Here is a 72,089-nt window from a genome sequence, read left to right as displayed (position 1 = left end):
GCCGTTTTGAGGGACAAGTTGCATATTTTAGTCAAGAGATCAGCAACTTCATTCTCTAATTCCTGAATATATCTAGGGTGGATGCCATCCGGGCCTGGTGACTTATTGATCTTTAATTTGTCAATGAGGTCTGAAACATCTTCTCTTTCAACCTCTATTTGACTTAATTCCTTGGTCAGTAGGGGCCATTTGGGCAGCGATATCTGCCTGAGGTCTTCTGCCATGAAGACAGATGCAAAGAACACATTTAATTTCTCTGACATCTCTAAGTCTCCTTTTATCTCCCCTTTCCTTCCCTCACCATCCAGAGGGCCAACTGCTTCTCTGGCAGGTTTCCTGCTTCTAACATATTTGAAGAAGCTTTTATTATTCCCCTTAATGTTGCTGGCCATACGTTCCTCATAGTCTTGCTTGGCCTCCAGTATCACCTTCTTACATTTCTTTTGCCACAGTTTATGTTCCTTTTTATTCTCTTCATTAGGGCAAGACTTCCATTTACGGAAAGAAGCTTCCTTGCCCTTTACAGCCACCCTAACTTGGCTGGTTAGCCATGCGGGCACCCTCCTGGACTTAGTGGAGCCCTTCTTCCTTTGCGGTATACACCTCTGCTGGGCCTCTATTACTGTTGTTTTAAGCAGACTCCATGCACTCTGGAGAGATTGGACTCTTTTTACCTTCCCTTTCAGCCCCCTTCTAACCAGCTTCCTCATTTGAGGGAAGTCCGCCCGTCGGAAGTCAAGGGTTTTTTTGAGAGATTTGCCCAGTATTCTTCCCCCGATGTGCATGTTGAAACGGATCACAGCATAATCACTGTTCCCAACGGCTCCATAACACTGACATCTCTAACTAGGTCCTGAGTACCGCACAATATAAAATCCACAGTCACCGGTCCTCTGGTGGGCTCCATGACGAGCTGGTCTAAGGCACAGTCATTTAACATGTCAAGGAATCCAGTCTCCTTTTCGTGACCAGAACATAAATTGATCCAGTCTATATGAGGATAATTGAAGTCCCCCATGATTACAACCCTGTCCCTCCTTGTCACCTCCCTGATCTGTTTCCTCATTTCAAGGTCTGGTTTCTGGTCTGGAGGATGATAGTGCGCCCCCAGTATTACATCGCTCCTAAGGCCTGGTAATTTAACCCACAGAGATTCTATGGTGGAGTCGAACCTGCCTTCAATCTCTACTTTGCTGGATTCTATCCCTTCCTTAACGTAAACAGCCACCCCACCTCCCATACGCCCCTGCCTGTGCCTCCTGTATATAGCCCGGGATTGCGGTATCCCACTGGTTCTCCGCATTCCACCAGGTTTCCATCATGCCCACTATGTCATTGTTTTCCCTAGTCACCAGAAATTCCAGTTCTCCCATCTTTGCTCAGAGAATTTGTGCATTTGCATAAAAGCATTTGTACATGGAATGCCCCAGGATGGGCTGCTTATTAGCTCCTTTATCTCTGCATCCTCTCACTGTGCCAAACCGTCTATCACATCCCATCACACTACCATTCCCAATTTCTTAAATCCTGTTTTGCCCTGTTTATAAAATAGACACCAAGTGTACTTTCTCCCCCATTACCCTTTTCTTTGTTTAGTTTGGGCTGTAGCTTCTTATCTAAATTATACCTCCTGCTTTTATTAAGTGTGCACCTTTATTTAAATTATTTATTTATTTATTTATTTATTTATTTATTTATTTATTGCTCTCACCTAGATCCTGTGTCCCAATTTACTGAACCTTTAGATTATGTTCTAACTTGGATTAAGTTTAATTTGGGTTAAGTATAGGGTTAATTTAAACAAAGTAGAAAAATTCTTATGTTCTTAAAAGTAAGTTCTGCCAAATTCAAGGGCACTTAGTCTCAGGGAAGGGTGCAGAGGATTGTAGATGAAAGGAGAATGCTCCATTAAATCCAGTGGGATTTACTTCTGAGCAAGTAGACATGCAGAGCAAAAGAATGTGTACATCCTTACCCCTGCTAACTGGGTAAGAGGCACTTTTTCAAGTGGGTGCTCCTCTTTTATTTAGCAGGGGGAGAGTAACTAGCCCACCTCACCCCAGCAGTGTCTTTTCTCATGGCTGTCTGTTGGTGTTCTTTTGCATCTTTTTAGACTGTGAGCCCTTTTGGGACAGGGAGCCATTAGTTATCTGATTTTTCTCTGTAAACTGCTTTGTGAACTTTTTGTTGAAAAGTGGTATATAAATAATGTTAATAATAAGAATACACCTGGAGTAAGTCCTATTGAACTACTCAGGGCTTTTGACAAAAGGTTCAATAGGACTGGACTGTTGGTGTCATCTGTAGAAAAACATCCTTGCATTTTTCTGTGCTATTAGGTATTCTCTATGTAGCAACAACTGAAAGCACAGATAATTCCTCAGGTGTGCTTCTTAATCTTTGTTCATACTGACCATTTAGAAATTATCTTTAGTGTTGACACCATTTTTCTCCCAGTATGCTTTGGAAGCTTTCCTTGCATCCTGATGACAAACAATTTCTTGGATCTTAAAGGCTCAGAATTGCACTTCTTATATTAAAAAACAACAACCTTTCTTTTTCCCCTTGTGGACCACCAAATCTTTGGTGCAGACAACCTAACAAAATGCTCTTTTAAATCCATGCCTTTCCTTGGCTGGAGCCATTGGCTGTCCCTGTGCAAGCATTCATGATGCATAAGCTGGAGTATTCCTTGATAGAAAATGAATCCTTAACCTGTGCGTGGAAGCCTTGCATGGGATGTGCATTGTTCCTGCTGGAAACTTTCCTGTGTGCGACCCCCCCCCCCAATTTGGCGACAGTTGAGTTTTTTTTTGGGGGGGGGTGGACAGCAGAGAAGGGAAGGCAGCAAGTGCTGCCCCTTTAAATTCCAGCTGTGTGGCTAGGAAACAGCTCCTCTCATTGCAAAGCGTTGGGGCTGGGGCTGCTGGGGTGAGACTGTCCTTTCACTTCCTGGCTTGGGCAGCCAGGAGAAGATCTGATCACCCTGCCGGGTCCTCTGGGGGAGGAAGGGAGAGGAAGAGGGGGGAAGGCGAAGGCAGCGTGCCTCTTCCAGGCAAACACACACACACACACACACACACACACACACACAGAGCCTGTGGTGTATCTGGGCTCCCTGGGATCAGTCTCCTCCGTGGCTGCAGGAAGAGGGTGAAGGTGGCTTGCTTCGCATCATCCTGAAGACGATTTCCATAGTAACCTGCCCAAGCGGTGCCGTTCAGGGAGCCCAGGATGGCACCCGACAGGTAAGGAGACCCGTCTCTCCGCCAGTGGTCTGTCTCCGGAGGAGGGGCTGCTGCCTGCCTGCCTGCCTGCCCGGCGTCCCCTCTGCGCCCAAAGTTCTCCTTCTGCTGGAGCCTCGGGGCAGCGGACGAGGCCGTGTCCTCCGCCCTGTGTGGCTCCTGGCCGCGGCTGGGGCGTGGGGAGTGCGCTGCTCCGCTCGGCTCCGCTCGGCTCCTTATTGTCTGGCACGGGCAGGCGTGGGCGCCTCGGGAGTGCGCGAATACTAGGGACTAGCGACTTCAGGGACCCGCGCGCCCGCTCCGGAGCTCTTCCCCTGCAGCGCCTCCGGCCAGGGCATCCTCGGCGGGCGTGGGGCTGGAAGTGGGGGCTGCCAGGGGCCGCCGGCCAATGCAGGGATGATCCAGGCGGGGATGGGTGGGTGACGCTTCCCTACCTTCTTTGTTTGTGTCCCTTCCTCCCCCGCCCCGTTTTCCAGTTTCTCTTTGGCTTCCCTCCCCCCTTGTTTGCGAGGCCGGCTTCTCCCCCCCTTTCTTTTTTGTGTGGGGGGGGGGGAAGAAAAGGCAGAGAGGGACGGGGAGGCAGACAAATGCACCATCCGCTTGGCTTTCAGCCCTGCCATCTATCCATCCAGGCAACATGGACCATTCATGGTGTGCGTGTCCCCCAGGCTGGACCACAGTGGACCATCAGGACGTGCCCCCCCCTCCCCGATCCTCCGACCTGGGAGGTGCAAAGACATTGTCAAGACATTTGGCATCTCCCCCCCCCCCTCCAAGTGCAAAAGACCTCCCCCTCCGCCTCCGCCTTGAGAAATGAGACAGGATTGTGGCGATCAGCGCCTTTTCCCCCGGGGAGATGGATGGATGGCACCTGGATCTCTCTCCCGCCCCCCCCCCCGCCATCATTTAAAAGGAGTTAAGGGTGGACATCCATCCTCCCTGCACGAGAAGAAGAGGCTGGCAGCTTGAGGGGGGTGTGTGGGCTGGAGACAGGGGAGAAGGAGGAAGAGGCTCAGAGGGTGGCAGGATTTGGAGATGCAAAGCAGAGGCTGACAGTTTCCCTGTTTGGGGGGGGGGGGGGGCTCGCCGGCTGCGCGTGCGAGAGAGGGGGGGGGAGAGCTAGGAGGGGAGGGGGCCAAAGTAGAAGAAAGCAGCCTGTTGTTAATTGCCTAGGTTACAGTTCCTGCATCCCTGACGGTGTGGATGCCTCCTAGTCCTAGTGCCCTCCATGTTTCCAGGAGGTGCCCATCAGCTGCTGGGGGAGAGGTCTCCAGGCTACCAGGATCATCCTGACTCTGAGGGATGGGGGCCCAGCAAGCAGTGGCGTAACTAGAGGGGGCGCAAAGCACGCCATGGTGAAGCCCCCTGAAAAACTTTGTGCTTTGCACCCCCTCTAGCTACGCCACTGCCAGCAGGTCTTATTCGGAGACATTTGCACTGTCAGGAGGGGATTTTGGCATTACCTGTGGGGCACAGAAAAAAAAAAAAAAAAAAGGGTACACTGCTGATCTGGCACTCCTAAATCTAGAATGTGCCTGCTTCATTCTTAGCAGGCCACCTGTGTGGTTAACAGGCAGAAAATGAGAAGGTGAAGCCTTCCCCACCACTTTGTTCCAGGTCGGGATAAGGACATTTTTCTGCTAAATTTCTGCCTACCAGAGCCGAAATTAAAGACACAGGAGCCTTGTCAGTTGGCAATCTTGTCTGATTCTGATGAACCTTCCTTGTCCATTCACAAACTGCACTAGCCACCCGAAACTTTCCAGGATTCTTACTTTTCCTATTCTGTAACCCCTGACAACTGAGTCTAAAGATCTTTAATTCAGAAAAGAGTTTACACACACACACACACACACACACACACACACACACACACACACACACACACACACACACACACACACACACACACACACACACCACCACCACCACCACCACCACCAATAACCAAACCTCAAGGGTAGGACAACAAAGTAATTCTTATTATAATTTGACAATAACTACCTGTCAACTGTGTTTCTTCCTTGGACTCCTGATTAGACACTTACAGAATTCTTGTTGAGAAGACCTTTTAACCATTGAGATACAACCCAAACTTATGTATGGTTACTCAAAAGGAAGTCCAACTGTGGTCAGTGGAGCTTACTTCTAGGCAAGGCTGCATACTACTGCAGCTTTTACATGTTTTAAAATTTAAATCATTGGGGAAAAGTATTCCTGCTGGGACTTTGAACTGAGGCAGTGAAATGACCAGTCTATTTGTAGTGACTCTCTAGAATAGTGATTTTCAACCACTGTGCTGTAGCACATTGGTGTGCTGCAAATGGTCTGCAGGCGCCCCGCATGCGTTGGGAGAGGGTCATTTATTAGTAGGGTCATTGGGTGATGTGAACACCCTGCCAGCAGCATGGTGTGCCTTGTCAATTGGCAAAAGAACTGAGAGTGTGCAGTGACCATTTTAGCACCTGGTCAGTGTGTCATGAAATGAAAAAGGTTGAAAATTACTGCTTTATAATCTGATTCTGAGAGAAAATGCATCTTTGATGTGATATGGAATGCTCGAAGAAAAATGTTTCCACAACTGGGATATGGACATTTAGAACATTGTTGTCTTTAGGGTGGTGATGGCTGGGAACACACACGCACACACACTCACTCACAAAAATACATGATGGCCTAAAGAGGTATGGTGTTGGAGAAGGAGGCTATGTGGAGCAGATAGTCATGGACCATTATGCATGAGGGAGATAACAGTGGTTATAAGAAGAATCCTACTGAATCAGATCAAAGACCTATGTAGTTCAGCCAGGGATGGCAGGACCTTGGTCACTGCTTCCACCTGTGCTGTGGTATGAGATCAGAAAAAGTTCCTTAGCATGCTCTTTGTGCAGTTTCCTCAAACCTGGATGTGCGGGACTACCAGTTTTATTTTAAAGGGACTGCATGAATGAAGGAGTTTCCTGTATATCCAGGTTGGGTGAAACTGCATGAGGAGCTCAGTAAGGAGGTGGAGTATCCTTGCATTCATGGAGGGAGGAAGTGGCAGGCATGGGGTGATGGGCATCCCAGATCTGCCCCACCTTGCTCCCCTTGCAGTTGGCTACTGACGGCAAGCCACTTCAGATTCATCTCATGGTTGGACCAAAGTCCAGCATCTTGCTTCTTCCAGTGGCCAGTAAGACAGCTCTGGATCACAAGCAGTGTAGAACAGACAAGAGAAAATATTTCTTTACACAGCGTGTGGTTGGTCTGTGGAACTCCTAGCCACAGGATGTGGTGACAGCATCTGGCCTGGATGCCTTTAAAAAGGGATTGGACAAGTTTCTGGAGGAAAAATCCATTACCGGGTACAAGCCATGATGTGTATGCGCAACCTCCTGATTTTAGAAATGGGCTATGTCAGAAGGCCAGATGCAAGGGAGGGCACCAGGATGAGGTCTCTTGTTATCTGGTGTGCTCCCTGGGGCATTTGGTGGACCGCTGTGAGATACAGGAAGCTGGACTAGATGGGCTTATGGCCTGATCCAGTGGGGCTGTTCTTATGTTCTTAAACTACAATTCCCAGGAGGCCTTGCAGGTCTTGTTATCTGGTGTGCTCCTTGGGGCATTTGGTGGGCTGCTGTGAGATACAGGAAGCTGGACTAGATGGGCCTATGGCCTGATCCAGTGGGGCTGTTCTTATGTAACCCTTCTCCCACCATTGCTCCCCAGCGAGAGTATTCAGGGGCCTTCTGCCTCTGAAGCTGGAGGTTGGATATTGCCACAATGACCCATCACACATACAGTGATACGATGGCACAGCCACACGGTGGAGGCTGTCCAACTGTTGTGTTTGCTGTGCCTGGGAAAAGAGAAGTATTTAGGTAAGCACCCGAGGGCACGCGTATTGATCCTAAACATTTATCTGGATGCAAGTATCAAGTAAATGTACTTAGAATTAAGTAAATTTACTTGGTTAGCAGTGAAGCCTGCATCAACAACCTGAAGTGCTTCTACTTACAAAAGTGGTTTTCTATTGGCTATTCTGCTGTAAAAACTTAGAATTAGTCTTGCGCTGATATTACGGTAGGGGAGCAGCTGGTGCAGGATCACCAAGTTCCACAATGGTTTGGTTTCTTTATTGGTTTTTTATAAAAAATTTTAAATACTGTTTTTAGTAGGATTTTTTAAATAAACCAACAGTTCTGGGTTCTCTAGCCTTGTGTGCTCTCTAAAGTATCTGATAGGCCACTGTGCGATACAGGAAGCTGGATGGGCCTTTGGCCTGATCTAGCAGGACTCTTCTTATGTTCGTATGTTTAGTGTTGCTGCCTTTGACCAATAGAGGCTCTCCACCATCCTAAAGAAAAGACTTTCCCACACATATCAGCTGGGATCTTGAAAATGAAGATGTCAGGAATTGGAATCTTGGACTTCCTGCATCCAAAACATGTGCCCTACCAGTAATCGGAGTGTGGTTTCTTTGCCACCGTTGCTTCTCCATCTTCATAACTGGGAGATAGATACTTTCTGTGCAACTAATGCGTTTATGTATGGAAAAACCTGTTAACATAAATATGTTTACAGGCAGTTGCACAGAGGCTATGATGTACGTGCAGAATTTTTCACATAAATGGAAATCAGGCTTTTGAAAAATGAGGCCCTGGTTCTCTGCAAGAAACCTGTATTTACAAAGTAGTCAAATCCCAGGAATATAGTAAGTGACAGGTTTTTAATCATGCTGCATTTAGATTGTCAGTCTATTCTAGTAACAAATGCCCTGGCTGGATTGCTGGTTGTTGCCTCTTGAACAAGTGTGTGTAGCTGTCCTTGCACTGGTGCATTGTTGCTTTCAATCACTTGTTGGGGTGGGCTGAATAAATCCCTTTGCTGTGAACAGGTGATTGGCTCTGTCAAAAGTCATAGTGCTGGCTATCTGATGGGTGGTTGTGGTTAGATAGATATATGCCTCAGATGAGGCCATTGTTTGCTGTTTCGTTTGTTCTGGCAAGTACCTAACTGGACTAGAATGTTCCGGCTCATTTTTAGATCTCCAATATGGTAAAGTGGGTTATTTTATAGGTGTGCTCTAAAGGCAGCTGCATTCTGTTGCTAAGTGACTATTTAAATTTGAAACTCATTCATTTCTTATCCCAGCACTCAGAATCCTGTGTTTCATTTCATGGCACAAAATGCCCTGTAAAATGCCATAAAGTAGACATTGTTGTTGACTTTATTGGAATATGTTACTTCTTGCATGTAAAATGGGGAAAAAATTCATTTTGAGCAATGGGGTGCAGATCTCCTGGTATCTGAACACTTTCTTCAAATGTTTACTAAGGAATTGTGGAAGTAGTGTTCGTGTTCCACAGGAGAACCTTGTTAACTACTAGTTCCTGGAAGCAACCATAAGAAAAAAGAGACCCCCCTGTGGCACAAGCACAGAAAATGCTGATTATTCTGACTGCTAAGACGGTGTTACTTGTGATTTCCATTTGGCTGAATTACCACTACATTGTTAAAATAGAATTAAAGATTAATTTCTAAAATGTCTCTCTAAATTTAAATAGCTATACATCCTGGTCTAGCAAGACCCTGCACACATTCAAGAGTGCTATTTACCTGCTTTTATCTGTGATGGAAATTGTCTGGAATGAGGCAACTTTATAGCGAAAAGAGGTATTTTCAATCAGTGCAGGACTGGGTGCCTTGAATGCAAGTTTCATGCCTACATTGCGCATGAAGTTGTGAAATCCTATGGGTTGCAATGGGAGCAGGAATGTACCTTCAAACACTTAACAATGCATGGATGCATAGTATATAACAGGGCTGGCCAAACTTGCTTAATGTAAGAACTACATATCATAAATTTCAGGTGTTTGAGAGCCACAATATTTGAGAAACATTTAAATTCTTAAATATATTTACTCACCATGAACATTAAACTTATGTTTTAGTTCTGTTTGTCCCTTACCTTGGGGCTGAATTGTGGATGCCTGGTTGCTGAGGGCCCTGGGGTAAAGTCCAGCACTAGGCTACATATAGCATCCCCCTGCCTGCCCTGATGGTATATTGCCCAGTGATAGATAGATAGATACTTTATTTACGGTCATCCGACCAGCTCGTCACAAACAACAAAACAAAATACACAGAATTAAAACCAACACCCCGTTACACATATGTAAAATCATAAAATCAGAGGTCTACACTCTCAATTTTCTTCCTTACCAACTGTGCAGCATAACAGAAGCGGGCAACCCTGAGTGATATATCCGAGTAAACATCAGAAAGCAGAAAAGCAAGCTGCTCCTCCACCTGCATCCCCGTTTCGATACTGAAGATCGGGGAGATAAATTTAGATCTCAAATCGTCATAGTATGGACATTGCAAAACAATGTGGGCAGTTGTCTCCACCACATTTTGAGGGCAGGGGCACAGTCTCTCTGAATAGGGATGCCTTGCATAACGCCCCAAAAGAACTGCTGATAAAAGTGCATTACACCTAGCTTTAGTAAAAGCAATCCTAAATTTAGGTATAACAATATTATAAAAATATCTAGCAGGAGAAAATGCAAGAGCTTGATCCCCAAGAAAAACATACACAGAAAGTCTGGCTCTCGCAGATCTCAATTCAAGGTCTACCAACCTCTGACGCAAAATTTCTTTTGCGTCATATTGCCCAGTGCCACTAGTACTGAACATTCTGGGGTTGGTCTAGCCTGGTGGCCTTCAGTCAATGTCCTTTCTAGTCAAGTCCTGATACTATCCCTGAGAAGAATGATCCTATCACAGCACTGGAACTAGCCCATAGAAAGAGGCTACTGTAATCCTCCCCCAGCATTTTGAACTCTTCCAGCTCCATTGATCTCTGTAGCTGGATCATGAGATTCCTGCCATCGCCTTTACACTAGGAAGAACCAATATCTATCTACATTGCCAGGATTCTGAGGATGTCTAGATAATCAGGTATTTGTTACTGGAGATACTTTGAGGTTGTTTTAGTCTTTCATAATGGAAATTGGTCTTATTTGGTCTCTGTTGAAAACCAGACAAATGCACAATTATTTCATTAAAAATGGTTTCCTGCCAGATATAATGATGTAGCTATTACTCAAAGCATGCAAATGACTGATTAGTCATCTACGGAGTGAGAATAGTTTAGAACAGAGTCAAGGGATTTTTAACTTGTAAAATCTGCAGGAGATTAATTTTGCTGATGGGTAAACCAATATGCACCAGCAGTGCCAATTGTGTGCGAAGCTAACCAATTGCATACAGAATATGAAGCTTCAGATAAAATACTATTTCCCTGGACTTTCTCTTTAAATGGATGGAAGTCCTTTATGATACTTTGGTTGGTTTGTGTGCACTTGGATCTGCTCTCCTTGAAGTAGCCTTAGTGTAAGATCCTTGTAAAAAATCTGGGAAAAATAATGGAAGACAAAGGCATTCTCCCCTTTGCTCCCCTTTCAAGGAACCAGGGCTCAAATTCTTCTGGCTAACAGATGTCATCTATGTATCATTTGAGCTAATCCCTGGTGTTTGGGGACTCTCTGTAGTGCTGAGACAAATGCACTCTGCACCTGCTCAGGGGCAGCTTTATCTATTTTTACTTCTTAAGTTCCATGAGCGATCCTTGGCCTTGAGAACAGATGCGAATGCTGAGCTTGGCACAAATTGATCCAGAGGTGGCTTATTAGCTATTGTGATTTTAGATTGTGAGGCCTTTGGGGACAGGGGACCATTTATTGATTTATTTTATGCAAACTGCTTTGTGAACTACTCCTAGCGAAAAGCAGAATATAAGTATTTTTTAATAATACATATCTGGTCGACGTAAGCATTGACCAGATAATAGATGAACAGTTGCAACAAGTCACTAGGAACATTAAACACAATACAGTGATGTCTCCCCTGTTCTTAAACTCTTGGGTAGAGTTCAAACTAGTGAGCATCCAAAAATCTCAGTCCAAACATTTGGTGGACTGTGACACCACTGATGATGATAATGATAAACCAGATTGATTGAACATAGCAATGAAAATGCCTGGAAAATCTGACTTTTACTATAGGAAATTTTCAAATATACCACTATGATAGGATGTAGGTTTATATCAATCACGCATAATAGCATACTGTTAATTTTTACCATCTTCCAAAGTTCAGTTGCATTTTTCCAGCCATGTCTGAAAGTACAGAATGTTGTGTGTGTTGACTCTATGCTGTGTGTGGTTGTTTCTTTTTTTCAAACTGGTAGAGAACATTTACATTTATGTTGCCATACTTGTCCTTTTAAGTCAGCCTCCAAGGCAATGTTGTGGTTCCTGTATCATTGCAATTTAAAGTTAATGATCCTGAGCTTCCTGTTGAAATGATGAAAATATTGTGACATAGCACAGGGGATAATTTTCAGCCCTGAGGTTTTCAGCTCTGGCTTGAAATTCAGCAGGAAGCCTCAGGTTTATCTTCTGAACAGAAGCACTGCCTTACCAGAAATGTATAATCGGATATGTTTTAATGGGGCAGTATTGAGATTGTTGCATTTATATCACTTCAGTAAGAAAGCATGAGTGGCTTGATAAGAACAGCACCATAAATAAATGCCTTCTTATTCCACTGTTCCTGCCTTCTCTAAATAGCATGGGCTGTTGTAACAGGGTAGAAGGGCCAAATTAAACGCATCCCTGTGAAAACTGCAGGGAGGAAAGTCGCGTGCTGTTGGAAAACTGAGAGCCAGGATGATGAGGTGGTTTGGGAGTTGAACTTAGACCTGGAAGATCCAGGTTCAAATCCTTGCTCAGTTATGAAGCGTCCTGGTTGACTTTGGGCCAGTCACTCTCAGCCTCACCTACCTTGTTGTGATGTTGTGAGGACAAAAGGAGAGAAGGAACCATGTATACCAACCTGGTTTCCTTAGGGCAGTATAAAAATGTTACTAGGGCAGTATAAAAATTCCTTAGGGCAGTATAAAAATGAAAAAAACAAAACCCTCAAAAAATCTGTAAGTAGCCTATGTGAGGTGCTGACATTTGAGAGCCCAGGTACCTTCCAAATATCTATCTCTTTATGTGAATCCAGGATGTAGATATTGGTGTACAAAGGCTAGGGTCTGGGGAAATCCTACTGTAGGACTGATAATGAAAAAAATCTTACAGAGGTGTCATGCCAGCAGCTCTCAAACCATGCTTTCTTGTTTTACTTGAACATTGGGCTGCTCTGAACATTATGCTGATATGAAAGAGTAAATTGGTTTCCTGTATAGCTTGATATGATGCATCGGGATTAGCCTCATTGAGTTCAGTGGGACTTGTTCCTCAACATAGGATTGCAGCCACACCTCCCAGTGCTATGTTATGTTTACTTGGCAGGTTAGCACCACTAAGTTCAGCAGGCTTAAGATTCAGTACTGTGTATAGGAGTTTTGTGTGTGTTTGCACAGAGTAAGGCTGTCAGTCAAAGGTTGTCCCAGCAAGGCTTGCATTGCTAAAATGGAGGAGAAACACAATTCCTGAGAAGAGAGGGTCACAGGCCAAAAGGAGATAAGAGATCAGAGATTGAGCAGTGATTCTTCCAAGCAGCAGACACGCCGTAATGCAAGCTTCATTCTTCAGGCATTCTAATCTTCCGTTTTAAACAGCAATACTGACCTCATCAATGCTTGTGTGCTGAGGTGTTCTTTCTTTGTTCAAGACTGCTTGCCATTTTCCCTGACATCATCTTGATCATGGAGAGATTGCTGTTACAAGTCAGGTTAGTGCATACTAGTTCCCTTCAGTTATTTTCTGAGGATTTTCCCTCTTTAAAAAAAATCTTCAGAAGATGGTAGAAGACATTCCCCCCCCCCCCCCGAAATGTGTCTCTGATCTCCTTGCTGTGCTGGGCCAAATATTGGGCCATTATGTGAAAGATTAAAGAGGGATTAGCTGTGTAACTGGCAAGGCAGCTGCACTGGTGCCCAAATCCTCGAGCAAATCTGGCTCATGGACTGGATTAGTAACTGCAGAACCTGATGTTTCTTCAATAGCTGCATTTTAGCTCATTTAACCGAGGGAAGGTGGTGTCTTCCAACTTGGTTTTTGTTGCCCTCTAGGAAACAATTAACATTAGTTTTTGGAGGGGGGGGGAGCGTGGCTAGCTTTTGGCATAGCTAGTCACCTGGGCTAGCTACCTGGGCTCCTGCAGCCTGGACTACTGGGCTCCAGGGTGGCTAGCTTTTGGCATAGCTAGCCACCCTGGAGCCCAAGGCAAAGTTAAAGATTATTCCCCACCATGTCACACCAGGAAGTGATGTCACTTCTGGGTGTGACGTCACACCATGGTTTTTTAAAATGATTGAAAAATTTAAAAATCCGCTGCCTACCCCTATCCCCCTTCCTGCTTGCCCCCAAGCTCCCCCGGTCACCCCTCAAGCCCTCGGAGCAAGGGGAGTTAGTGGCCAGAGACTGCAGTCCCTGTTGTCCCTCTCGCAAAGAGTGCGGTTTTATCCAGCACTTTTTGCAAGAGGCACAAGCAGTGATTGCATGGGGCACAATTGCATGGTGGGCAGCCAGAATGTTGCCCCTACTCAGTTTGCAGCCCAATGCAATTGCAACCTCTGCGCCCTCTCTAGCTACGCCACTGGAGGGGGCCGTTGAAGTTGACTCCTTCAGTGTTTTCATATGTGTGACGATTGAGCTCCCTTCTTTCCCCCCTTTTGTGTCCCTGCAGAAAGTCTCAGCATGAAGCTCAGTAGGAAAGAGGCTTCACTGAGACACTTTGACATTAGTGCCATTGCAAAAAGACTGCATGCCTAGAAAGACAAGTCATTTTGTATGTTCTGTATCATCTTTGTCTGGTCCCCTGTGCCCTCAAAACAATAGGTCCTTGCCAGCCTAACTGCTGGGATTGGCATTCATCAGCTGCTTGGGCATCGAAGTCCACCTGACCAAGGCAGATGGCAGTTAAGGATGCCTATGTCATCAGAAAGCATCCTATCAGATGAACCAATAAAATCATCAAACCAAGGTTTCTTAAGGTCAAGCCCAAGATTATTTGTGTATGTTCTAGCTTAGGTTCCTCACAGAATGCATATGTGTTGGTCAAATTCACACCTGCCTTCCTGGGGATCAGAGAAGTGTAACTGGCTCCTCAATCTGATACTGGAGTAAGTACACTTAGGGAACAATGAAATTTTGATGCACAAGTGGGCCCTCTTTATCCGCGAATTTGGAACCTGCAGATTTGACTCAGCATGGATTCCGAACTCGCACTGGAGGGCCACACTTGACATGACCAGACATGACCAGAAACTCTTTTCTGATACCTCTAAGAGGCTGATAGGGCCAAAATGGCTTCTGCTGTATCCTGCAGGGCCACAGCAACAGCCGAAGGACTCCTTGGGGCAAGGGCACATTGGTTCCCCATCGGTGGCCCTGATGGGTCTACTCGGTTCTGCACCAGCTACTTAGAAGAACCTAGGAGACCTGTGTCAGGTTCTGTGGCTCCAGAGGGGGGATAGGATTCGGCAGCAACCTCTACCACCATTCCCACCCCCTCCCAGGACCAATTCGCCCTCTGACCCTCCCCCTACCTAGTCTTGTCTGATCTCAAAAGCTAAGCAGGGTCAGACCTGGTTAGTACTTGGATGGGAGACCACATGGGAATACCAGGTGCTGTAGGCTTATACAGCTGAAACAGAGACGCCTGCGTTGGCTTGGTCATGTCGTGAGAATGGATAATGGCCGGATCCCAAAGGATCTCCTCTATGGAGAACTCGTGCAAGGAAAGCGCCCTACAGGTACCACAGCTGCGATACAAGGACATCTGCAAGAGGGATCTGAAGGCCTTAGGAGTGGACCTCAACAAGTGGGAAACCCTGGCCTCTGAGCGGCCCGCTTGGAGGCAGGCTGTGCAGCATGGCCTTTCCCAGTTTGAAGAGACACTTGGCCAACAGTCTGAGGCTAAGAGGCAAAGAAGGAAGGCCCATAGCCAGGGAGACAGACCAGGGACAGACTGCACTTGCTCCTAGTGTGGAAGGGATTGTCACTCCCGAATCGGCCTTTTCAGCCACACTAGACGCTGTTCCAGAACCACCTTTCAGAGACCATAGTCTTTCGAGACTGAAGGTTGCCAACAACATAGACTTATACCAATTCCCCACCCATACACATATACAAAAGCAACAGGAATATTCCTTTAGAGTAGCTGTAATAACTCTAAAGGATATTCCTGTTGCTTTTATATATATGTGTATGGGTGGGGAATTGCTACTTGGGAAACACAAGTCCAAGGTTTCCTGAGGCAGATGAAACAAGTTGCATAGTTATCTCAGCCCCCCCTCCCCAAGTCAGAATACATCTCAAGAAGAAATCGGAAGTGTATTTTAAAAATCAATATGTATGATTATGAGTTTAAGTGTCAAATACCTTCATATCATCTGTATTAATTGGCAAGGGTCTCTTATAACAAGCTCTGCAGGGCAGAAAAAATGACCTCCCTTCTGCATTTAGTGCTGAAGGACGAAGAGCATCTTGATGGAGCTTAGCATGCTGGTCTGTGGCTCTGAAAGTTCTTACTTTGTTAAGTGTCACTTGACATGGTAGCAATTGGAATTAATTCTTCCATTATTATTACTGCTGTTGTTGTTATTTATTCATTGTTAGAGTTTCCCTTATTCTGCAGAAACCCTAGAGTGAGTCAGTTTTGATTAAGGTTATGTAATTTGATTTTAAAAGCTGTGTCACATTAGGGGCAAGATATAAATGTATTTTCCTATTTGTATAAATAAACGTCTTATTTACCCTGTTACTGCAGGGCTATCTTTTCATGATCTCTGCTTAAGATATGACTCAATTAAGAACTGTCATTCTTTTGGTACATGCTTTGCATACTGGAACATTGACATGCAAACTAGTTGCCTAACATTGATTTTTTTGGGGGGGTGGGGTGGGGGGGGTGGATAATAAGCTTCTCAAGACCAATCCTTGAAAATTTAGTTAAATGGGAACACCATATCGTGAAAAGTATACTTTGTGTTACACACAGACTCACACACATGCACACAAAATTTCTTTGCTTCAATTAGTAATGCTTGTCAGTTCTAGCTTTTTAATACTGTTGCTAGCTTTCTGAGTTGGCATTCTGCAGCTACAAGTGTCGCTAAGCAATTTTTTCTTATTCCTGATGGGCACAGCCTTAAAAAAAGAAAGAAATGGGTGTGCATGTCAATTTGAAATTAGTAGGAATTACATATACTCTTGCTTGCATAATCATCCTGTTTATCTTCTGTTATATTTTTTATCTATGGTGGCATAATGCAGATGCAATACTCTGATCTCTTTCAGAGCCCTACTCTCTTTACAGGTTAAACCTACTTATCCATGGATTTTCTGGCTCAATGTATGTTCCCTGGATCCGTGCTGAACCAGACTTGACCCAGCCTGAACCCTGGGCTTTGGAGGACTCAAGGGACCAAAAACAACAGATTTGCTTATCTGCGATTTCCACAGGGGAGGGCAGTCCAAGAACGGATCCCCCGAGGATACTGAGGCCCCACCCGTACATGTTAATTTATCTTGTAACTCCATTTTTGAGACTTAGGTTGGCCCCATAGTTAACACTAGCAAACTCTGGTTAAGAGGAAACTCTGTTTAATAAACTAACGCAGGTTGAAGTAGGAAGTGGAACCTTGGTTAACACTGTGTATTGTGTCTTTTGTTTATTTGTCCATTTTGAAAACCACATGCTGTTATTCAGTGCCACCATTACAGGCCAAAGGCACTGATTTTATTTTCACTCCAGTATGCAGTGTATTCTGTGTGTGCTTTCTATTCCATAAAAGTCTTTAAATTCTCTCATACTGTTCCAAGGTGGACATTTTCCTTTGCTTAATGGGATTTGCTGCTTGGCCAGATGTTTGGCAGAAGAGATGAGTAACTGCTAAGGTGAGAACTGCAAAGGGGAACAGTTCCCCAAGTACCATTTTGAGGGGGGCATTCAGGTGCACAGGTGCATTCAGACTTGTTACTCTGGTTTGGTGCCGGCAGCCCCTGCTAAGTGCACAGTGTCTTGCCCTTGCTCAGTCTTAATCCTCCTTTATAAACCTCTGTTTCTGCACTAATAAAATTCCCACACTGTTGCTGGCTTATGACACAGGAGTGTTGCTGGCAAAGGAAAAGTGAACACAGCTTTAATAGGTCTCTTCTACTGCTGCTTGACACTGTTGTTCCTGTGAGAGCGGCACAAAAGGCTTTACTTGTGTCATCAAGGCAGTTGCTTCTGTGACTCCTTTGCATGTCATTACCTAGTAGTGAATGTCCTAACAGCAAAGTACTCAACATATTCCTTTGGTCAGATTCAACATTCATAGGAGTGTGTGTGTGTGTGTGTGTTCCTTCAGTTGAAAAATTGCAGTAGTTTCTTTTTCATGCCAATGAGCGAAATGAATTAGCTTTTTAAAACATCGTGATTATGCTACCAGCCCAATCCTAACCTGCACTGGAGCAGACAGGCCAGTAGGCCTGCCCCATATCCAGAGCAGGGTTGAGGCCAAAAGTGGCTCATCATGGGGCAAGAGCTTCTCCTTATCCCAGGTAAAGCTGCAGAAGTCCCAAGGGGGCTACTCAGATCTGTGCCACTTCAAGATGTGGCGCAGATCCAAGCAGCCCAGAGCTGCCCCAGGCTGCCTCGGACCAGGGAGAGGATCCAGCCTAAGTGCGGTATCCTGGCCCAGTCCCTGCCCAGCCGCTGCCTACCCATGGACCTGCCTGCCGCCCACCCTCCCCAGCTCCAAAACGCTTTTTCCACCGGCCCAATGGGGCTTTACGGCCTATTCACGACACTCATTGGCTGGCACAAGGGATTTGTGTCAGCCAAGGGCATGTTGTGGATTGCGCACTACTGCATAATTCTTTCTGTCACCTGATGCCATCACTTGCTTCTCCTGTTCCTCCAGGCCAATTGGAGGATATGGAGTGACAGGCCAGCAGTGCACTTGAAATTGTTATTAGAAGTGAGGTGGGGGGAGGCAGTGGAGGTGGTCTTCTGAAATTTAAGGCTTGGGCCCTCCTGAGATCTGGGAGGCTAGCTGGAGAGTGCGAGATGATCCTCCAAATCTTGAGTCTTGGGCCAAATGTCTGCAGTGGACAATCCTATTTCTAACTGAATGTTGTAGTTTTGTGATTTTGTTTTTGTTTTCCAATAAAGTTTGTAAGATTCTATAAACTGGTCAGGTATAATGGCCTCAGATGAATTATTTTATATTTTGTCTGTATATTTGCTGCCAGTCTGTACCCAAGAATTGCCTTCTATTTCATGCGGAGGGGTTTTCGTTCATTTTGACATGGTAGTTCTGTTATCATGGACCGGCTATGGCAACTTTTGTCTCTGGCAAGTTTACACTGCCTGAGTGAAACTGGCCCCAATCCAGTACTCCACGTGCTGCCCCAAGATAAGCTTGCATAATTGGGCAAACAAAGTGTGCAAGATTAATGTAGTGAGCTCAAGATGTGTCTCACGCTTGTCTGGATCACAGCTTGCTTAATATGCATATTCTTTTGTGAACTGTTGCACACAGCCTGGCAGCCACAAACCAGCTCCCACACATTGTGAAAGTATATTTGGATTGGGGCCATTACCCATTGCTCCTGTGATAAAATATATGACTTGCTAGGTACTTTGCGTGGACGTTATGTCAATGTCAATAGTTCTTTTTCTTCTTCTTCTTGTGTGTTGGAAAAGTCATAGAATTGTATTTTCATTAGCTTTATGGCTTCATAATGATTCTTTCGTGTTTAGTGAATATAATTTCATATTTGCAAAAGGGAACCACATTGATTTCAGTGGACTTGGCACACTTTAAGAAAAATAAATAAAAGTATGTTTGTCTGCATATTAGTTAGTCTTAATTCTAAAGGAAGTGATAGACTTTGTTGTGAACAAACGCATTTTATTTTTCTTTAGACAAACAATACCGGGAAGTGGGCTGTATGCATTGCTGCAGGAAAATTACCTGCTTGTTGATCTTTTTCTTTCCACCTCTTGAATGTATGAATTGAAACTTTCAAAAAGCAGTACGCCTGGAGAACATTTACTTACTCTTCATTCAGTGGGCAGTTGGGTTGTAGGTGGACATTTATGGAATCTTGTTTCCTGCGTGTTGTATATTTTTTTAATGTCTTCTATTTATGACTGGCATAAAATAATACTGAATAAATTTAGGAACCAAAACTACTACATTCCTCTGCAGAAGGAAGAGAATCAATTTTTTTTCCTCTTGTCTCAGATATGAAGATATAGTGTGTGCCCCTTACCTGTTGAAAATCTGCAGTTGGACAGATAAGCTATTGTGGTAGGTATTAATTTGTAGGCCACAGAAAAGCAGTGGTGGAATTAGCAGAATTGGCCCTTAAGTTTGGACCTGCACTTCTGAAAGGGACTTCATATGCATATTTCAACAGTGCAGTTAATCGCACTTCCTAGTCATTCACCCTAACATTAAATGACCTAAGAAGGTACAAGAAATTGTCTCAACCAGTCCTGAAGCAATTTCTATACAGAGCAAGGTTCTAATTTCCATGATAATGGGCTTGTCGCATGCATTTCTGGCACGGTGGAAAAAATGACCTCAGTATGTACACTGATGCTTTCTCAGAAGCAGCCATTGTGACGGCTTGTGGCCACCAGGGGGTACTCACATGGCAACATTTATATTAATCAGAAACCCATTTCTCTACATCAGTGGTTCCCATATGACTGACGGCTCCCTTGACCAACTGGACCATTGGCCATGGCTCCTCATTAGGGCTATAATATTATATGTTGTATAAAGCAGCAGGTTTTTTGCAAGGATTCAGCTGCTCCCCTAGCTGGTTTCCGTGGCTCCCCAGGGAGCTACGGCTCTATATCCTTGAGAGTTGAAGAGGGTGATCTCTGGTACCTCCGCTTTCAACGAGATGACTGCTTGGAACTGTGATGGCTGGAAGGGGGAATGAAAGGGCAGAGGAAAAAAGGCTGGCCTACATATGTGGTAAAATGAGATGGGAACTGGATAGTAGAATAGGCTGTAGCCCTTTCAGATGCACTTTTCTGAATATACCCTAGGATAAAAATACTTTTTTGATGGACGAATTATATTCATAATTCACCCCCCCAAAAACAGCCCAATCCTACTTCAGTCTCCCCATGTCAATGCAGCAGAGGCAGTGTGGCTTCTGCTGCATTCTGGTGGGGAATTTTGCATGCTGGAGGTCTCCTTGAGGTAAGGGGACATTTGTAAGCAGGGCCCAAGAGAGGGGGTGCAGGGGGTAATTTGTACCCAGGCCCAAGGTCAAAAAGGGGGCCCAGGAGCTAAAGGAGGGACCGTAGAAATTTTCTACAATCTCACATTTTCCAATCTCATCCAATTTGCTGCCCATGCAGGATGCTGGGGGCACTACCAAGGTTGTATGCCAAGTCAAGGAATGCATACATGGCACTACTTTACACAGTGTCAAAAATGGGAGGAAACTGGCCTGCTACAGTAGCTCTTTGGCTTGTGGATTTGCTTACCACGAAGGAGCATATAGGAGCTCAGGGACACAGCTGTGAGACTATAGCTGCTGCAGAAGTAAGTTTTGCTACACACAGGACACTTTCCGTTCTACTGTGAGCCTAAATATGATGATGCTATTTTTATGCAATGATTTTCTATATTGAAAAGATTTTAGAGAGACTCCTAAAGTGGGCATGGGCTGGTGCAAGTCTCTTTGCTGTAAAGCACTTTTGCACCACCAGGAGAGAAGGGAGGTCAGCCCAAGCCCTCTTTGGCTGGCACAAAAGGTGAGTCCACGCCAGCTAAGCTAGGCCAGCACAGAGGTCAGGGGGGTATGGGGACAGTGGGAGGGAGGCATTTCAAGGCAGAGGGAGGGCAGGTGGTGGATGGGCCCATGGGTGGGCAGCAGGTGAGGGAGTGGCACTTATGCCAGCTCCTATCCCCATTCCTGGGCAGCCCAGGGCAACTCTGGGCTGCTCGGATCTGCACAACTTCATGAGGTAGACCTGGGCTCTGCATTGGGAAATCCCATACACCTGGGCTCCAAAGACTGGCTATCCGCACCCTCCACCTGCCCTGTTTTACCTCCTCCCCATAAGGGAAAGGGCCCAAAAGAAACTTTGTATCTCCCGATAAAATTCATCTCTGAGGTTGGGGTAAGTCCCAGCGGGCGCAACTGTCTAATGCTAGACAGTGACCTTCTGCCATCAGATCACAGACGACAGGGATAAATAAGACAGACAAATCTCTGACCAGATGCCTAGGAGTAACCATCCAACCAAGAGTACCCAACAAGTCTGAAAGCAATTAAATGTTGAAACAGAACCTCAAATTTTGTGGCATCCGAATTTGAAAGTTTGATACATTTTAAGTTTGAAAAATCTGTTTTGGATCTGGGGAGAATCCACCCACCCTCAACATCTTGTCTGCTGATGTCCCAAGCAAAATGCGTGCTAAGTTGAGATTGGTGTATGTACCCAAAAGGCAGCCTCCTGAGGAATCTGAAGTAACAATTGGCAGACTGGATATATTGCTTCATTTCAGAAGATTTTGTTGAGACTTCCTTAGAGCGGTGGCTCTCCAACCTTTTGTTCTCTGGGTCTCCTTATGTTCCTAAAAGGAGTCTCGGGGACTCTCAGAGCACCAGAGTTTGCACAGAGTGGTGCAGCACCAAGCCCAGTGTTAAATACCAGTGAGGAGCTGGAACAGGAAACAAGAAAGAACAGCCATAGACAGGGGAGGTGAGAGGGATAGATGAGCAAACTGGGCAGGAGCAGATGGCAGTCACTTTTGCTGAGCTCAAGGAGCCCCTGAAGCAGTCTCAAGGAGCCTCAGGGCTCCTAGGATCACTCTTTGAGAAACTCTGTCTCAAAGGAACTGATTGATTGCTTTTCAGAACATAGAGGGCAAATCCAGTTTTCCATTGACTTGAGTGTTCATTATTTCAAAAAGCCAAGACTATGTGGAAGGATGTGTAGGGTAGTGATAATGCATTCAAGGGCATCAGAAAATTATAAAATCTGATTGGCGTTTTTACTGACACTTGGAGAAAGATAGTCTTGGCCCTGCAGTATTGTTTACATCTTTCTTGTGTGGTTTGTTTGCTTACAGGAAAAGGGGAAGATGAAAAGGCAGTGCTCAAGCTGACAGTCATTTGATTTGCATTTGTAGCCTCTCTTGTTTGGAGGCTGTACAATTTTCATTTACAGAGCAGCACATGCTGCATTCATCAAGAGAATTAGCTGTATTCTGTGAATTAGGACAACCTTGCAGAGAAGAATACATTGGACTGCATGAAATGCTTTCAGCCTGTCCTCCCCACCAACCCTGAAGTTAGCATGTTTGTTCCTCCTTATTCATGTCCTTCTAAATGTGTTTATATAAGAAACACTGGACCAAATTTGGCATGTGTGTGTAAGGATTGAAGGCTTCTTGTCACTGCTTCAGAGTTATGTAGGGCTGGGGGCCAGTAAGGCAATCAGACAAGGCTGTTTTTGGCTAAATTGGTTGAGCTGAATTTCCTTTTAAATAGTGGTGGCGTATATTTGTGAACATTTAGTTGAAAAGCGGTATATAAATACTGTTATTATTATTATTTATATATATTTTTCCTGTTGTAATTTCAGGCCGGTAGATTACTTTTATATGTGACTGACTGTTTTATCTTTGAAGAAACTGCTGTTTAATTCGATGCCATTTTCTGAATGCTTTGTCTTTTAGATAAGACTTTGAAAAATTGAGGTAGGGATATTAATGCTGAGATGTTGAAGATGTCTGGAAGATTTGGATGTGGATCCCAATTAATTTTAATGGGAAGTGTCTTTCCAAGTCTTGTGGGAGGGCTTGGGAAGATGCTGTTGTCTGAAGATATTGAGAAAGTATGCTTTATGTCTTTAGTCTGAAATTCCAGTTGTTTTTTATGAATGCAGAACAGGGAGTCTGATTATATTGTAGGTAGCTTGCATCCTAGAAAGTCTCTTCTATTTCAGTGGTCATCTTTCCAACCCATATCTCAAGGTCTTTGGGTATATAATGGACACCCCACTTTAATCTGTCCCCCCCCCACTGGTAATCTGTTGTGGAGACACCGTTGTATTGTGAATATATTGTAATGTAAACCCAATAATAATGCTTTGTTTTTTCCAAGTCCTTGGAAGTTTAAGTCTCTGCCACAGAACCAAGCTATTTCCCCTCTCTAAAAGGTGATTCCATTTGTTGATGGAAAGGCAGGATATAAATATCTAACAATAAATTGCTTTGGTGACAAATGCAGGTGAGAAATTCTAGGTGGGTGGTACCCAAGTGTAGCTCTACTTCACAACATTTGCCATTATGTTTATGTGGTTGGCAACAGCTAGGTGCAGGAGCTATATATGGAAATAATGAACTCTGAACTTGTGGAGTGTGTGTGTGTATGTGTGTGTGTGTGGGAAATTCAGGGCAATTGAAAGTAAGTTTTATCATTGGTAAGGCAAAATCTTAATTCATTCCAGTTTTAATGAAACTTTTGATTTAGGTCAAAATGACAGTCTCCCTTACATGCATGGTAAGGTGAAAGCCAATGCACCAACTTTCCAGTATATAAATGAAGCAGCACAACTTCTGGGGCAAGAACAATCCTCAAGAGTGCATCACACCCAAACTTTACACGCTTCACTCTCTACTTGCTTGACGTTCTCTGCTTGCTTCAGGATACACTTCAGAGTCTTGATCTTAATCTCCAAGGCTATTAATAGGCCAGCTTCATTTCTCTTTGAGCCTGTCTTGCATCAGCAAAAGTGGAGATAAGGTCAGCTGCCAAAACCTTACCTCAACATATATTTCAGTTTACTTCCATATAGCTCTGTATAAGACATATCTGTTCAGGCAGATCTCTTCAAAAACAACCAAGCACAGTCCAAAGGTCTGACTGAGAGCAATTGTTCATGATTACTATGGGGAATATCAGTGTAACAACTGGTGTTTCCAACAGGAATCATAGAACTTGGGTCAGCCATTACTCATTACAGCTCTGCTTTCTTTCTGATTATTCATCAGTAGCTAGAACTTGAAAGAGATTTGATATGACTGGTTGATATACCAATCAAGCGATTTTATATGATTGGTTGATATATGGAAAATGGGAAGGAAGTAGACTCAGATGGGCTAAGAAATATGAGTTAGTGTCCAAAGAATGGAGTGCAGAATAGAATCTATAACATGAACCATGATGATGATGATGATGATGATGATTCCACTGTTGTGCTTCCAGGTGCTATTTATAATTTAAGATTCAATTTCCATTGACAGAAGCAGTTAAATCTTGAGTCTGGTCCTCAACAGTATACAAAGTAAGAACTGTATTGGTGGTTTCTGGGTGGAGATAATTGCTAGCTAGTTGAAGGATGGACCTGGAAGTAACTGTTTCCTAGTACCCACACTACTGTAGTCTTAACAAGCTCCTGTGATTTTGTTTCTAATATTCTCGCATGTCACGTAGGTTGTTTTCTAAATCTACCCTCTTATAATGAATACAAAAGCACTGATGTTTGAAAGTTTTCATCAAGTTGCGTTTCACTTTAATATTTAGGTGGAATATTCTTATGCTCTGATCATCTTCAAATGAAGATGAACTGCCCTGATATGATATGCAAGCAGACCATTTTAATAAGGCTGAACGCCCCCATTCCTCCCTTTCCCCACCCTGTTTCACCCCCTCCTTGCCCTTGCCACTGCCTTACCTGCTCCGGCAGGTCCGGGAAGATCCACTAATGTCCTGGGAATGGTGTTGCCTCTTGTGGCAGTGCTCCCTAAGTGACTGTGGACAACAGCCCAAACTCAGATAGAATTGGGCTGGAGCAGCCCAATCCTAAACTTCCCTAGTGCCCAGCTTTCCTTATGCAGCAGTGCCTAAGTGGCAAAAGCTGCATCCAGTGGGGCCAGTGGAGCTCTACCAAGGCTCCTCGGGGTAAGGGACATTCCCTTACCCTGTGCAAGACCCAGGCAGCCCCAATGGGTCTCTTCGAATCTGTGCCTGCTATTGACATTCAAGGAGACCCATGTCAGGTTTCCTGGCCGGGAGGGGGGTTACAAGGGCCTGCTATCATCTCCACCCACCTCCCGGACCCACTCCTCCCCTCCTCCTGCCCTCCTCTGCCCAGTTCTGCTCCCTCCCCACCCTCCCCCTACCTTGTAAATCCCTGCCGATGCCTGGTGGCAAAACGTACTGCCAGGAGTCCTCACCGCATATCTGGCATCAAGGCCCCAGCCCTGTGCGCCTTACAGCACTTTTTGTGAAGATCATGCCCAGTGTTGGCACTGGGACTGATAGGATTGTGCCCTTAGTTTGCTGGTTAGTCTGCAGTATGATCTCCTTCTGCAAAGTGAGACTGGTATCTGCAGGTTCAGATCCTGGGGAAAAAGGAGAATTGCAGCCAAAAGGTTCCCCTTGGCTGGAAGGGAGAGTAGCTCCTCCAGAGATTAGGGCAGCTACCAAACCAACACAAAAGGCTTTCCTGAATGGGGGAAACCTTACTAAATACTGATAGAGTGGAAGTCTCTATGGAGGGAGAGACAACAGAAAGGTACAGCATGGATGCCTATAGTGGAGAAGAAAATGCCAGAATTCTGTTTCCAATGCAGGGGTAGTTATAGGACTTTGAATACAAAGACATTCCTGGGTAAATAATGGAAACTGGAACAACTGCTGAGAGTGTAGCCAAGAGATTCCTGGGCTGGATTGAGTTCAGGTGTGTCCTTCCAGGAGGCCACGAAGGCTTAACTGCATACCAATCAGAGAGGTTCCTTGAGGGGCAAAAGATATGGCATAGTGTGGGCTCAGGTAACACAGGCCTACAAAACTGAGGGTCAGAGAAGTTTTTCCCAAACTTTATGGTGGTTTGATATGAATTTGGGGTGCCAGTTCCAAAAATGGCATCCGTTTTGCCCTATCACGTCTAGTTTTGGAGATATAGTATAGCCTCATTAGTGAATGGTTCAAGCAGCTTCCTCATGAGGAAGCCATGGTGTAGGCTTCCTCATGAGGAAGCTGCTTGAACCATTCACTAAAGAGGCTATGCCGTGTCTCCCAAACTAGACGTGATAGGGCAAAACGGATGCCATTTTTGGAATTGGTACCCCAAATATACCCAGCAATTGGTGTAACGTTTAAGGAAGCAAAATGTGTGTTGGCCTGTGTAATCAGTGGGAAAGGTTTCCTGGAGAATGAGCCTGAAACGGCTGTCTAGGAGGCCTGACCCCTAGCAGTTGAATTTATTTTATTGTGCAGCAAGACTTGTACTTGCAAGCAAGATAATGCCAAGGTGAAGAGTTTGAATTTGTGAACCTGTAGCGGAAGGTTACGCACAGATGCCTGGCAGAGCTACAGTTTTCCATTCATATCAGTGGCCCTTCTTAGCATGAGCTTGATTAGAGGAAATTGTACCTCACTCCCTCCAGGGCAAAGTTCTGGTTGATTCTTAGGAATGTCAGCTAAGGAACCAAGATGGTGTTAGGTGAGACTGTGCATATGTTGGAAGTGAGGTCATGGCAACAAGCTAGGCATATGATTTAAAACTCCTCCTACTGTAGTCTGGCAGATCTTTCCAAAAGTCACACAAGAGTATGCATGCATGCTTGGGATGGGGTTAATTTAATGCATGCCATGACATGTATTTGTATATAATATACATTCTCATGTTTGCATGTGCACACTCGTTTAATATTTGAAAATACTGTGGACACTGAAGATGAAGATGTTTTAGAAGAAATGTATGCTTTATTTTGAGCAGAGATTGTAGAAGCAAATATTACCCTCCAACAGAGAGAGGTAATAAAGACAGTATGTAGGAAACAGTTGCATATGGCTACCTGGGGACGGGATGGTAGCATTATAGGAAGTACATTTGCTGATAAACATTGTTATAAGCAGTTGTGTACTTGTAAGGGGGTTGACTAGACCTCTTATCCCCTTGGTTTTATGGCAAAGTAAACATTACTTGCTTGAGAAAGTGGATATTCACAATTATCATGGGGGAGAAGTGAATTTATTTGTACTTTTCGCCACCATGCTTCCAATAAATATTTTACTACTTGAGTCAGAAAGGAGACCTCTCCTGCACTCAATCTTGACTGGCCTCCAAAGGGGAAAGTTTAAGCTAGCCAGTCTTGCAAAAAATCCTTTTGGAGAAATAAAATAAAAACATAGGCAATGCTTAAAAGGAGTAGATCCTGAGAGGGTGAGATTTGTTGCCTATGCGGTTTCATGAGAAACAAGCACTTAAGGCAATATTGCAGCAAAATCAGACCACTTAGATCCAGCTTTCCAGTCTAGCCCCCGGTTCTCAAAGTGTGCTGTTTCCACAAAGCAAATCTTCTGTGCGTCTAACCAGTTAGACGAGCTGTTTTAATTCTTTTGTGTGTAAATGACTCTTACTAGTGTTCCAGCTATTGAAAAGAAACGAGAAATAGCTCCAGACCTTGAATGAGTCTAGATACCTCTAGAAATCTCACCCATTAGCTACTCGGAATCAAGGGATGAAACAAATAACATGAGCCCAATCTAACCCATTCCTCTTCTCAGTCTTGCATCACTTTTTAAACACAAATCCATTCCAAATAGTTTAAGGAGGTCTACTGGACAATGTATCACTCATCCATTATGGTCAGGAAAGTCCGTTATGATTTATTTTAATGGCCTTCTGAGCACTGCACTTTTGAGGTCCATCCCATCACATTCTCCTCTCTGATTCTTGGGTTTCTGAACGACTGTTGGCTAAATAAATAATCCTGTTCAGAAAGAAGAAACCTTTGGATGCTAGATGCTGGAGGCACAATGGAAAATGGCTGACACCATCATACCATGTTTGTGAACACCCATTTGGCTACTGTTCAAAAGTGGATACTAGGTACTTGGCCTGATCCAGCAGTTCGTGTTTTATAGAGGGAGGCATTTAAACTCATCCTCTACCAGGTGGGATTGCATCCACCACACTCAGGTGAAGTGCATAGGGTGAACTGGTACATGGCATTCACTGCATTTTTTTTATCCCTGGAGATAATTGCCATTTATCAGATTTATTTATAAAAAATTTCCTTTGCACACTTCTGTTTTATGATGCCTGAGGAAAAGTGTCCTTCCCTTGTTCCCTCCTTGTATTCGTTCTCCTTCACTGGCATGAATAGTCTTCTGAGAGAGCAGAAGCACAAAGTAGTGGAAGTTTTTTTTTTTTCCCGCCTTCCATAGATGCAGCATTTATAAAAGAGTACAGTGCTTGCTTTTCTTTGTTCTGTTCTGCTGGCAATGGAGTGTATTACTGAACAAGGTAATGGGTAGAGAATGAATGAGAACTTTACCTAGCTGGTAGGAAAAGAGGCTCGCACCAGGGGTTTCTTATTATATGATTTGCCTTCCCATTTGCTGTTCACAATGGATTGCCTTGCTGAATAGATTGGGTTAACTAAGATATTTTGTCTAGTAAGCGACATGATACTACATGACCACTTATTCTGCTGATCTTGACAATTTTTGCCTATAGAGGGGGAAAAAGCAAACTGCTTTTATACATATAAGACGACTGCAGTTCTTCGTCCTCTTGTAATAGATCTTCTAAAGTGCAACGTGTGAAGTGTGTTCTGTTGAGTTGCAACATGATTCTTCAAACTGGGAATAAGGCATCTTGGCATTACAGTGAATGCAACAAAATAACGATAACATCCCAGAACTATCAGAATTAAGGACAAGGTGACATCATAGATCCCTATTTGCCTCCTACCTATATCTGTTGGCATCCTTCAGTCTCGGAAGACTATGGTATCGCGCTCTGAATGGTGGTTCTGGAACCGAGCGTCCTCTCCAGTGCGCGAAGCCTGGGTAAGGTAGATGTGGAGGATAGACTGTTACCCATGCAGCAAATCTCCCCTCTCCAGTTCGCTGAAATGGTCCAATGGAAAGGCAGAGGCCAATACGGTTGGTTCCAGCGGCGTCGCAGGAGTTGCCAGATGACTGTATACAGCCGCAAACTGCCTCAGGGACTCCGGCTCTGGATTTTGCCTCGAGGTTGTCTCCTGAAGCCTTTTCCATAACTGGATGTAGCCACAAGGCAGTGGAGGTTTGGGATCAGAGTTTTCCTTCTCTCAGATGAGCTGCCTTCCCAGGCTATTGAGTCCCATCTACCCGGTGGCTGTTTAGTCGCCTCTTACGACAAGTACAGCCAAACTGAGGGCCTATTCTTGTCCCCAGCCCCCAGGGGTCCCTACATTGCACCTATTATCATTGGTGTATTTCTTTTCAGTCTGGTAACTGATCTTTCAGTCAGCTAATGCCTGCCAAGCTACATCCTTGTATGAACTTTGAAAATGTGAAGGCTTCAGCATTTTGAGTTTTTTGTATAAATAAGGGCTTATTTGCATAAATAAAGATTTCAGAAGTGCATCTTCAAGACAGTCGTATTGACTCAAATCCTTCACTGGGAGCCGTGCTACTTACTTACTAGCATGCATGGATAAAGCAAATGGGATTCAGCTGATTTACCTGTAGGAAATTGCCATGCACAATTGATTGCAGGAATGGTAAAATTCCAGTTTCTTCTATCCATCTCCCTATGCTCTTACTTCACAGTGAGTATGTGGGGGGTAGGAGGTAGGGAACAAATCTGGTTCTGGCTTTTTGGTTGACCACCACTGGACAATTTGCTGTACGCTTGGTGTTGGTGGGGTAGAGGATGTATATAGATCAATGATACCTTTTCAGAAGGATTCTCACACCTGAAACAAAACGTGCTTTCAACCATAGGAAAACAATTTTGGCACACTTGTACAGTTTGATTATCCCTTATCCAAAGTGCTTGTGATAGGGAGGTATCTGGATTTTGGATTTGCTTAGATTTTGGAATACTGTAATTGCATAAATATAATGAGAAATGCTTCCTCTTGCTCTTTTCACTGTTACCCATGAGGGTGTCTGCTGGCCTCTGACATTTTTCAACCATGTCTGTACAGGTTCACACCACTGGGCAGAGAAAAGAACTTATAGCTTGTACCTGTACTCAGTGGCATAGCTAGAAGGGGGGCAAAGCACTAAGTTTTACAGGGAGCCTCACCATGGTGTGCAAGTGGCCCCCCCTCCCCCCTCTGAGCCATTCCGGGCACTGGGAGCACAACAGGCGAATGTGAATGTGAAAAAAAATGTCAATACCCTTTTGAGCCTTAATCAGGTAATTCATTGAAGTGGCTTTATTCCTTTGACATTTCAAAGCGTCTTTGGTATTTTTCGCATTTCCGTGTGTGTCTGATGTAGTGCCTATAGGTGCATCCATTGAGATGGTCTCATGGGACATACCCCATAACTCACAACAGTGGGGAACAGTCAAGACCAATTCAGTTATGTGGAATGGAAGGCGTAGCCACTTTTGACAGCCTGCTACTGTGAGCTGTCTAACTTTCTTTCGTAGTTTGGATAAAAGCATAATCTTTCTCAAAATACCCCCCTCCCCCAAATAACCCTTAGCATACGTTCCTGTTCTTGTTTCATATAGAAATCTGCCCTGACATTGTCTTTGCCACAAAAAGGGGATGTGGATATTGCCTCTTATTATTTATTGATTCTCACGCAGGGGTAAATGACAATATCAGATTGGTGAACATGGTTGAACTGTAATTTGAAGATCAGGGGCAGCATCCATCGTTATAACAGTTGGCAGAAGGAGAAGCCATCTTCACCACTCACCCTTCTTATTGACACTTGAAGTTCCTGTCCTGACTTCCTAGGGTTCCCCCTCCTTTGCAGCCCCTAGTGCTGTATCTCATGTTGCCGCCGCTGAGGTGTCCCCCCACCTTCGGCAGCAGCTTTCCAGGATATGTGGAGAATTAGGTGGGGAGGGCTACAGTGGGGAAGATGACTTTCAACTCAATCCTATTGAAACTCCCCCACGCCGATACAGTGGGGCCAGCGTTTGTGGCTTGCGCTGTACCCCGTATGTGAATTTGCAGTCTGGAGGTCTCCTCGAGGAGATATTTTTCTTTTTGTCCTGGCGAAAGCCCCAGCTGCGGCAACAGGTCTACTTGGACCTGTGCCTGCTAAATCACTGGTGCAAGTCCGAGTGGATCTGTGCCAGTGGATCAGGCACAGGAAGTAAGATAGGATATGTTGTGCTCTAGTGCCGCCGATCTTACCCCCTCCCGGGACCCGATCTTCCCATCCCCTTCCTCCTCCTCCCCCTGCCCAGTAAGATCCTCCCTACCCTCCCCCTGCCCCTCTCCTGCTCAACATGGAGCATACATGCTCCAGCATGTCCTGGGCCCTGTACTGGTGCTGGCAGAATGGCACAGGCCTTCCCTCCAGTGCTGCTAATGCCTAGGCGGTCACAATGTGCTTTACAACACATTTGTGACAGTCTGTGCTGGCAGAGTGCTCACTCCACCAGCGCAGAGGCACGATAGGATTGTGCATTTGCCTAGTGCAAGTTTCTGGATGGATCCAATGCTGGATCCAATGCATAATTCTGTAGTATCTTTGCTAAATGTAAGTGATTATACTGCATTCATTGACTACCCGCTATGAGGCACACTCAGTATTGGGGCACTGAAACAGTAGCTTGGCAATGAACGGACAAGCATTGTAGGGAATAGATGACAAGAAGTATTTATCTGAAAGTGTGAGTTGCCAAGAGATGCCCCTCCCCGTTTGAATCAAAGCTTATGAAAAGGCTTTTAAAGTTTCAGGTAGGTAGCCACAGCTTCTGCAATGGTGCTTGAGGAGTGCATTTTATTAAACCTATACATAATTTCCCCTCGGTCAGACTGTAGAAGGTAGATGGGCAAATCAATAATGGGGTGCCCACTTGGGACGGGCTAATACAGAGAATCCATATGTGCCACTCCTGTGCGTGATTAACACAAAGGTCTGTCTCCTTTCAGTCTTTTGTTACTGTGCAAATCAAAAGAATTTTGAGTGGAAACAATCCAATAAATTTTAAAATGGAGTGTTTTAAAGAACAAAGATGCTTACTGAGAAATATTTCCTTGAAAGGCATGGCTGCATCAGTCACGTGCAGAGTTCAGTTTAACAATGGTCAGACGTGCAGCTGTACAGGGACTGGGAACTGCACACTTCTGTCACACGTTGCGGCTCTCGTTAAAATCCAATTTTAACATCTTTTTTTCAGTAATATCAAATAGTTCATGCACAAATGTGATCACTGATTAAATTGCCAGCCGAAACTAGCACCTCACAAATTACAATTGGTCTAGGGGTAATTGTAACTAGCCTAAAAGAATATGCAGCCAAGTGACGGACTCCTCTAATTATTGCAGAAAAGCATGGTTGCTTTTGTAATCAATGCATTACACAGGATTTATTACCTCACTTTTTTTATTGTAAACTGCTTAAATATTCAGTAGCCCATCCCACAGAAAATGACAATCTCTGCAGCAAAGAATCATGATGTCAGAGGTCGGAGCGCATCTTCCTCATGTGTTTTTAATGTTCTTGGAAGGGCAAAAAAAGAGCGCACCATTTGCATTTCAAGCACCGCTCTCAGAGGTTACATTCCAGCGGGCATGTCTTTCAGATGGCCGACATTTATCATGGTATTGCTTTCGAATCTCGAAACGCTACAGAAGGTAGCCTGAGAACCTTTACAATCATGCAGCGTAAGGTAATAAATCAGAAGCTGTCACATGATCACTATGGTAACCATCAAGCTCTGCCTGTGTTGCAAGCTCCGCAGAAGCCAAGGCACAATTTTCAGCTCATCAAGTGTTCACAGTGATTTACTTGTTGACATTGCACATTTGATGCAGTGGCTGTTAATTCCCATTGAATTATGAGGGCTAATCCCAGCCACCTCCTCCTTCAGTTCGTAAGACAAGATGGTACAATAACCTGGGGAGTGGGGGGGGGGAGAGGATATTTTAAAAACGGAAAGATTGGTCTTTGAGAGCAAAACATGGGAAGTGGCATATATTGCTGAACTTGAAATAATATTCCATTTTAAGTAGTTAGCAACTTGAAGAGATTTATCCCTATCTGTAATTCCAGATAGTTAAAAAAAAAAAAAGTATTAGGATGTCATGTGAAAAGCCTTTGTTTGCTTGAATATTTACGGCAAAATCGACATCTTAAATATGTTGCATCTGTTTGTATTTGTAGCCTTGCCCAATTTCGTGCCTGGGGGCTTGAGGCAGCCTTCATGTACAGTATTGTGATTGGCTGGGCCATTTCATAACAATGACACTGAGTTTTTACTGACCCACCTTGTGCATGATCAGATATCTTTTGAAGAGCAATTCAGGGTTCACAGTGTGGCGCTTGATTATAATACCGGGAAAGCGAACAATCTAACCGTGCAACAGATTCAGAGTTTAGGTCAAGAATTAGAAACGAATAGAGCATTTTACAGATGTTGTGTATTTTGGGAATACCACTTGAGACAGCCTAGTTTTAAAGCTATTTTTGCATATTGGTTGGTGTTCTGTTCCATATTGGCAACCTTCAGTCTCGAAAGACTCTGGTATTGTGCTCTGAAAGGTGGTTCTGGCACAGCGTCTAGTGTGGCTGAAAAGGCCAATCCGGGAGTGACAATCCCTTCCACACTGGGAGCAAGTGCAGTCTGTCCCTGGTCTGTCTCCCTGGCTATGGGCCTTCCTTCTTTGCCTCTTTGCCTCAGACTGTTGGCCAAGTGTCTCTTCAAACTGGGAAAGGCCATGCTGCACAGCCTGCCTCCAAGCGGGCCGCTCATAGGCCAGGGTTTCCCACCTGTTGAGGTCCATTCCTAAGGCCTTCAGATCCCTCTTGCAGATGTCCTTGTATCGCAGCTGTGGTCTACCTGTAGGGCGCTTTCCTTGCATGAGTTCTGTTGGGCAGTCTTAAATTAGAGTGGGCCTACATTGGGGGAAGGAGAATATGGTTTGACTAAAAATGTTAGGGAGGGGACACTTGTGGATTTCATTAAATATCTTCTACTGCCATAATTTATGCACTGCTTGTCTGTCTGTCTGTCTGTGTTTATCTCTAGGGTACCTTAATGGCCTTTGTCATAGTCAACATGATATGTGTTACAGAAATCTGGCTAGATAGTAAAGAAGGCCTATATGCCTAGAGTTTAATTTTGGTAGCTGTTTTGGGTGCAGTATAGGGTAGGTGGGTAAGGAAGAATTTTTAGTCTGGTTAATAGAGGATCTGGCAAGAGTGATGTTATCTTTATCTCTCCATATTAAATGTACACATAATATTTACTTACTTACTTACTTACAAATTTATATCCCACTTTATCTCCCAAGTGGGTATTCAAAGCAGCTTACAAAAAGTCAATAAAAACATATACTACAATATAAAAATATAAACAGTCCCTTAAAAATGTATATAATGTAAAAATCCAGTTGAAAGGCAGGAGCAAAGAGCAGAAGATCCAGCAAACACAAAAAAATAACACAAGCCCATATAACTAATGCTTAAAAACTTTAAATATCCATATTAAAAATCCAGAACCTCAGAAGGTGAGAGGAAAAAGAAATGTCTTTAAGCCCCACAGAAAGCCTCTAAGGAGGAAAATGTTCATAAATTAAGAGGGAGGAAATTCCACAGAGTTAGTGCCACTTTGGAGAAGGCCCTATTCCTTGCTGCCACCCCATCCACCTCCATAGGTAGTGGCACATGTTAAAGGGCCCTCTCTGGAGAGGATGACCCGGATTATATGGAGGAAGGCAATCTCTCAAATATCCTGGTTCCAAGGATAGGCTTGGGAGATCCATTCAGCATCTGAGTCCCTCCTCCAGTGCTCATGCCAACTGCAGATGTTTGTCAGGTTGCAGGCCTTGTCAGCCTTGGTGTGAACCATATAGAATGATCCTATAGTATAGATCTTCAGCCTCAGGTTAAAGTGTTGCTGTTTCAGAAGGCTTTTGATTGATTTCCACATGTTCTTTCAGCTGGTCTGCTTCATTTTGCGACTGCTATACTATTACTTTTGTTGAATTCTGTAGGCAACCTTCAGTCTCGAAAGACTATGGTATCGCACTCTGAATGGTGGTTCTGGAACAGCGTCTAGTGTGGCTGAAAAGGCCGATTCAGGAGTGACAATCCCTTCCACACTGGGAGCAAATGTAGTCTGTCCCTGATCTGTCTCCCTGGCTACGGGCCTTCCTTCTTTGCCTCTTTGCCTCAGACTGTTGACCAAGTGTCTCTTCAAACTGGGAAAGGCCATGCTGCACAGCCTGCCTCCAAGCGGGCCGCTCAGAGGCCAAGGTTTCCCACTTGTTGAGGTCCACTCCTAAGGCCTTCAGATCCCTCTTGCAGATGTCCTTGTATCGCAGCTGTGGTCTACCTGTAGGGCGCTTTCCTTGCACAAGTTCTCCATAGAGGAGATCCTTTGGGATCCGGCCATCATCCATTCTCACGACATGACCGAGCCAATGCAAGTGTCTCTGTTTCAGCAGTGCATACATGCTAGGGATTCCAGCATGTTCCAGGACTGTATTGTTTGGAACTTTGTCCTGCCAGGTGATGCCGAGAATGCGTTAGAGGCAGTGCATGTGGAAAGCGTTCAGTTTCCTCTCCTGTTCTGAGCGTAGCGTCCATGACTCGCTGCAGTACAGAAGTGTACTCAGGACACAAGCTCTGTAGCCTTGGATCTTTGTATGTTCCATATCAAGATTTGGTATTCAACATTTGGTTGAATAGTCAACATTTGGTTGAATATTTGGTATTCAACATTGGTTGAATTGGTTGTATTAATATTATTTAATTTGCTGTACTATTGTTTAGTGTTGATGTAAGCAGCTTTGAATTATTTCTTATTGAAAGGAGTCCACAATTTTTAAAAATGAAATTGGAAATTCTGGTGTTGTAACATCCCACTGCCGAACAGACTTCTTGACTGAGAGGACAGAGGGCAAGGAGGAGGTGTGACGGGGAGGCGGGAGGTGGAGAGAGGGCGGGCGGAAGGCGTGCCAGGGACAGGGAGGGAGGCGGGTTCGATGGAGGCATGGAGCTCTGCTCCACTGCTCCTTTTGGTCAACGGTAACTCGAGTAGCCCCATTGTGGGGCTACTTCCCTTCCCTGGGAGAAGGGGACGAGGTGCCATCTGCGGAAGCCCGAGGTGCGCAGGATCTGGTGGTAGCCGTTTTTGGTGCCGCTGAATCTGCGCACCCCAGACAGCTCAGGATGGGACTGCCCGTGTCCACACCAAGGCCCAGTAGCATAGCCAGAAGGAGCCAGTGCCGTAAGTATGGCAGGTGCTGGAATATGCCATGTAAGTGGCCCTTTCCCTCACTGTCCGAGCCATTCAGGGCAGCAACGGAAACACACAGGTGCTTAGCAAGCACCTGCAAATTGCCTTCACTGCCCTGAATGGCTCCAATATTTGATATAGTAAAGCACTCCCAAACCATATAAAAAGTGCTGTGTGGAACCTCAACTATAACTTTTTTCCCCCAGCTAACTGCAGAGGAACAATGGTTCAGCAGTGCTAAAAGACCTTAGTTTAGAGAGGGCCCACTTTTCAAGACCTCTTTTCTTGAACTTGAGATCGGTTTTGTATTCCCCTTGATGCTGGTGGCTACTACGTTTCTCAAAGGCATCACCAATAATTTCGGGTTGTGTTTTGCTTTTTTTTAATTCTTAAGGAAACTTGATCTCATGATGGACAGCAAGGGAGAAGTAGACTCTTTCTTACAGCAAAACAATCAAGCCAAATCACACTTGGTGTTTTGATAAGAACAGGTAAGGGAATAAATCCACACTAATGCCCCCAGATGAGAAAGTTTGCAGAGAGACATGTCAAGCTGGTAATTCTTGGGGGATTCATGTAGCACTTAGTGAGGGAGGACTCATGGGGTTGGAAAGCTGTTTGGCAAATGATATTATGTAGGAGTTGACTGCTCTGAGAACAGGCAGATGGTTTGTGGGTGCGTGCATGCTAACAATGATGCTTGTAAAGAGATGGGGTGTGTGTGAGAGAATGTGACTTCTTCATATATCTCTCAGGCCTACTTACATGCTGATTTCAAATCTTATACCTTTAGTGTGTCATTCAGTAAAGGAAGCCTACACCATCCAAATTAGTTTCAATTGCCCCAGTGTGACATGGGCTAGAGATGTCTTTGCACCAGTATTTCTTAGAATTAAGACAATGAACCAGCTGCAGTAGCAAGAATTGTGTCTAGACTACTCCTCCAAGGGTACACTTGAGATAGTTGCTTTTAATTGAGATAGTTGCTAAGCTATGTAGTATGAAGCTGGTACTGGTTTGTATTTGTGACATATCCATCAGACTCTTATGTATTATTCAAGTTGGTCTTCTGCAGGGGGAACATAAGGTTGCCCAGTTAGTTTTGTGGCTTTGCTGTTATCTGAGAACTAGAGGAAATTTGGCTTTAGTTCCTAATATCATATGGAGCTGATGTTGAGTCTTGAAATGTTTCCCATGCCTTGAAACGATCACACATGCATCTCCAGTTTACCTGCCTCTGCTCCACTCCTCTTCCTCTGTTCTTCCTTGTGTCTCTACATTGTGAGCAGCTCAGGCCAGGAACCTGTCTTCTCATCTTTTGAAAAGCACCATGTATAGAGACAGAGCTATATAAAGCAGTGGTTCTCAAATGTTTTAGCACTGGGACCCACTTTTAAAGACCCCGTTGGGACCCACCAGAAGTCATGACATTAACCTGAAAGTGATGTCATGACTGGAAGTGACCTCATCAGTTTAGGCTTCAGACTTAAGCTGCAATCAGCCAAAGGTCCCATTACACAGTGTGCTTGTGCATAGCTCGGAATTCAAACATTCCAGCTCAGAAGTCAAAGCACAGAGAAGATTAGGATCCTTCTCCAAGCAAACAGCTTTCCCTGGGAGCCCAATCTGTCCAGTAGCTCAGTACTCTGTATTTTCAGCTTTGTCTTTTCAAGGGTGGCTGAGCTAGGTGGTACACAACCCACTTGAAATTGGCTCATAACCCACCTAGTGGGTCCCAGCCCACAGTCTGAGAAACGCTGAAGAATAAGCTGCAATTACAAGGGGTACAAAGAGCCTCTACCTCTTCTCAGTGGAGGAATGTGATGATACACACAAAGAATGTGAGCTTTTTGCAACTTTCCCACTACAACACTGCTGCCTCCAGTAGAAGCGCAAAGTAATTCACTGTCTTGCCTTCATCAGTAAACAATACATTAAGATGACATCTCTGCGTGTGCAGACTTGTGTGGTGTGACCCGCTTCATAGATCTTGTTATTTTGAAACCATTAAGTTTGTAACATATTTCAGCTGCAAATCAAGTTGTTGAAGTTTCATTTCATACCAACCTAAGCTCTTGAGCGGGAAAATATTAGTTGAAGAATCCAGGTAGACAGCAGCATAATTCATGTAGGCAGAGGTCACTTTTCATGTTGTTCAGCCTAAAGAGGGGGAAAGTGCAGTAATGAGAGAGACTGCAAAGGAAAGGGAGGCCTGGCTTTGCGTTGTAAAGAGAAGGATGGTGAAGTGATTAGTCTTTGCCGTTGGAAAGCAGAATAGAAAGATCTGTCCAGAGTCAAAAGGGAGCCTTACAGGGTTGAATTTGCCACATCACACTTGTAGTAAGCTTTGGGCAGGTAAAAATAGCAATGAAAATAGTCTGATTGACCAATTACTGTGCTCTGGCCCAATGTTAAAGATAGCCTCACTGCTTTGTCACATGACTTCAGGCATTTGTCTTCTTTATTAGGTGAGTAATGTAGGTGCTGTGGATGTGGTGTGTATAGTACAGCTATATGAAAATAATATACAGGTCCAGCCTATTTATACACGTATTTCTTATACACAGATTTGACTCAACACGAATGGCCCCTGCAAATGAAAAGGAATGTGCTGATCCCTGGAGAAGGGGAATATGCACCCCTTTAAAATCAGTTTAAAAAACTGAACAGTCCTTTAACAACAGCCTCCTTAATGAGAGAGAGAGAGAGAGAGAGAGAGAGAGAGAGAGAGAGAGAGGGCAGCTGGCTGACATTCCATCAATCCTTCTCTCTCCAGCAGACCCCTCCCTTCCCCCTCAGCACGTGAAAGAAAGGTGATCATTTTGCATTGGTGAAGGGAGGGGCTAGCTTGGAGGACGACTGATTGATGGATTGTCTTCTTAATGACTCATCACAAAGGTCAGCAAGGCTGTTTTTAAATCACCTGAGCAAAGAAACTTTGTTTTTTAAATTGATTTGCTATAGTGCGTTTTTTGCCATCCACATGAGTGCTTGGAACTGAACCCATGTGAACAATGAGGCTCAACCTGCACTCAGTAATTTACTTCAGTGTCTGGCATGTTTACTGAAGAGGGCATCTGGCTTCCTTTGTGCCAATATCACTGGGTAGAAGTTGACTTCAGAAACGGGGTGAATCAGAAGGTCCACTGAAAGGACTGACATTTCAATGTTGTTAACAACAACTCATGTTGTTGTTGGACTATGTTGGATTGGACTACGATGGATTTAATATCACTCTGTAGTATCACCACTGTGTCAAATGTAAAAGTAGACAATGGAGAAAGAAAGATGATATAATGAATACATGAATAGGTGTGAAGTATATGCGTTCTATGGACATTACCACACTATTGGAAACAAGTGTTCCTATCTTACTGAGGAAGTCAGATGCCCTCACAACTTTTAACCTGATTCACACTTTCAGTGAATGTGTTTGGGAGGTGGGACTGCATGTTATGTCCCTACTCCAGGTTGCCCATGCATTCAGTTTAAGGTAGGAATAAAACCATTGCAAGTACAACTCTGTGCACATTTACTCTCTTCATGAGCAGAGGCCCTGAAAAATAGGGTTCCTGATTATGTGGAGAGGACGCCATGTGCATATAGTTGTAAACCAAAGGCCTGTACTCCTTCCTTCATTCTTATGGATGCATATAGATCCGCATGCTCAGAAAGGGTGACAAATTTCGCCCTCTAGCCAGCAGTCCTTTGTTTGCAGTGTCTCCTGCTTCTTCAGATATTAAAACAATTCTTAATTAATCATTCCCTACCATGTTAACCTCCAACTGCTTGTTTCTTTAATCCCATCTCTTCCTCATTTTTACAAAATCATGTCTTATTAGTTCAATTACTATGCACTGTAGAGGTATCACACAAATGTGTCTTCACATCTGCACATTCATTAGTTCAAAAATCATAATTTCCATGTCACATCCAAACTCTTATTCTTTTACAATCTCATCACAATTGTAACAAAACTTTGTGGTTGCTTCTTTCAGATTTTACTCTTATCTAAGCAGTTTCAGATGACCTCAGGACGATAATATATCCTAATATTTCCATTCTCCTCTTCTCCTTTGCCATGCTTCTTGGGTTTTTGCGCAAAGCTCACATGAAATGTCCTCTATGTGACCTTCCAATTTACTTTCCAAGGCTCTAGATGCTATTCCCTGATGCCTTTTGCTCTCCAGTCTTAACAGTATCTGTTTCATGCCCAATTCTATTTCTTCCTCTCTACTGATTTTTTCCTTTCCCCATCATTTCTTATCTCTCCTCCCCTCTTCTAGTTGTTTGAAAGATACTTGTTCTTTTTGCTTCTGAGAAATGGCTATCACTTAGAATAAAGTGAATTGTTATAATCTAGACTTTTTAACCCCTTCCCCCAACCTGAAGCAGTTTGAAATGTCAAACAGTTACAGTATTCAGTGTACCTTATTGGATAATAGCATGAATGTATGAATTGAAATAGATATAATGATGTGGGGATTCTACTAGGCTTGAGTAATGTCAGAATATGTGTGTCCTTGGTTTCAATGGGTTAACAATATTGCTATGTTGACAGTGTAGAGGCAAGTCACGCTAGAAAATGAAGGTTTGTTCTGCACCAGGTGATGCTCCCCTTATGGTAGTTTGATTGAAGGTAAATGTGATTGAAGAACACATACAGTATGTGAATTTTAACATTACAAAACTAGAAAAGAATAAAGATTAAATGGCAATTAAGGCAGGAAGTTGCATTTTTTTTAAGCTGAGGAAATAGGATAGAAAAGCCCAAGGGTGGAGTGATGGCATCTAGAAGGACAGCTCAGTCCTATGTCAGGGCAGTGCCAGTGGTCCAAGCACTGCCCTGGAAAGGACTGTCAGGCAAGTGCCATAAGGCACTTACAGCGCAATCCTAACAATGACTTGCACCAGCCTAGGAGGGTTGCAAATGTGCCATAAAGCAAGTTTGCACCTTCTCTAGAGCAAGCCATGCCAGTGCACAGAGGTGCGCTGGGACACGGAGGTTGAATCCAGCCTCCGTAGTGGCTCGTGGGGTTAGCCTTGTGTCAACCAAGCTCTGCCAATGTAAAGCTCTGGGGTGGGCAGGGAGGAAGCAGGAGGGAGGCGTTCAGGGGCAGGGCGAGAGTGGGCAGAGGGCAGTCCCAGGGGGGTGGACGGGGAGCAGGAGGCAGGACTGGGATTCGGCTGTTATGCTTCAAGCCACTCTGCTCTCCTTGGACTTGCGCCACCTCAGGAAGTGGTGCAAGTCCGAGGAGACCCATAGGAGCTGCAGTGGTTTACCCAGGGATAAGGGAAAGAGTTTACCTTCAGCTGAGCCACTTTGCAGCCCTTTCTTGCACTGGATACAGAGATTGGGATATGGATATACAGATGCACAGATACGGCTAAGTTTCTTTAACATACCTGGGGGTTGCCAGCCTCCCCATAGAGCAAAGATGCAGCAAAACTGGAAATGGGTCGTGTCATGAAACCAGAAGTGGATCATGATGGCTTTTGGGAGCATTTCTGAGATACAGGGAGGCCCGCAGAGAGGGCCATAGGCTCCCTGCACCTTCTGGGAGGCAGAGCAATTCCCGCTATGTTAAAGAAACTTCTCTTTTTGTGGCGGCAGCAGGATTGCGCAGGTTCCATCGCCAGTTTGAGAAGCTCTGCCTGAAACCAATGTCTGGAGGATATATTTGTTTTTGCATGGTCGGAACAATTGGTCTAAAGAGCATAAGAGCCATAAAGCATTCCCCCTTTTCTTCCTTGCATGTGCACACCCCAACATGCCTCCAGAGCCTCGTCTGCTTCTTCAAAACCATCCAGGCAAACCAATACCGAGCAGGGTTCTCCTGGTCTGTTTTAAAGACAGGACTAGATGGGCAAGGAAGTGGCAGTGCAGCCATCCCAGAGCACCCTGTGACCCCTGACCACCCCCCACTGCCTTCTCCTTGCCAGCTCAGTGGCTCCATCAAAAGAGGTTTGGTGGTGCATGCGGGACGCAGAAGAGGAAGTATGGGTTTTCTTTTCCACCCTCAGTATGCTCCACAAAATCTCTTCTGAAGAAGCTGCTGGGTGGGCAAGGAGAAAGCAGAGGCTGGAGCAATCTTAACTCCTGTTAAGATTGCCCCCTGCTTGATTTTTTTTTGACTCTGGCCCTGCTCTTGCAATTGCTTTCTTGTGACCGCAGGGCTGGGAGAAGAGACGGGTTGCCTGCTTCTCCAACTCTCTTCTTGTTGCCGTCAGCAAACAGGAATAAGTTTGAAGTGCAGGGTGAAGCAGCTGGGTAAGTGGTGGAGTGTGGGAGACGGGACATCCCCATCCGTTTGTTGCTCCCCAGCCTGCCGCTTAAAGCCATCGCTTGCTGAAACCTCACAATGTTTTCCTTGTATATGTGTCAGTGTTAGCAGTACTGGATAGATAGTTCCTTTTGGCGATTACCTTAAATAAGTCTGTCACTGTTAAACACAAACCAAAGATTGTCAAGAGCCACTGGCCACCTTGTCTTTAACTAGTATTTGGCGTGCCCTAGGTTGAAGAGACTGCAGAGTGACCCTATGTCAGTCCCACCAAGGGTATCTCCTTCCTGTAGGAGCAGTTTGCTCTTCTTCGTTATCTCCCTTCTGGATCAGAACTTACTGAGAGGGAGAATCTCTGCCCCTACAGGGCCCAATCTATGGATTCTTCCTGTTGTCTGCTACAGAATAATCCGACTCTCAGCACAATCCTTTGCATGTCTACTCAGAAGTTAGTCTCATTGATTCAATGGAATTTACTCCCAGATGGTATATATGTGGTATTGTATACTCAGGGCTTTTTTTTGTAAATGAACGCACTGGAACTTTTTCCCCCCCACTAACTCCACCCCTTTGTTGTTTTTCTGCACTGCTGGCTAGGGTGGGATTTGAACCTCCGACGCCCAGCACTCTTCCCATTGGGCTATAGGAACTCCTGTAGTCAAAAGTGCTTTTTGTACTGCTAGCGAAGGTAGGATTCAAAACTCTGACCTTGTGTTTCACAGCCCAGCACCCTCTCCATTGGGCTATAGGAACTCCTGTAGTCAAAAGTGCTTTTTGCACTGCTAGCAAAGGCAGGATTCAAACCTCTGACCTTGTGTTTCACAGCCCAATACCCTCTCCATTGAGCTATAGGAACTCCTGTAGTCAAAGTGCTCAGAACTAATATATAAGGTCTTGAACCCAGCTGGTGGCCGTCAGCACTTCAAGTATTAGTTCCAAACACTTCAAGTCTAAGAGCTCTTATGGCTCAATTGCTAAACTGCTGGTCTGTGGAGGCAGAGGTTGGAGGTTCAAATCCCCATAAGGAATAATTTTTTTTTCAGGTGGGGAGGTAAATAAATAAATAAAAGATTAAAATGTGAGTTCCTGCACCTTTTTTTTTTTTTTTACACAAAAAAGCACTGTATATACCATATTAGTAGAAGATGGTATATATTGCTTTAACGTTTTAATTGTTCTTAATATACATTGTTTTATGTTGATATTGTTTGCTGCCTTGAGTCCCCTTTGGTGTGGGAGAAAGGCGGGATAAAAATCCTATGAATGAATGAATGTTCTGTTGTCCCAAACCCAGCAGGAAAAGCTGCATCTGTAACAGTGTCTGATTCTGGGGTAGTAGGTTGACTCTTCCTACATCCTTTCCCAGAGCTTCTTGAGTACTGTTGAGACATCACACTTCCATTCTTGGCTGTCAGTGGAATTAAAATCATGGCTCCACACAGCACATAACACAATGCTATATCCTTATTAAGATCTAGCAATGCCCATCTGCACAGTGAAGAGTGAGAGGGGGAAAGCTGGCTTTTTGAAAAATAATGGGGGAAGGGACAACACTGTTTCTGGTTTGTTTTTTTTAAATTATTGGACTTGCATGCAGTGGCATAGCAGAGATCTAATGCATGCAACAAGCAGAAAAACTTTTTTAAAACTACTTGCAGTTCAGTGCGCCAAGGAGGTTGGGAATGACTGTAAATGGAATGGAGCAAGGGATGGAACAGGTTGTGTTAAGGTGATCTTAACCCCACAACTTGGGGCTATGCTGCTCTTCCATTTTCTCTCCTTCTTCCAAGTTGGAATAAACTGGCTCTTGAAAGGAACAGAATAAGTAGTGGGGGTAAAAAAACCCCAAATATTTTCAAATATCATCTGGATAACTTATAAAAAGAGACTTAACAAAAGATAGCAATTTCAGAGAAGAGGACTAATATGGAAGCAGCCCACATGTGAAAGTAAAAATTTAAAACGTTAATATTATTCTACACAGGTGTGTACACACACACACACACACACACACACACACACACACACACACACACACACACACACGTATGTCATTTAAGTCTCTCTTGTGTTGTCTTCTGTTGTAAGGGGAATTCTCGGATCTTTTTGTTCTCTTCCCGTCAAAAGTAAAATACATTTCCCCCCTCTTGGAAATCATAAGATACACAAAGGTTGAAGATGTCAGCATATTATTAATTCTCTCCTGGCAAGTTGCTGGCACCAGTCATTCTGATGAAGAGCTGTGATAGAGTGAAGTGGTTTAAAATAACAGCAGGTTCAAGGTAACTGCTTACTTCTTTTGCAGTATTTTTGGGTGAAGAGCTGAGATGAGAATGAGCCTTGATTGATCATTTGTTAATCACACCAGTGATCTGGATTGACACAACAGCCTCCCCTTACATGATACTTTTTCCGCCATTTGTTATCATGCTGTCAGACTCACTGTCTCATGTAACACACGGACTTTCCTTTTCTTTTCCCCCCTCCCTTCTGTTTCTTTAAACGGTTACTAGAAGTATATCATTCAGGAATGGAATTTATCAAATTATAATCTATTATGGGAAAAGAAGCAATTAAAGCAAATGCCTTGCTAATGCTATGCTGGCTGGAGGGAAATGGAAGAAAGCATGATTAAAGTATAATCATGATGAAAACATAAATACAGTCCCTTTCCGCTTATTAGCTACTATTATGATTCTGATTTGCTTGCTTCTTGAACAAGCACCACTGCCCATGAGGTCCAGTAAAATATTAAGAACAAGCTGTTCAGTTCAGACATTTGATACTCCTTCATACACTGCAAAAGTCTGTGAATACAATTGTAGAGCAGTGATTCCCAAACTGTGCATTGTGGCGAACTCACAGGGGTGCCACAGGATGTCCTTCTGGCTCTCCTGGGTGCTGCCATCTCTTGGAATTCCCATGAAACTTCGCAAGAACTTATGCAATCCAAGATGGTAGTGTCCAGGAGAGCCGGGAAGATGGGTGTGGCCGTCTTGAAATGCACAAGATCTTGCACGATTTCTCATGAGATCTAGCACACTTCAAAATGGTGGCGCCCAGGAGAACCAGGAAGAAGAGGCCACCATGAAAGAAGGGTACCATGACCCTGGTAAGTTTGGGAACTGCTCTTTGTGGAAGCAGTAACACCTGATCTGGTGCTACTTCCGTGAATCCATCCATGGTATCCGTGAGTACAGACACAACTTCTAAGTGGTGATTTTATTCAAGGGCAGTGTACCATTTTTTTGCTTGGGAAGCAGTACCTATACTCATGGAGACACCAAGTCAGATGTGACTTCTTCCGTGTTGCTGCATTCACAAAGTTGCTTTGTTTGAAGGAGCTTCACGTGTCAGAATGGGCCTTTTAACAGAAGTATCCGGTGAAATACTGTGCAAGATTCCAGGTGTTGTTCCCCCATCAAGTGTTGTATGTTTTGCCTCAGTTCTATGTCATTGCATTTCTACTCTGAGACTCATTTTTCTATCTGCTGCCCATGAGAATCACACACATATGGAAAAAAATAATAATGAAACTATGTCCTCAGCTCTAGTGTCTAGTGTCTTGAGGGCCCAGTAGGAGAGTTAGGGTTTGGAGCAAAGTTGTAGATGTCATCTTGCACTTATAGTCCATAGTCCATCATTCTTTTGACTTGACTACTGGGTTATTACCTCTTACACCTTACAAAAGCTTGGACAGATCTGTTTACTATTGATCTTTTTGGGAATACTGTTCAGTGTGCAATGTGCATTGGTTGGCAACCTTCAGTCTCGAAAGACTATGGTATAAGCCTACAGCACCTGGTATTCCCAGGCGGTCTCCCATCCAAGTACTAACCAGGCCTGACCCTGCTTAGCTTCTAAGATCAGACAAGATCAGGCATGCGCAGGGTAACAGTTGCTGTTAATGTGCATTATCAGTTTGTAAGGATGTTCAGCTGTGGTTATGAACAAACTGCAACTAATTATGGCTTGATTTTCTGAAAAATGACTGACAGAATTTCTGAATTAACAGATGGAAAGAAGCTTTTTCAATGTGGAAGTTGCAGAGGTTGTAGATTACTGTGCAAATATTCAGCACATTTTAAGCAGTTCCCCCCCCCCCAAGATAAATAGCAAGGAACTTCACAGTAGTGCCTCAGCATCCATTGGAAATTCTGTTCCCAGAACCCCCATGGATGCCAAAACCCACTGATAAATAAATCCGTAGGTCAGGACCTCCAAACGTGACCAAAACTTTGCTCTAGTCACATCTGGAGGCTATTCTGAGGTCCGGGAAGGCCTCACTGGTCTCAGAAAGCCTTTTAAAGCCTCTGGAAGGCATTAGAAAGGCACTTCTACCCCAGAAGTGCTCTTCTAATGCAGGGCAGGACTGTGGCCTGATGGCTGGATCCAGTGCATGTGCTTATCCCTCCGCTGTGTGACCAAGGCAAACCATTCCATAGTGGGAACTGCTAATCATCCTTTCTGATCTCCCCCAAACTGCGCGCTGGCCAGCTGCTTCCATGTTGCATCGCCCCAGCTGGCTCTGTGCCTGGAGTTCCATGCAGACGCAGCTGGGAGACGCACGGTTTGGGGGAGATAAGAATGGAAGATTAGTGACTCCCCTGGAGAATGGTTTGCCTTGGCTGTGCCGGGGAAGCGGTTTTTGGTGCACAGCAGTGGGCTCTTTGAGCACTGCTGTTTTAATGCCTTTGGAGGCTTTAGAAGGCCTTCTGAAACCCAGTGAGTGTGCTGACAGATTCCCAGTCCAAGCTCCGCCTGGAGAATTATGCCCACTTTAAGCAAATTAGCTCCCCTCCTTTTCCCCAACAAATGACCCTGGTTCTGCCCTGAAGTCCTGCTGGACCCCACCTCCTGGGTAGCTCACCTGTTCAACCTGCAGAGGTCCTCTCTCCTGCCAGCAGCCTCTCACCACTACAGCAACCCCTTGGTCCTCAGCAGGTCTTGGGCACAGCAGCCACACACCAAACTCCAGTGTCTCCAGCAGTCTCCAAAGTCCATTAGCCATTAATCCAGTCTGTCCTCAAGGTCTCGCTCTCCTGCTACCCACACCCCTTCCTGCCTCAGGTGCTCCTTATATCCCTGAAGGCCCTATTGCCTTCAAGTGGCTGCAGCTGTGCAGCACACTCTGCTGGATGCCCAGGCTTTACCCTTAAAAGGGCAACTGCTGACACCACACCCTACCTCCTTGCCAGACCTACTGAGATTCCAATACAGTGAGGCCTCATCTGACCTCAGAACACCCCCTGGATGCAATCAGAGCACAGCTGTGGTTGTGTTAGGAGGGTATAGGTCGGACCTCAGTGTAGGTCAAGGAACCCATGTTGAGTCAAATCCCTAGATGCAAAATCCACAGATGACAAGGTCCAACCTGTATGCAGTAAATATAAACTGCATCCCTAATGAAGAGCACTAGTTCAAAATGCATTGGGTGTTATAATTTAGGACAGTGGCCTTCAACCTTTGCCGTGCCACAACCCCAACAAGCAAACAAACGAGACCGGGGACCCACCACATATCCCGACCCACTCCTGGGACCCTATCCACCCACCCCTGCTCCTGTCACCGCTCACTCCCTGTTCCTGAAATGCCCTCCCACCACTGTTCACTGTAACTGAACATTCCTATTGGAGAGAACAGAAAACATTGCCCTGAAGCCTGGTGCTAGTGAAAGCTATTTTGAGCAAAATTGTTAAGAACCTGAGTAGGACTGGGACACAATCTCCTGCTACCTAAAGGGGTATACCAGGTGCCTCCCCTTTTACCTGGTGGTGCTCTGGTCCAGTGGTCTTCAACCTTTTTTGTTCCTGTAAGTTGCCACAACCCCACAACGGAGTCTTCACAACCCCATTGGGGTCCTAACCCCAAGGTTGAAGAACACTGATTTAGGACAATACAGCACTAGAGGTAGCTGCTCCCCCCCCTTTGCCTGCATCCACCTGTTCTTTCCACTATGATCACATTATGTGACTTACAACAAACATTTTCAGAAACTCTGCACCCAAAAAAATGTCAGCTATCGAACATTTTGGCAGGTTCGAATCTGTTGCATAATATGATATTTAGAAGCAACAAGTTTGTATTGGAAAATGATTACCATTTTGGCCATAAGGCTGTGGGAAAGTTTATCAGCTCTTCTACCCTTCAGTAAGCAAACTAATTGTGGTGCACAAAGGGACCAATTATACTTGTTCTTTGCTATTTCCCCCAAATTTGCTATGCCAAAACTTTTAAATCTTTGCTTTGGAGCCTTGCAGTATTTCACTATTGCCTAACATTCCGAGTGCATAACTTGCACACGGTTTGAACGCTGAGAACAGGTAGGAAGAAAAGGCATTAATTTTCATGATGAAGACTTCAGTTTCAGCGCTCAAAAAGGGCACTTTTGATCCTCCACTGGCCTCCCACCCAGGAAACTAAACAAGACTGAGTTTTGCCAGAAAACATTTGTAATGCCTGAGGCTTTTGTTGCAAAGCTTTTGGCTGCAGTGGGGAATTGCTGTTCTGCAAACAGAAACAGATTTGCAAGTGGGATGGAATACTGCACAGTGCTGTGAGCAGGAGAGATGCCATACATGGGAGATTAAGGCACAGAGCTCAGTTTGGAAAGTTAATACGGGGAAATGTTGCTGTTTAGTTTGTAGGTCTGGTATTTATACCTATCGGTAATTGTATAGAGCAGTGTTTCTCAAACTGGGGGTCGGGACCTACTAGGCGAACCAATTGGTCACGAACCAATTTCAGGTGAGTCAATATTTTTATTTTTAATATATTTGACACTTGATGCTATGGTATATGACTGCTTTCGGGGGAATGCTACAGATCTGTACTTTTAACAGGCTACTATGTATATTCTTTTAACAGTGATAGCACAGGCACACATTTTGCTTCCTTAAACATTACACCAGTTCCTGGGTATATTTGGGGTGCTGTACTATATCTCCAAAACTAAACGTGATAGGGCAAAACGGATGCCATTTTTTGGAATAGGTACCCCAAATTCATATCAAACCACCATAAAGTTTGGGAAAAACTTTTCTGACCCTCGGTTTTGTAGGCCTGTATAGTCAATGGGACTTACTCTTGTGTAAGTGGATTGCAGCCTAGGATTGTTAAAAATCGTCCAGCTTGATGTTGCCGCTTCTGGTCATGACATTACTTCCGGTGGGTCCTGACAGATTCTCATTCTAAAAAGTGGATCCGGGTGATGAATGAATGTTGGCAACCTTCAGTCTTGAAAGATTCTGGTATCGCGCTCTGAATGGTGGTTCTGGAACAGCGTCTAGTGTGGCTGAAAAGGCCGATTCGGGAGTGACAATCCCTTCCACACCGGGAGCAAGTGCAGTCTGTCCCTGGTCTGTCTCCCTGGCTATGGGCCTTCCTTCTTTGCCTCTTAGCCTCATACTGTTGGCCAAGTGTCTCTTCAAACTGGGAAAGGCCATTCTGCACAGCCTGCCTCCAAGCGGGCCGCTCAGAGGCCAGGGTTTCCCACCTGTTGAGGTCCACTCCTAAGGCCTTCAGATCCCTCTTGCAGATGTCCTTGTATCGCAGCTGTGGTCTACCTGTAGGGCGCTTTCCTTGCACGAGTTCACCATAGAGGAGATCCTTTGGGATCCGGCCATCATCCATTTCACGACATGACCGAGCCAACGCAGGCATCTCTGTTTCAGCAGTGCATACATGCTAGGGATTCCAGCACATTCCAGGACTGTGTTGTTTGGAACTTTGTCCTGCCAGGTGATGCCGAGAATGCGTTGGAGGCAGCACATGTGGAAAGCGTTCAGTTTCTTCTCCTGTTGTGAGCGGAGAGTCCATGACTCGCTGCAGTACAGAAGTGTACTCAGGACGCAAGCTCTGTAGACCTGGATCTTGGTATGTTCCGTCAGCTTCTTATTGGACCAGACTATCTTTGTGAGTCTGGAAAACCCGGTGATAGACATTTAAGAACTACTGGTATAGAGTTTTCTCATGACACAGTGGCTGATTGACATGATGAAACGAAACATCATCTTTCTAATCCAGGGGTCTCCAAACCCCATCCCAGGGGCCAAATGCAGCCAGTAGGAAGCCCCCATCCAACCCATGGCCAGCCTTTGGTCCACTTGACTGAACACGACCAGAACTGTGCTCTGGTCATGTCTGGAAGTTGTTCTGAGTGCTGGAGAGGCTTAGAAACTTCCTAGTTTTCTCAAATAACTGGAAGTAACTTTTTGTGCCCTCTGACAGCCTTAGAAGTTTTTCTAATGGTCGGGGAGGCCTCCCTGGCCCTCGGAAAATGCTCCAGGTGTTTCCTGTGATGTTCTGGTTCTGAGGTATTTACTCCTGTACATTTAAGTAAGCTGCTTGTGGGGTGGGGGAATTGGAATTCATTTTAGTGTGTATTTCTGTGGTGTGTGTTGGTGCTTGGAGAAATTCTGGAAATCTGAGCCCATTCATTCTTTTATTCATTCATCTAAGTTCCAACTATAACGTATGCCAGATATTTGATGTGTCCCTCTGGCCGAAAAGTTTGGAGACCCTTGTTCTAATCCATCCTTACATGAGTTTTGGTATTATTGTGCAGATGTTACTTTGCTTACCTATGGTTTGTAGCAGTGCCTTGTGCTTGTGGCAAGTAGTCATCTATAACTGCTTTCTGCTTGCTAGCTTGCATAGCCACATTGTACAAGGCACCTGCCCTGACTGCTGAAAAGATGAGACTTTTGAAAGAATTCAAACCATCAGAGATCTGACATGCTTTGGAATGACCTAGTCAGACTTGCAAGTGGCCTCTTGAATGATGCAGGCAGAAACCCAAGGGTTTACTGTTACACCTAAGGAAATAGGATCTAGTAGGAAAGAGTCTGCCCTGTGGGATCAGTGGGTTTTTTTCAGTAAGGTTTCAGTGTACTCAGACTCCTAAAACCTAGGTAATGGCATTGCAATCAGTCTTGAAATTAACCTTTAGCCAGAGGAAGTGTGTTTTAAATGCTGCACACCTTATACTCATTTATTCCCCCCTTGATCAGTTGATGGTTTCTGTTCCTAATTCCCTTGTTGTGCCTTATTCATGGACTGTCACTATACTCTCCCCAGTTGTGTGGAGATAAAAGCAATGTGCCTGTCTGAGAATTTTAGTGTCTGCTTTTTTCATCTCTTGCCAATGTGGCCAAATCCATTCCAAGCATCCTGCTCCTATAGTCAACTAGATTGATCTGTACTCCAAACAGCTGCAGACATATTCTTATAGATACTTCAGCTGTGAATGACATTGCCAGTAGTAATTCAGTTTTGATTATATTTTGAAGTACTGTATGTTGGTAAAACAGCGTGTGCTGTTAGAATGTATCTGTTGTGATGTTTTATACATCTAGCTCTAGTCAGCAACTAGTTGTAGCAGTCTCAGAGATTGGGATCTGTTGGGTTAAATCCTCAGGCTCTCCTCCCCAAAATGACCTGCTGCTTGGTTTCATTGGTGTTTATTCACATCCTTCTTTATCTGGTGAGGTTTGCCAATGGATCTAGGTGTCAAACCCAGTTCCAAGATGGGCCTGGGGGAGGGTATGGATCTGGCAAAGCAGGTGTAACATAGAGACCAAGAAGCAGAAGGCAGTCACTCGCCTGTGGTGTCAGTTGATTGGATTCAGGTGAGAAGTCCACTGACAAGAGTTCAGACTAAAGGGAACCCCCAGAGTCACAAAACTTAGTCTCCCTCACTTGTTGAGTGATTAGTGTGCCACATTTTGTCATGCAGTTGCAGAAAATAACAAGGCCCTACGTACTGATTTCACTGCTCCAAGGAGGGCATCTGGGAAGATATTCTCGCAGGTATACACTAGGCCTGTGTTTAGATCTGTGAAGAACATGTGCTATCAGACAAGAACGTGAGCCCTTTGAGGACAGGGAACCTTTTGATTTATTTTACTATGTACACTGCTTTGTGATCTCTTCTTACTGAAAACGGATATATAAATATTCTTCTTATCTCTCTCCAGTGTTGGGCACCTTTCTGGTGGTTGTTCTTATGTTCTTCTGGTGTTGTGTTTGTGTGTGTACAGGAGCATTGCCTCTAATAAGGCTACCTCAGCTCATTCACGAGACAGCGATGGGGTCTGCTTCTCTTAGCATAATGTTGAAGAAAATGTCCAGTATTTTCCAATTGTTTGGAAAGCCTTTAAGAAATGCAAGAACAGAAGAGTCTTAATGGACTAGAGCTGCAATCCTATCTACACTTACCTGGGAATAAGCCCCATTGACTATAATGGGACTTACTTCTGAGCAGACATGCATAGGATTGGGGTCTAAGAAACTATTCTCTGTGGTATACTCACCTTTCTCCTTTGTCTGCTACTGGTCCTCTTGCACCAGTGGCCTCAGTGAGCTCCCATGATAGTGATGAGGCTGAAGATCCCTTTATAATTGAATCCTGCCAGTGCTACCTATTAAGTCTGCAGCTTATGTGCTGGCTCATTAGTCCAAGCTGCTCTAATTTTCTGTTCTGTCTTGGTCTCTCCCTTTACTACAGAGTCTCTCCCCCCTTCAGGTTGTAAATTGTGACTCTCTCTTATTTTATCTCCTGAGACACAGGAATGAATTACTAATTGCTATTACCAGCCTGGCTGGCAACATGCTATGGAGAGAGAGAGAGAGAGAGAGAGAGAGAGAGAGAGAGAGAGAGATGATCTATGGGTACTGCTTTGTTGCTCACAATGGATGGCAAGGAAGTGCAATTTTTTCCAAACAGTGTATTTTAGTGTTGGGTAGAAGACAGAACACCCTGCATTATTAACACTGTAATGGAAGATAATAATTATAAAATGAGGGGCTATACAACAGGCAGCTGTAAGTAGACTGGACAGGAACTTATTAATTGATTCATTTCAGTATTTACATACTGTCTTTCTCTATTGTTTAGACAGCATCCAAGGTGGTTTAGATGGGCAGGCTAGTCTACACCACAGATTTTTAATGATACTGTTACAAATATATTCTGTGAATCACAGAAATCGTCAGTCTCCAGGTGTTGCCCTCACAGTGCGGTTATCTCCTCTGGCTGCATGCTGTCAAGCTTCAGTGGGCAATCGTAAATCAAGCCTGAACAGGTTCTCAGGACTGTTCTCTGTTCTTTGCCAGCTGGCCTTCTCAAACAGTCCCACACTCCTCTCACTGCGTGGCTAATGAGCTCAACAGCAGCTTCGTCCTGTCGCAATGGGTATTGCAGGTTGTCACAGCCTGGCATTCCACCTCCCATCTAAAAACATTGCCTACTTAGCTCTTCAGGCAGTACCATCTGCTCAGCCATCTCCTGCTCACAGTTGCGGACCTCCCATTATGTCCAGTGGGGGAAATGCCACAGGCATGAGCCTCTAGGACGTACAGAAGCCTCTCTGAGGCTCCTGACGGGGCCGAAAACAGTTTCCTGGAAGCACAGTTTATAGCCTCAGGGAAGCCTCAAGGAGTTCCCTGATGCAGGCATGGGTAGCGCGAGGCTCCGTGAGCCTCAGGTGAGTGGGGGTGGAGTGGATTTCCATGCAGGGGGCAGTGACAGCCCATGTGGAGCAGCCATTGCCTGCTCATTAGGATGTTTGTCCCATATGCATTCTGCTGTCAGGCTGGGGAAAGTTGCATGTATAGTTGCCAAGTTTATAACCAGCTTTAACTGCAGCTCAATCTGGAGATTGTGTCACCTGCTAGTACAGTGGACAATTTTACAGTTTAACAATTTATTTTACAGTTGTTAAAATACAATGTAATTGTATTACATTGAGTGATTCCACCTGCTCTTGGTGTGAGCAAGAAGTGTCTTGGCTGCCCTCCATGTGAGATGGAGCTGCTTGTCAGCCTGCGTGGGAGAACTGGAGGCCAGACCAAAGCAGGAAGATCCATCTGAAATGTTGTTGGTTCTTGAAAGAGAGAACCTCTATGATGTAAAAATCCCCTTGAGGGATTTAGAAACGCCTGCCTATGTAAACTGCCTTGAATAAAGTCAGAGGAGTAATCCGATGACCAGAAAGGCGGTATAGAAATACCAAGTTATTATTTTAAAAAATAGGCATCCACATTTTTTGCTATCTACAGGGAGTTCAAGAACCAAACCCCTGGGGATACCGAGGGCCAACTATATCTGTCTCTGTGCTTTGAGGAGCTTCACTTCCTGATTTTCACATGTCCAACTTTTACTGAAAGCATAAGAGCAGACCAGCTTGGTTTTTGGTCACATAGCAAACCTTGCCTCGAGGCTTTTGGTCACATAGCAAACCTTGCCTCGAGGCTTGGTTGATTGCCTCAGTGGTATCCTTCCACCACTTGATGGCCTTTTGTTTTGATTGCTCCCCCTCTCTTATTGATCTAGTTTGCCATTTTATTAAGTCCCTTTTTAGTTGATAGTTTTGTTTATATCTTTTTGTGTGTAGGAAAATGTGAGCCTCATTTGAGGCCATCTTTGGAGGAGGAAAGGTGACATACAAATGCCCAGATAAATAAGAAAAAAAAGTTGCTTTTACATACATGCACATCCATTTTCCCTGTTACAATCTATTGTATCTACTTGTCATAATCTGTACATTAATGCCTTCCCCCAATTTTATTTTTTGTTTTGTATTTTAAACTTTTAGGTTCTGGCATTTTTATTTGACTTCATATTTGCAAACTATTTAAACATTGGTTTGTTTTTCTGTACACCTAAATGTACTCTGAATCTCACGTAATTACTAAGAACATTTCAGAGTAGACCGACCAACTCAAAAGCTTATCACAGTCGAGAATGACAGCTTCAGAACACAAAATAAGAACATAAGAACATAAGAACAGCCCCACTGGATCAGGCCCATCTAGTCCAGCTTCCTGTATCTCACAGCGGCCCACCAAAAATGATGCTGGTTGAAATGGAGAAGGCTCAAAACAGAGTTTTATAATGAGGCCCGTTCTGCTACCGAAACGTTGGCATTTCCAGTAGGTCGCTAGGCTTGTGTAAGAAAAGGAAAATTCATAGAGTGCAGCTTTCCACACCCCTGTGCTCTTGTCAGAATCCTGGCTTCTTTGGTAAAGTTACAGAAATTCTGTCCTTTGCATCTGATGACTCCAGACACAATTTTAGACAGTTGCTTTTGTTGCAGCAGGAACTGACAGGCTCCTTCTCTTCTTTCCAGTGCTATGTTTTGGCTTGTGTGTTCCTCCTGTGAAGAAACAACAGGGGATAAATGAAGGTTGGAAGGCCTGACACTGGAGATCTCAATGTGGAGGGGAGATGTGAAACTCCAGTATTTGAGTTTCTTCTGGACAGGAATCGTTGAATGACTGTTATAGAAAAGACACACTCTTCTTTGAATGCATGCTGTTGATCCGTGTTGTAGTCTGCTTATTTAAACAGATACAGAATTTTCCTCCTCTATGTATTATGTGTAAACATATTTGGCTGTTTTTTGACAGCAGGCTTGGAATTTTTTTTTTAATCTTTCTTTAAACTTACTTTTATCATTTTGCTAGGTTGTTTTTTTTTTAATTTCTTTCTCAAAGACTTAATACAAGAAAGTATTTTTTTCAACCTCTACATTAGCATGTAGTTCTGTGTGTCTGCATAATGTGCAGAAAAAGCATTTAAATGTAAATTTGAATTACTGGTTGTAACATAGTAAAGTTCATTGCGAAAGGTTAATTTATAAACAGCAGCTGTGCATTAGCTGCCCAAAAGATTGCAGGGCTTTCTAGAGAATGTGCACCCAGATTCCCTGAATGGGTTCAGCAGAATCTGAACCCCTAAAGAGAAAGCACATCTATGAGGCTGCAGCTCCAGAATGAATGTTTCTCTTGGAACTGAATTAAAAACAATGGTCTTTGATGTTATGTGATCTTCTGGAGCATTTTTTGCCCTCCTAGAAAGGGAAGGAAGAGCTTCTTGTGAGTTGAAAGGCAAAGGAAGAAGGCTCACTTCCTTATATGTTAACATACTGCTTTTCTCCAGCCTCAAAGGAGAGATGGGGTGAAAGCTACAGAGCAGCCCCCTCTGTGGCAGCAAAACTCTGAAATCAGCAGGCTGAGGCTTTGAGTTGGATTCTCCTGACAAATGTGATCCTTCAGTATCTCTGTAAGTGGGAGAAATAATATCCTGTTAAAAAAATAATGGCATGTTTATGCAACCTGGCTAATGTGGGCTGATGTACTCGACTCTGTGTACTTGATTCTGCAGTTGTACAGAAAGAAGTGGTTTGTGGTCTTATTGAAAACCAGAGAAAGGAAGTCCTGCTCCTCCTTCCCATTTAGGATCCAGGAACCACAAGTGTGCAATGATACTTAGCCAGTTAGGTACAATTTGAAGTCTTTATTAAGATGTACCAAACACAGAGTAAAAAATCGGAATAAAACAGAAAAACCTCAAAGCAAGTAAAAGGTTGCCATTTTAAACTATTATAAACACCCACAGATTTCTCACCTAAATCTTTCTCAAACAGAAGACATCTATTTACATTAGATAAATGAATCTTCAGCAAGCTTTCCCATCTTACCCCAATCCCTGCAGAGGAACAAACCTTGAACCAGGTCTACAGCAGTGTGCAGTGTGTGTGCGTGTGTGCGTGTGTGTGTGTGTGTGTGTGTGTGTTTCCCCAAATGCAAATGTCTAGGAATTTTTTAACTTCTGGTCATGTTGCACTCCCCTTTGGGACTGGTACCAAGGGGGGAGAGTGGCTCAAAGTTCAAGCATTCCATAAAAGTTTTATTCAAAGAGATGAATCCAACAAACCAAAGGTATAGCCTAAAAATATGAAGGTGCTAATATCTATAAACGATCCTTGCCTGTCCTCTCTTAGGGACACACTGACCTCTCTATTGTAGTTGTCAACAAGGCCTACTCTGGTTCGGAGTCAATCTCTGATCACTTCCATCAGCCCCTTCGGTCCCTTCTGATCAATAATCTTAGAAATGTGAGATAAGCCCTTCAGAATGAAAACATGTAAGTAACATTATAAAAATGCTGCTAAACTTACGACATGCATTTTGCTGGTTAACCTACCAGGCAGGAAGGGCTATGTTTCAAAATGACGCCTTGAGAAAATGTTGTTGTTGTTGTTGTTGTTGTTATTATTATTAACAGTATTTATATACCGCTTTTCAACTAAAAGTTCACAAAGCGGTTTGCAGAGAAAAATCAAACAACTAGTGGCTCCCTGTCCCAAAAGGGCTCACAATCTAAAAAGATGCAAAAGAACACCAGCAGACAGTCACTAGAAAAGACACTGCTGGGGTGAGGTGGGCCAGTTACTCTCCCCCTGCTATAAAGAGGAGCACCCACTTGAAAGTGTGCCTCTTACCCAGTTAGCAGGGGTTAGCAATGTTCTCTTTGGTATGCTTGCTACCAATGCTTGTGATTTGTGTTTCAGCAGACATTGTCAGTCCATGGTGATGTTTTGCTGCAACAATGCAAAAATACTGCAGACAAAATTCAAATATTTCTGGCAGTGGCATAGCTACGGGGGTGCAAAGCACTAACTTTTGCAGGGAGCATCACTGTGGCATGCAGGTGGCCCCTCCCCCCTTTGGAGCCAGGCATTCACCTCCCTTTTGCCACCCCGCTCAGAATGGCTTTGAAGGGGAGGGACCACTTGCATGCCACGGTGACGCTCCTTGCAAAACTTGGTGCTGTGCACCCCCTCTAGCTACGCTACTGATTTTTGGCAATCTCAGTCTTGTGTTTGTTGTATCCCTTGGCACACTTTTCTATAATTGGCTTTGCCTATCAGGATTCTTCTTTGGACCAGGTCTTAACTCTAGATCAGTGTTTCTCAACATTTGTCCCCTGCCTTTCCACTTTGCATGGTCCAGCTATTGGAAGTACCACCCAATGGAAGTACCAATGGATGTCATCGCCAGTAACTTCCGGAGCGGAAGGCCAGATGCAATGCGATCAATACGGATAAGAAGTTCAGGATGGATGGGAGAGCTTTTCCGAGTGCACAAAAGCACATGTTGGAGCTCTACCCACTGACAGCCCAATCCTATCCAACTTTCCAGCACCAGTGCAACCGCAATGCAGCCCTGGGGTAAGGAAACAAATGTTCCCATATCTTAAGGAGGCCTCTGTGACTGCATCCCCAGCACAGGAAGCGGTGCATACTCTATAGGCACAGCAGCACCGGCACTTGAAAATTGATAGGATTGCGCCCTGAGCCTCCCACTACTGCTTGTCACATTGCTGGTCTCGCTGCCAGGTGGTGGTGGTCTGGGGGTTCCATGCACACCACTGGACAATGGATTTCAAGTACCATTGGTGGTGCGAGCAGCACTGGTTAAGAATCGCTGTCCTAGATTTTTCTTCCACTAATGCGATTCTGGTAACAACACAGATTTATGGGGTACTGTTTGTTGGTCTGACCATGACAGATGTTAGTATTACTGGATCTGTTGGGAAACACAGAGGCAACTGTCCATTACTTTGGTCCTAAATCCTTTAAATAATCTGCAGTGCCCCAACAAAACAGAATAACCTGAGGGTATTCTGATTTATATTGGCAGCTTGTAGCCTTACCTCTTCCTGGTCATTCTAGTAGTCAGGAATCATTTTGTGATTGTGTTTGATATCTTACTCAATTGCAAATTATCGAACAGAAGCAATATATCTGGCCCAATATAGAAGGCTATCCTCAAGGGCAAGATTTTCCCCCTCCTCGGAAATCCCAACATCTTCAGCTGGGATGACACTGGTAGGAGAATAATAAAAAGATGGCAGCAAAAAGAACACCGAAACCATCTGGTGACAACACTGGACGGTACCCAATTGCGTACCAGAGGGATGAGAGCTTGTTTAGCACAGAGGACTACATTAGGAACACAGAATTTGCTGGAAGGCTGTGGCCAATTTGCATGTTTTATTTACACATAATTAACACCATTTGCATAACATTTGTAGGGACATTGTGAATTCAGGCCACAGCTGGTGGACGTGTTGCGTTCAAATGTGATGACATTTGAGCCATTACCATTCTGAGATAAACAACAATAGATTTTTAGAACGTCTCCTACAGATCATCATCTGTGAATGTAGATGGTATAAAATTCCTGTTTTCTACCAACTAATAGACTTGGAATTCAGCAATTAAAATGTTTGCGTACAAATGTTCTCCAAAGGGGAGTTTAATCTTGTATTCCACCAATTTCATGAGTACCAGTCTGTCTAGAAAATGTGGTGGAGATTCACTGCTTATATAACAAGTTTCCGCCAATGACTCACTCTATCACTTTGGCAGAGCCTGTTTAATTAGGAATTTGAAGGTATGGGGTCTCAGTATGAGGGCACATAAACAAAAAGAATTTTGAGTAAACAGGAAGTAAGTGTTGCTTGTTTCTAGTTAAGAAACAACTAATTTCATTGTCTTTTCCCCCCACATAATTTATTTAATTCTGTTCTTTGTATGAAATTTCCTTTGGAAAATTATTTGTAGACTTCCAAGATATCAGATGTCCTGGTAAGACTGAACTATTTTGGGAAACTTGGGTAACCAACATCTATTGTGTTGCCAGCTCACCATTTTCCATTTTCAGTTAATTCCTTAAGAAAAGAATGAGTAAGATTCAGATAATGAAAAATGAGAATTTGCTCCTGTGATGATGAGGCTTTCTTTCTTTCAAATGTATGTTGCTCATTGTTCTCTATTCTTTTCAGCAGTTCCCAGGTTTGATGCCTTATTTCATTCTTCCGTCTCTTTCCTTCACCTCTTAACTCCACTGCTAAGCCCTTTAAGTTCTTTCCAGGAATGCATAAATTTGTTCACTTCCTTCTTCAGCTCTAAAAGTACTCCCAAGTTTTCATTATCTCTTCTATTGATGATTTTAGCAAGTTGCTTTAGGAGTCCCATCCCTGAAACCTCTCAACTCTGCTCTTTGAAACTCTTGGGTTGATCTTATTCCTCTAATTCAGTGTTTCTCAAACTGTGGGTTGGGACCCACTCAGTGGGTTGCAAGCCAATTTCAGGTGGGTCCCCATTGATTTCAATATTATATTTTTAATATATTAGACTTGATGCTACCATGGTATGTTACTGCATTTGGGGAAATGTTACAGACCTGTACTTTTAACAAGCTACTATGTACAGGTTGAGACTAATTATTCGAGTGGGTTCCGTTCCAAGCACTCATGTGGATAAAAAAAAAAAACGCACTATAGCAAAACAATTTAAAAAACAAAGTTTCTTTGCTCCAGTGATTGAAAAACAGCCTTGCTGACCTTTTGACTCTAAGATAAGAGTCATTAAGAAGACAATCCATCAGCACTTCATTCAGCCCCTCCCTTCACCAATGCAAAATGATCACCTTTCTTCCCCTGCTGGGGGAAGGGAGGGGTCCGAAGGAGAGAGAAGGATTGATGGATTGCTAGCCTGCTGCCCTCTCTCTCTCTCTCTCTCTCTCTCTCTCTCTCTCTCTCTCTCATTAAGGAGGCTGTTGTTAAAGGACTGTTCAGTTTTTAAAACTGATTTTCAAGGGATGCTTTTTACCCCTTCTCCAGGGATCAGCACATTCTTTCTCATTTGCAGGGGCCATTCTTGTTGAGTCAAATCCGTGCATAAGAAATCCGTGTATAAATAGGCTGGACCTGTATGTTTTTTTAAACAACAATACTAAATGGAACTTACTCCTGGGTACGGGTGGGTAGGATTGCAGCCTAGGATTGTTAAAAATGTTCCTGCTTGATGATGTCACTTCTGGTTATGATGTCACTTCTGGTGGGTCCTGACAGATTCTCATTCTAAAAAGTGGGCCCCACTGCTAAATGTGTGAGGACCACTGCTCTAGTTTACTGTTTTAAGTGCCTTTTTCCGTCATTCTTTTAGTTAACTTTCTGGTGAATTAGTTTTGCAGGGAGACTAGAGCTAACTTTGGGAGCACTATTTTTAAATTAACATCATTTTATCCCCTGAGGAAGATCTTTTCTCAAAACTCACTGGAAGTGCAAATGATTTTTTATTCAACTGTCTCCATTAGGGTTTTTATTTTTTTTTAAATCATTCTTTCTCTCTCCCATCCTCTATTACATTCAGTCTTCAATATACTATTCTTCCAGATCTAATCTCCTTGGCAAGACTACAGTTTTCTGTGCAATTTTTTATCTTTAGCATTTTAGAATGCTCTTCCCCAATATTCCCCTGGTTCCCTCTTTCTTCTTAAACCTTTCTCTCCCCTTTTCTTTTCTCCCTTCTTTCTTTAGTATCTGTCTTGCCACTTTCCTTCCTTCATTTTTTAAATTATATAACTTTCTCTTGAATCAGTTCATTTTTTGCTTTCTCTTTTATCTCTTTTATCTTTTATTAACTTTTGAGTCTTTTTTCAGTTCTTTTGCCATTCTTGACATTGTTCCTTTCCCTTCCTTCGTTTCCTTTTGTCTCTCCCTTTTAGATTGGAAGGCTGTGACGTGGTCTTGTTGAACTTGCACATTTTTTATGTATGGTGGTCCCAACTCTCTACAAATGTTGGTAGTGGCCCTTAAGCCACTCTTTCTCATTCACCTATTTATTATTCAGCTTGCAAAGACTGGGCAGGTATGTTGAAGTCTTTATCCTCCTTCCCCCCCCCCCCCCAAAAAAAAAAGATGTGATCTAGTACTCTAGAGATATAGTCACTGCCAACTCTAGGTTGCTGTGGTTTCTGGGGCAAAGGCCTGCTCTAGATCCCCCTCCCCATGGCACCCCATGCCTGTCTCCTGATATCACACTGGGCACTACCACTGTTATTAGTAATGGGAGTCCATGGGCCGACCTGGAGGATCCTCTGAAAAACAGAGGAGCCAGACAGGCAAAAGTATGAGCAGCAGCTATAGTTAGTTTTAATTAGAATTGCTTTTAGAATCCGAGTGCTTGAAAGAACCTAAAGGCATTTATAAAATGTTACGCTGCTTCATGGCTCACCTTACGATATAGGTATTAACCCAATCCTATCCTTTCCCCCTCCATAGCATGCAGCCACACGAAAACAGACTGTGGTCAGGGGACTGATCGGAACACTTGGAGAGGTAAAGGAAAATATTTTACCTTACCCCTTCACAAAGCCCCTCAATTGCAACTGGGTTTCCTCAGACCTGTGCCAGCTCTTTAGCAGGTACAAGTCCAAGGAGACAAAGGGGGCATATTGGGAGGATCTGCAGGGCCTCTGCAGCATCAGGCGCAAGTTGCTCATGCTGGAACACCCCCCCCCCCACACCGTCGATAAGCCCCGTCCCTCCCTGATCTACCCCGAACCTCCCACCCCCTGCTCCATTCCTACCACCCTGTCCACTTACCACTGCTGTTGGGCCTCTCCTTGCCACCTCTGTGCATGGGGTCCTCTATACCATCTGCAATGGCGGCCTGGAAATAGTGGCTACATTCTGCTGCCAGAATTCTAGTTATTATTATTAATTATTAACAGTATTTATATACCGCTTTTCAACTAAAAGTTCACAAAGTGGTTTACAGAGAAAAATCAAATAACTAAATGGCTCCCTGTCCCAAAAGGGCTCACAATCTAAAAAGATGCCAAGGAATACCAGCAGACAGCCACTAGAACAGACACTGCTGGGGTGAGGTGGGCCAGTTACTCTCCCCCTGCTAAAAAAAGAGGAGCACCCACTTGAAAAAGTGCCTCTTACCCAATTAGCAGGGGTAGTTCTGGAACCCTCTGCATAAGTTTGGGCCTTAAGTCAGTGCGATCTAACACTATGGAGCAAGGAATGAGTGATGTCTCCCAGACCTAAATGTCAAGTAACCTTTTCCCCATCTTAAAAAAAAATTTCACTTCAATTGACTGGTTTACTGAGCAGAGACATTGTTGCCTATTTTGCTGTGCCCCCAGCAACACACCTTTTGCGATATTTCTAAGGTTTGAATGCTTGTGTGGCATTGAGTGCCTTCCGTAAGAGTTAGTAAGAGGCTGCTTGAAGGGAGTTTGATTATTTCAGGTGGGTGTAGTCAAAGGTCAGCGGTTCCTTAAATGTGCCAAAGTGCTTACAGAGTTTTGGCTGGAAGGAAAATCTTTTATGGAGGGTTAACTGTGTGTTTACAAGTTGGCTCTCAGCAAGCTGCTCATTCTTATTCCTTTTTCCAGTTGCTTCCCCCCTCTGGATCCTAATTCTCTCCACTTAGTTCTATGGCTCAGGATGCACTGAAGAATCTTACTTAGAAGAAAACCTGAGCAATGGGGCTACTCAGATCCATGCCGGCAAAATCACTGGTGCAGGTCCAAGAAGCTTTGTGTCAGGCTTTCAAGCCAGGGAAGGAAAATAGTATAGAGCAGCTGTTCTCACACTTTTAGCACCGGAACCCACTTTTTTAGAATGAGAATCTGTCAGGACCCACCGAATGTGATGTCATGACCGGAAGTGACATCATCAAGCAGGGAAATTTTTTCCAATCCTGCCCACACTTACCCAGGAATAAGTCCCACTGACTATCATTGTTAAAAGCACAGATCTGTAATATTTCCCCAGATGCAGTCACATACCATGACAGCATCTAAATTCAATATATTAAAAATAAAATATTAAAATGAATGGGGACCCACCTGAAATTGGCTTGCGACCCAACTAGTGGGTCCCGACCCACAGTTAGAGAAACACTGGTATAGAGAGTGTGCTGTTGCTGCTGATTCCACTCCCACCTCGGCCTGATCCATCCCCACCTCCCCCCTGCCATGTTTCACCTCCTCTCTTCCTCAGTTCTGCCCTGATGTGCCCCTATCCTTGCACTGTCCTGTGGGAGCTTATCAGTAGCGTAGCTATGGGGGGGCACAGTGCTAAGTTTTGCAGGGCACATCAACGCACCATGTCAGCTGCACCTCCATCTTGCCATCAGAGCCATTCTGTGTGGTGATGGCAAAGCAGTGGAGACACCTGATGTGCCTTGTAAAACTTAGTGCTGTCTCCCCTCAGTAGCTCCATTACTGGAGCTTATCGGCTTTGTTGGGCTTTGATGGATCCCCCGCCAGCGGGATGGTGCATGCCTTCCTGCCGGTGCTCCTTACTCCCAGGGTGTCGGAGTGCTTTTGTGACACCCTAGGCCGTTGCAGCAGCTGCTACACCAGCATAAGCACTGGTTAGGATTGTGCTGTCCATTGAATTGCCACACATGAACATGTACCTGGGAGAGCACTGCAACTAACTCACTGAATTTTGCAAGCTGTTCCATTGATGAGTAGGTAAACCTCCCCCTCCAAACCAGCTGTTGTGAAAAGATTATTTCCATCATAGAAAGGTAACATGATACATAACTTAAGAAAAAAAAAAGATCTTTGTTAACCGAATCTGTATATTTGGCCTCATTACCATAGACAGTAAGGGTATAACTGAAAATCAGTCATCTAAATTAAATTACAAATTAAGCTCATTAGGTAATGTTTTGTGTTAATGCGAATGTTTTGTGTTAATCTCTTATCACAATGTTAGCGGTGGGCTGCAGATGAAATTGAGCCCTAGTTTCCAGTGCAGGACTTAAACGTAAAACAATGGTTTGTCATTGAAGCACACGAAACTCAATAACCTTTTGAACGTGAACCTTACTGAACTATAAGGAGCTCTAGCATTATACCACAGGCTATCTTTAATTAACATTTATCAGTGTTCCTCCAATAGCCCAGGAAGTGTAAAGCTCCAAGACATGTTCTTGAACAATACAAGGGGAATATGTCTCATTGATTCCTTGAGGCATTCAGAGAGGAGAAGCATTCTCTAGAAGTACATTCGCTAGATTAGATTTTAAAGTGTGACTGTTCAGGCATCTGGCTACGATCCAATGTACATGCAATTCATGTGCGTGCAGCACAGTCCTACGCATTTTTATTCAAAGCGAGTTCCTCTGTGTTTTGCAGGGCTTACTCCCGACTAGGTGTGCATGAGAGTGTGCTTCAAATTCTATTGCCATGAATGGATTTAAGGGTACTTTACTTGATGCTGGATTGTGGCCATTATCCTCTTAATTATCCCAGTAATTATGCAGTTACTGTTGGTTTCGATGCCATTTGAAGGTCAAATTTGCCAGTTTAGAATCTCTTATATGCTCTCCGGCAATTAGGGATGGAAGATTGAAGAGTAGCAGTCTCTTCTAACTCTCTACTGTAATGTCTGGAAATGTTGTGTTTTTGTGTGTGTCATAACTCTTGCAGATCTCTTGACTAAGGTATGCAACTTGTCCCTCAAAACAGCCACAGTACCAGAAGATTGGAGGATAGCGAATGTCACGCCTATTTTTAAAAAGGGAAAGAGGGGGGACCCGGGAAACTATAGGCCGGTCAGCCTAACATCCATACCGGGTAAGATGGTGGAATGCCTCATCAAAGATAGGATCTCAAAACACATAGATGAACAGGCCTTGCTGAGGGAGAGTCAGCATGGCTTCTGTAAGGGTAAGTCTTGCCTCACAAACCTTATAGAATTCTTTGAAAAGGTCAACAGGCATGTGGATGCGGGAGAACCCGTGGACATTATATATCTGGACTTTCAGAAGGCGTTTGACACGGTCCCTCACCAAAGGCTACTAAAAAAACTCCACAGTCAGGGAATTAGAGGACAGGTCCTCTCGTGGATTGAGAACTGGTTGGAGGCCAGGAAGCAGAGAGTGGGTGTCAATGGGCAATTTTCACAATGGAGAGAGGTGAAAAGCGGTGTGCCCCAAGGATCTGTCCTGGGACCGGTGCTTTTCAACCTCTTCATAAATGACCTGGAGACAGGGTTGAGCAGTGAAGTGGCTAAGTTTGCAGACGACACCAAACTTTTCCGAGTGGTAAAGACCAGAAGTGATTGTGAGGAGCTCCAGAAGGATCTCTCCAGACTGGCAGAATGGGCAGCAAAATGGCAGATGCGCTTCAATGTCAGTAAGTGTAAAGTCATGCACATTGGGGCAAAAAATCAAAACTTTAGATATAGGCTGATGGGTTCTGAGCTGTCTGTGACAGATCAGGAGAGAGATCTTGGGGTGGTGGTGGACAGGTCGATGAAAGTGTCGACCCAATGTGCGGCGGCAGTGAAGAAGGCCAATTCTATGCTTGGGATCATTAGGAAGGGTATTGAGAACAAAACGGCTAGTATTATAATGCCGTTGTACAAATCGATGGTAAGGCCACACCTGGAGTATTGTGTCCAGTTCTGGTCGCCGCATCTCAAAAAAGACATAGTGGAAATGGAAAAGGTGCAAAAGAGAGCGACTAAGCTGATTACGGGGCTGGGGCACCTTCCTTATGAGGAAAGGCTACGGCGTTTGGGCCTCTTCAGCCTAGAAAAGAGACGCTTGAGGGGGGACATGATTGAGACATACAAAATTATGCAGGGGATGGACAGAGTGGATAGGGAGATGCTCTTTACACTCTCACATAATACCAGAACCAGGGGACATCCACTAAAATTGAGTGTTGGGCGGGTTAGGACAGACAAAAGAAAATATTTCTTTACTCAGCGCGTGGTCGGTCTGTGGAACTCCTTGCCACAGGATGTGGTGCTGGCGTCTAGCCTAGACGCCTTTAAAAGGGGATTGGATGAGTTTCTGGAGGAAAAATCCATTATGGGGTACAAGCCATGATGTGTATGCGCAACCTCCTGATTTTAGGAATGGGTTAAGTCAGAATGCCAGATGTAGGGGAGAGCACCAGGACGAGGTCTCTTGTTATCTGGTGTGCTCCCTGGGGCATTTGGTGGGCCGCTATGAGATACAGGAAGCTGGACTAGATGGGCCTATGGCCTGATCCAGTGGGGCTGTTCTTATGTTCTTATGTTCTTAACTGGATGAAGTCATGCTAAGATGAAAGCAGGTACTGCTGAAGTCAGGCTGGCTAACCCAGAACAAGGGATTGTCTGGCCATCCTACGGATGCAGTTATGCAGCAGAGCTCTTCTAGACTCACCACTGCAAGCTAGAACCTTACGCACAGATTTATCCATGTGTGCTTTTCACCAAATCAACCAGGTTGACTTGACAGCAGCAATCCTCATTTATTCTTGTAAGGTGCTCCAATTTATGGCTGCCCTTGATTCCTACTTAAATGCTTTAATTGTTGAAATTAAATGCCATGCATCTGAATGGAGGTGGTTCTCTAAGGGCATCTTCAGCAGTGCCTTTATTTCTGAACTGGTTTACTGTAGCCATTCAAGTCAAACATATAGTGTTAGTTTTGATATATAACAGGGCTCTCCAGACCCTGGTATGCAGGCCAGATCTGGTGCCTTGCATTTTCCCTCCCCTGCATGAATGGTGCTTACTGTTCCATGGGGGAGCTGTCTTTTCCTGCCACTGATCTCCCCCAAACTCAGCTCCACCACTTCTGGGTCTGTCACCCCAGCAGCCACTATGCCCAGATTTTTGGGCAGGCGTGGCAGGCTGGTGCTCAGTTTGGAGGAGAGCGGCAGCAGGGAAGGATGGCTTCCCAGTGGAAAGGTAAGCACCTGTTGCGCCAAGGACGCCTTTCCCATTCCGCAGTGGTCTCCAATTTGGAGACCGCTGCTGTTTATCAACCAAAATTGCATGGGTGTACAATTCTTAAGAGGCTGCGTTTTCCCTTAAGGTCTAACCACTGTCTCTTCTAGTAACAATTTTGTAAGCACGCACGGGTGACTTATGATTTGTGAATATGGTTCATGTAATAAAGATAGGTGGGGAAGTGTGTTGATTGATTGATCTACTTAATTATGGGATTTTATGCTCTGGTGATTTGCCAAATGATTGTTTAGAACAGTGGTGTCAAACGTAAGGCCTGTGGGCTGAATGTGGCTCCTGAAAGCAGTTTACCTGGCCCCTGTTATAAATGGACTCTCCCAGCTTGATAATTGGGCTCTCCCATATCTTGAAAATATGAACAAGATTTGCACATTTTCTCTTAATTGCAGCTAATAAGTTTCTTTGTGAGAACAAAGTGCTTACTTCTGGCCATTCATTTCTGCTTAGTGATGTCACTTCCAGCCTAGGAATGCTAACTTCGTCCTTCTATATGAAACAAGTTTGACAACCCTGGTTTAGAAGTTCTGCAAGAATTTTTTTTTATTGGATTCGTTTTCAGAGGCCAGGTCTAGCCTGGAAGGGGTTAGGATAAGCACCGGCTGTCCTGTTTCAGTGGGCATCTGTCTTCGATCAGACATGATCGCTGACCCTTGCAATGGCAGCCAGGCCTAGTTGCATTGTCAAGAGCTGAAAAGCTGTATATGCCAGTGGAATGCGTGTTCCGCCATCTTAAACGGCAGATAGGATTGGGCTGTATTGACAAGTACAAGGTGCTAACTTGAAGAAATGAGATCAGTCCCATTGATTTGATTGTGTGCTTTGTGCACTCTCTCACTGCTCTTATCATCTGACCACGCAGATAATTTCTTCATTATGTCATAGTTACTTTACTTTAGCCATTGTCCCTCCCCACCCAAAGTACCGCCAATAAAGTGTTCTAGAAAGACATGACTGCTGAATTATTCTCCCATGGTGCCAAAGTGACCATATTTTAAACAATGCTCTAATGGACTGATTTAATCTTTTCTCTGTCTTACAGTAAGTAATGTTGTCGGCACTACGACACAAACAGTTTTTATTGCCCTCCTAGCACCTCTGCCACACATCGCTGTTTAATGGGTCTGTCGTGTACGATATCCTTGAAGAAGAAGCTGGCAGTGACTGTACTGAGTCATCAAATACTTCCACAACAGGATTATTAAACAATTACTCTTGATAGGTCGTATTTGCCTGGGTCATTAATATGTGCCTCAGGCGTGTTGTGAGACAGATACTGCAGTAATAGCTTCAGTCACACAGAAATATAAAATGTGTGTACAAGTACCAACTGCACCCAGTTTTCTGGATACTAATGCTCTGACCCATTTGGTTCTCTGTTGTTCTTATTAGTCTGTGGAACTCCTTGCCACAGGATGTGGTGACAGCATCTGGCCTAGATGCCTTTAAAAGGGGATTGGACAAGTTTCTGGAGGAAAAATCCATTATGGGTTATAAGCCATGATGCGTATGTGCAGCCTCCTGATTTTAGAAATGGGCTATGTCAGATGCAAGGGAGAGCACCAGGATGCAGGTCTCTTGTTATCTGGTGTGCTCCCTGGGGCATTTGGTGGGCCGCTGTGAGATGCAGGAAGCTGGACTAGATGGGCCTATGGCCTGATCCAATGGGGTTGTTCTTATGTAAAAGTTGAGCATTGCAAGATTTGTAGCAATATCACACAAGAGCCCAAACTGAAACTTATAGTCACTGACCACATGACAGCCCAGTCCTATCAAGGTCCAATATCAGTTGATCTCCCAAAAGTCACATCCCTGTCACAAGCAATGGATCAACTGGTGGCAGTGTCCAATGGCTCCATGCACTTGCCAGACTTGACCGAATGCTGCATTGACCCAGGTAAGGTGGCAGAGGGTTCACAGATGGTTTGGGGCTGGTTGAGGGTGGGGAGGGGGAGGATAGCAGCAAGGGAGCAGCTGCAAAGATGCACTCTCGGTCCTATCTTTGCCCACTTCCTCTCCTCAGATATATGCTAGCAAAATAGCTGTAGGTGATTGGGCAACCTATCTGGAGGCAAGTCAAAAATATTTTTACTGACCTCTCACTGACTAGGTGATTGCCCCAATCCATCACAGCATGCAGCATGAGTTCCATTAGCACAGTTGGATGGTGGAAGCTGCTTGGGGATAGAATTGGGCTGTTAGGCACTTAATAGCTTTCATTAAAAAAAAAAAAAAGTTTGGGAACATTTGGGGAAGACCATAGATCAGTGGTACACCACATGCTTTAATGTAGAAGGTCCCAGAGTCTTCAGAACTTTAGACAGCAATCATAGGCTGCAATTAAGCACGTAGTGCTGCCGTGCCACCAGAGCATGCACTGCATCCTGCATGGGGGCCCAGAAGTCTCTTCCAGGCAAGGGAACATTTGTTCTATTACCTAGAGGTAAACCTTGGTGTTGGAATGGGTCTACTCAGATCTGTGCTAATGATTTAGCTGGCGCATGTCTGAGTGGACCTGGGAAGGCAGATTGAGGCCCGGAAGGGGAATAGGATTTTGGTGGAGCCACTGCCACCAGTTCTGCTGCCTTTCAGGTTGTGATCTGCACCAGTCTTATCCCCATTCCTCCTTCCCTTTTCCCCTTCTCAGTTCTGCGTTGGCTATTTAGCTGGCACATAGTCGAGATGACTCATGTCAGGCCGTGAGATTCCACCGGTTCTGCCCCTTCTTTTACTACTCCCTTCCCCACCACACCTTCTCTCTGCCCTCCCCCCACCCTAGAACACCTCCTCCACGCCCTCACTCACCTCTATGCCACGCAGCTCACAGGACGAGCGCCGGGTGGCAAACCACTGACATCCAACTAGCTCTGTCCCAGCGCAGGCTCTAGTTGGCCCAGCTCCGGTGGTTGACCAGCGGTAACGCTTGCAAACGTGCCTTATGGCATGGTTGCGACAGTGTGTGCCAGTGGTGAGCTGATGCGCACCATTCAGGATCGGGCCCTTAGAGGTGCTAGCTTTGGAGTATGTTTTGTTAATATTGTGATTTGCTTCTGGCGCAGTCAACATTTTGTTAACTTTAAATAGATTTAGATTATTGCATTTTTCATAGGGATCACAGCAAGACAGTTGTAATGGACAACTGAATTAAAGCTCCATTATTCTGAAGCACTCAATGTTCAGGCGTCATTAGTCACTGTGGCTATAAAATGAACAATTTTATCATGAAATATCTACATAATTTATTATTAACGCTAATATATTTTTGAATTATTAACAGAATTTCCTTTGGCTGAATTTGTCTGTGTCCGTAAGATTGAATTGATCTTGAATTTACAAGATCATTTACAAGAGAATTTAGAATGTGTCTGTTTGTGGCATGGGGTATATTTTCCCACTCCCTTAGTATTTACTATATTCTATAAATTACAAATTTAACATGGAAAAAACCTCAATTCCTTCGAAGACAAATGTGGATTTTCACATTTTTTACTTTGAATTATTGTCTATTCTTAAAAGATAGTTAATGGAAGATTAACTTACATTAAATAGGCTTTCACATTCATGGGTTCTAGGGGATAATGGTGACATAGCATGCAGTCATGGTACAATTATACTGTGAAGAGACTTTCTTTTGTACAATGGGCGATTATTTTTCTTTATTCTATTCTGATGATGGAGTTGTGAGGATTAGTTTCTCTGCTTCCAGCCCACAAAGTTCAATATATATATATATATTTTTCAAACTAGGACATATTGATTTTTGGGGGGCAGAATTTGCAAAAAATATGCAGGTGCAATTAGAGCCTTCGTTCCATTGTTTTCAAGTAACTGAAGCGCTTGTAATCCAAGATTGATCAGAAAGCTGATGTTGGGGATGCAAAATGCTTCAGATGGTTAACATTCAAAGAAGACCATGCAGATATGTAAAGTTAAAAGTTTGCTACTCATATG

At 44.3% G+C, this 72,089-nt stretch overlaps 1 pseudogene; it reads right to left on the bottom strand.

Moving 5' to 3' along the window:
* Positions 1 to 46,513: 46,513 nt before the first annotated feature.
* Positions 46,514 to 46,633, bottom strand: LOC136658075 (5S ribosomal RNA; annotated as a pseudogene).
* Between the last annotated feature and the right edge of the window lie 25,456 nt (positions 46,634 to 72,089).

This window comes from Tiliqua scincoides, chromosome 7 (assembly GCF_035046505.1).
Source record: "Tiliqua scincoides isolate rTilSci1 chromosome 7, rTilSci1.hap2, whole genome shotgun sequence".
Taxonomy (NCBI): Eukaryota; Metazoa; Chordata; class Lepidosauria; order Squamata; family Scincidae; genus Tiliqua; species Tiliqua scincoides.
Note: the sequence above shows the minus strand (reverse complement) of the source record. Positions and strands in the feature narration are given on the sequence as shown.